This window comes from Vidua chalybeata, chromosome 5, assembly GCF_026979565.1.
Source record: "Vidua chalybeata isolate OUT-0048 chromosome 5, bVidCha1 merged haplotype, whole genome shotgun sequence".
NCBI lineage: Eukaryota > Metazoa > Chordata > Aves > Passeriformes > Viduidae > Vidua > Vidua chalybeata.
Window position 1 is genome coordinate 46,649,367 of NC_071534.1, and position 72,089 is coordinate 46,721,455.

Sequence of the window (72,089 nt, forward strand, 5' to 3'; positions counted from 1 at the left end):
AAAGGGGGAATAGCAGCTGTCATCTACACATTGTTTTCTATAATACAGTTTTTTTTTCCAAGCTATGCTGTCAGACATTTTCTTGACTTCTGTGCATATGGTTGTTACAAGTAGGAGAAGTTTCTTGAAGATTAAAATTAATTTTAACATCATAAACTTGTGTAATCATATGTTTCAAATCTAGATCTAATCCACATTTGGATACCTGTTTAGAAGAAAATACCCACAGTGGTTTTTTTTTCCCAATCTTTAGGTATTATTAGAAATAAAGTTTACCTTCTTATGGAGTTTGAGCCATCTAAGTCTGTTACTTATAAATAAAAAAACTGACATTATACAAATTGTCCCTCATACTTGCATGCCTAAAATATGTTTTATTCAAGACTGGTGCCCCAAGAAATGTTTGCTGAAATTAGAAGGTAGTTTGGAAAAACAAATTGCAGTTATGCTGAAGGTGGTGTATCTTTGTCAGATGAAGGGACACAATTCAGAAGGAGGAGCTGTGCTACATGCCGAAGTTCCTTACCTAGGGAAGGAGAATCACAGAACTGCTGACTGTGAAAGGCATCTCTGGAGATCACTTAGTCCAACCACCTGGTTTTGAATAGCTCCAGGGATGGATACTCTACACCCTCTCTGGGCAACCTGTTGGTGTGTCATCTGCTGTCATGGTAAAGAAGTTTTTTCATATGTTTAAATGGAGTTTTTTTAAATTTCAGTTTGAACCTATTGTTTCTTATCCTGTCTCTGAACATCACTAAAAGAGACTGGCAATGCTCTTCTTTAAGCCCCTGCTGTGTCTCAAAGTGCTGAGTGGCAGGATGATCTCCCTTTGACTGCTGGCAATGCTTTTCCTAACACAGCTGAGGATGCTGTTGGCAAAACCCATGTCCCGACAGTGTTGCTATGCCTTATAAATTCTACACTGGCCTGAGGAGTAGAGAGGTTTGGGAGGAATTTATATACCCCTTGATGACTCTTAAAAGTTACCACACATTAAATACTCTGTGGTTCTGGTGCTGCGGTGTCTTCCCCCACTGATTGCTCAGCGTTTGCCCATCCTGCTTAGACACAGCAAGCAGCGAGGGCCACCTTCCCATTCCCTGGGGGTTAGGAGGGTCGCTTTGGGTCCAGCCCATAGCCATAGGCAAGACTTGAATAGCAGTAACAGAAGAAGGAGTTGACTTTTGTAGGGGTTCTCAATCCAGATTTATTAGGGAACTCTGAGGAGCCTCTTGATCCGGGGACGAACAGATTGCATAAGCCCCAAACTACATCTGCAACAGTATTTAATGGGGGGTGTAAACAAAGGGATGGTCTTTCCATGGACCAATGGGGTGACAGTGGGGAGTGGAAACCAGGGAGATGGGCATGGATGGACACCAGTAAGGAAATTGGTGACGGTATCTGACCTATCACTCGACGCCCCTGATGGAACTTTCTGGATGGAAGGGAAGGGTTGTCGAGTGACAGACAGAACCCAGAGTGGGGTTAAGGGAATGACTCAGCAGGTTCTAGGGACAAGGGGTGGAGGAAGGAAAAGATTGAGATTGGGATGGGAGGAGGCAAGGGAGGGCAGGACCACTTACACAGGATTAAACCACTTAATGGAACAGTACAATTTAAATAACACAACACAACAGTTCTGGGTCACTAGTTGTAACATTCTTTTGTGTAGTTCTTGCAGTGGGTTCTTTAAAAATGCAACTCACTATTTCTGGTCATCAGCTCAGCATTTTTTCTAAACAATCTTTTAAGACTGACTCAGATCTTTCAGAACCCTTTTTTCATGGCCCATTGTCAAGAACCTGGTCAGGGACCAGGCTGCTCAACTGTTATGCATGAAGAGTGAACAGTCCTGATACACAGATTTTTATGGAATTATATCCAAGGCAAGAAGTAATTAATTCTATACACAGAATTAAAAATTAACAAAGCCTGAAGAAGGAAAATTGGAAAGAATAAAAATATTTGAGACACATAGTATGAAACTATAACTACTCTTTAAAGAAAGAAGTCATAGGTGCAGATCACTCTATTGAGAACGAATTAAAATATGGGTGTTCCCCCTGGATGTTTTTATTTAAGGTTTCTTGAATTCTCTATCTAAAGTATTGTCTTACTGTCTGATATTGGAGTTTTCCCATTGCCTTCAGTATGCCGATGAATCCACCTGTATCTGAAAAACAAGTAATTATTCTTCCCCATATAACCAAAATTTCATAAATTTTCTGATGCATGTGCAGCAGTCCAATGGCAGTGGTAAGCCCATGGGAAAACCTAGAAATAATTTCACCAAAAGTAATTTATCCTAGAAGCTACATGAAATTGTTTGGTAAATGCTGAAGTTTTGCTGTTGCAAGCCAAGAAGTTGTATTTTCTTTGTGGAATGTAATTCCTATATCTTTATCATAGGGTGTCCTATAAATACTTTGTAGAATGCAAAGTAAGTCTGGATTATTTCAATGCCAGTCGAAAGGGAAGTGGCATCATTCATGAGGGGCACATTGAATAAGTCAACTATCTGCTTTCAATAGCCTGCTCCTTTTTCATTAGTAAAACAGTTTGAGTTTCATTGTTGAACTAAATACACAGCAGTTCTTACAAAAACCACCGTGATTCAGAAAAATATAACTGCTTAATGCCTTTGTGTTTCACATGTTACACAAACTTTTAAGGGAAAATTTATTTAGCTTCTATTATCAGTCTGAAAATTCATGCCATGAGAAATATCACTGGGGATGTGTGAGAAATACAGTTCTAAATACATTTAATTAAAGCTGACATATATCACCTTAATTACTTCAGTGACCATGGTGGTAAAAACCTAAGACACATGAAATATAGAAGCTATATAGATGTGTATGTTTGTAATAATATATATATGAATAATAATAATAGCCAGATTAGTATTAGGACACTCAATCCAAACTCACTAGCCAAAGTAATCAAATCTTTTTTTATTTCATAGATTTAATACAGTTTGGGTGTTGTTTAAATATTAGCTTTCCTGCATAGATTTTGTGGTGTGTTATGAAGAACAGCAGGGACAATTATCCCCAGTTTACATCTGAGATAATCAAGACATGGAAAGATGAAATGAATTTCTGGAATTCTTAAAGAAATTCAACAGCAAAGTCAGGAAAGGATCCTGTGCCTACTTTTTTCCCCCCTTCTGTTCCCACTGTAGCTGATGGCAACTTCCACAGATTTATGTGGAAACAGAAAAGGAAAATCCTTTTGTGAAAATGCTCCATCTCTGTCAGGATGCATGAAATTTCCTGCCAAAACCACAGTGCGCATGAATATCTGAGGAAATGTATTTTGCAATGACAGAGTTCAATCTTTTCTGTGCTGATTGGCCTTGTGTTCCAGTGGAGCTTCAAAGATCAAAAAGATGTGATGGAAGCTGTAAAGATATGTGTAATATAGCTGTATACTTTTGTCACTATTTCAGAATTTATTTGTAGCATCCTTAATTGCAAAACATTTGATTTTACTAATGCTCAAATTCAAATGGGATCAAGGCTACTTCACTTATAGGGATATTTGCTGTTTTGTGTAACTCTAGAGCAGTACTAGGGAAAATTACACAGTTTATGCATTAAGGATGTGTTACTTCTCTTCAGAAGTGTCTAGAAATATGGTCTGCAAAGATTTCATCTGTGGCTGTAAACTCATCAGTATCAGCAGGATGAGGCTCAAACTTTGTCACTTCTTAGATAAAATATGCAATACCATGAAAATATAAATGTATGAAATGCATACAGAAAATTGTGTTTATATGTATATAAACATATGCATGTGTATGTGTATATGTATGTTTGTGCATAAACACATGTATTCTCTTGAAGTATTTAGGATATTTAACTTCTCCCTTAGTCTGAGCAGTATGAGAGTCTGCACATTTTGGCTGACATTCCATGAAGCACTTCAACAGTCACACACCACCCAATGCATGTACATGGAGCACAGAGTCAAAGAAATGAGTCAGCTGTTTAAATTTACTCATATGCTTGATTGCTCACAGTGTCAGGAGCAGTACACTTAGGACCTTGCCAGATCAAGCCCTAAATGTGTATCCCAGCAAATAGAGAAGGCGCTAAATCCCTTCAACTAGTATCCTGCTTTTTGATAATACTTTCCTAGGTGTTAAGGTTGCATTTTCAGTGTATAGGAGCTGATCTTTATGCCTCAGTGTTATGTACTGTTGCATACCTGCAAACAGAGGCCTTTCAGACAAACTTTGTGATTACATGCAAACATGTAGAAAAGGCATCTCTGAAAAAGACCATTTGAAAATGGGTTCTATTATGTAATTCTTCTTGAGGATGTAGAGAGTAAACTCCTAAAAAACGGGATGACAGGAGATTACTGAATTTGAAACCAATTTTGTCTGAGCATCTGCATTCTAATGCTTTTGACTAAATTATAAACCCATTGCCTATTTGTTCTTATTGCAGAATATCTTGAAAGTATTTAATAAGTGATGTTAATTGCATATATTCATAGTCTCTGGGGTCTTATTTTTTCAGTATCTGTCATCTTCTGAAAGCGTCAAGCACTGAGAGTTTCAAAATTTATTCCGACTCTTTTATGATTTGCAGTCCAATTTGAGATAATAAGTCACACTTTCTCTTCCTGGCTTGTAGTAATATAGCCTCTTATTTATCCATGATTGCAGGAAATTAGAAAGCCTATATCCATTAGGCTGTGTGTTTTGGAACAGAATAGCTATATGCAGATTGGTTTAGACATTGCTTTCCTTATGAATACTGTCCTTTTGTTTCATGCTTATTTTATTATTTTCAATGCATCAGAAAAGATCTATGCAAATCATGGGAAGGCCATAAAGAAGAAGGTTGTATGGGTCAGAGAGGGAGATGATAGGAGCATGGACTGGTATTTTAACAGGAGGTATAGAGTGGAAAGGTTTGATTTTGATTTAAAAAGAAAGCTATGTCAAGGCCAATTGACATTTAAGTGCTGGTGGAATGTATTGACAGATAGAAGATTATGCTGGAGCTGCAGATAGTGGCTGTATTCTTCATACTGTGGGAAAGAAAACAGAAGATTAGTTTTGGTGAGTGTTCAGATGCGAAGCCATATGGACATCATCTAAATTTATTGCTGTGAAGCAATAATTTCTGATCAGTTCTGTAACTTTCACTGCCATTAGAACAGGTACCTTGCGCTTTGATGCTGAGGCTCTCTGGAGAAGTCTCACAGAACTATAATTATATTGGAGAACACAAGAGAGAGGCTAAGACTTAACTTTTTGTTTATTTGTTTGTTTGCTTTCTTCAGGAGAAAGCTGATGGCAATAATTTAACTTTAGCAGAGTAATTGTCAGCTGAGTATGGCTGAAAGAAGAATACTGGTCCAGGCAGGATTTGAATTAGTACACACATGAAAGGCTGTAACACAGCCCAGCAGCCACTGGAAAAATCCTCATTCATAGTTTCACTGCTCTGACAGTTTTCTACAGTGAAAGGGCAATGACTGTTACTGAAAGTTTTCCATGTTGTAGTCCTTCAGATTGCACAGGAACACTTTTTTCTCTGTTCTTGGTCTAAAAACTTCAAGAGCAAGTCATTGTGACAGTAATACATTTGTAGAAAATTATAGGGTGCAAAAATATCTCTTTGGAAGATGAGGAAAATTACCTGGACTATTTAATAATCCTATGGTGTTTGGCTTTATTTATGATGTCTCTCTGGAGTGTCAATTTTCATGCTGTCTACATGAAGGATAAATGATAAACCCTTGATGTCAGTTTGTGGTAGGAAAAGTATTACTACCTGTTAGCATTGTAAACCCTAGTGAGTGACTAATAGAGAGATTAGTGCTTTGTCTGCATCTGGAGTTAATATGTTGAAGAAATTAAATACAAATTCTTTTCCCCCATTTAACTTATACTAGAAGCATAACTTATTCCTGTAAGTGGAATGTATTTGTTACTATTTTCTTTCTAACAGTTTTTTAGGTATGTGCTCTGAGTTTAGGTTAATTCTGAAGTAGAATAAACCTTCTTGATTTCTTTGGTTCGCTTCCTCCAATTGACATTTCCAAGCTGATAAGATGCAGCAAGTCATACTTCCCTGAAGAAGCAGTATTACAGAAAAGCATATTATCTAGCCTTTGGATGAAATAGGCCTTAGGATGAGATGAGTAATAAGAGGATAAATGTTGTATAATCCTCCCCGTGATCATTTAAAGAAATTTGGCATAGCACCTTTTTTTTTTTTTTTTTGCTCTGTGCTTTCTCTTTCTATGAGTTACTGAAGTCAGTGTTGTTTTCAGTGTTTCAGTTGTGACATCAGATGATGAGTAACTGAATCTGAATTAAAGTATTGGTGGCTTTATCAATTTAGCAGCTGAAATTTATTGATGAAAAAGCATTTTCATACCCTGAAAGCACTGTAGTCATAACTCTGGCAATTATAGGTCAAATTCATCAAGAGGACTTGTTTTCTGAGTGTATCTCCATGTGATACCACTGTCATCAATCTCTTAACTTGTAAGTGTCTATAATCTTGCCACCAGGCATGTGCAGAACCATCTGTGAGTTGACACTGCTACATGGTTAACAAGCTTCCCATTAATTGTTCAAGAGAGATAACTGGCAGCTCCAAGAAAGGGATCCTCAGTGTGGCTGTAAGGATCTCCACTGTGGGAGTGCAGCCCCAGATCTGGCTGAGCTCAAGGCGCAGATCAGCTGGATGTAGCGTTCACCACAGCCCGGAGCCAGCTGCGTAAACGCCAGCGTGCATACACAATTGTGTTCTGTGGGAAGCAGCCCAAAAGATTCAGCCTCAGATCTTTACTTGGGCCCGGTTCAAAGTAGGAACTCAAACTTGCATTTTTGACATAAGGCAGGAGTGTCCTGCCTGCCAAGCTGCTCTGCCTCTTAGGAAGGCAAAGTGTCCTTAAATACAGAAAGAGGTACAATTGAGTGTTTCAGTCAAAAATGAGTGGGTTAACCCAGAGAGATTAGCTGCTTTGCTTGCACCCAAACTTTTTCCTGTGGAATCAAGTTTTGCATAATTTCTGAGGATCTCATAAGCAGATCTCTGGTCTCTCCTCACCCCCTGAAGCACAGAGACAAGGCTATGTCAGGGTGGAATTATTCACCAGTGTGACCTGGCACTAGTAGCAGGGGTCTTAGATTATCAGTTTGCAGGCATGACTGAGAATGTCTCAGAGCTAGGCACTGTTGAAGAAACTTGTGGTATCCTCTGCTTGTGGCTGTGCAGTGCTGGGGATCCTGCCAGGCTTAGTCCATGTTTGACTCAGTAGACAGTGTGGAGCTTCAAGGGCTGTGGTGTGCTATTCACAGACATTCTGCCTGGGAAGCTCAGTCTCTGAAAGCAGTATTGTCCAGTGTCATATTTTCCTCTTCCTGCTGATGATTAGTATAAAAATAACAGTTATATGTCATGCCATTATAAATAAATCAAGATACCACTGAACAAATACTATGCTGACCATGTTTATTTAGTCTTTGAGTTGTTCTTGGATGAACAAGTCTGTGGTCTCTTAGCATAACTACTTTTGATGGTGGCAGGTCCAGATACCCATTTATGCCATGACCAGTTTGATGTGATTAGTCCCTGTCTGTGGCCTTCTCTGGCACATTTCACAGTACTTCCTTTTTCCCAGTCTCCTAAACACTTTTGTCCATCTCTAATATTAGTTGAGAAAAAATCTTGCATAAGCCTTGGGTCAATCTCCTGAAAAACAGATGCTGGTGACTGGTTTCTTATCCCAAAGACGAACAGTGTTCTTTTTAGGAGATGGTGGCAGCTCCTACAATACTGGTAGGTCTTTTTAAAACCCAAATTTGTCTTCTTCTCATCCTGCAGTTCTTTAGTAACTCTGACATTGTTTTCTGACTGCAGGGGTATTGTTTTTGTTTAGCAAAGTGTCAGGAGCTGTCAAGACATGATTCATTGATATAATTTTGTGATTATATGATCTGTGAAAGGAATTATAAAGAACCATGAAGACTGATATGAGTGCATAGTGAATGGAAATGCAGAAGCATCAGAGAGAACAACAGAAAACTGGCATGTATTGATGACACCAGTACCAGCAGGTCTTCAGCATCTATGCACAGCTTCTCAGGATATCCAGATCAGAAACCAAGAGACACTGACTAAGTCTTTAGACTTGATGGAAAAGGAATTTGAATTGCATTCCCTTCCTAATGAGTACTGGAAAGCACATCCAAAACCAGCATGTCATCACTAACCTAAGAAGACCCTAGAAGACATAATGAGGACTCAGTAGCTGGCATCCCTATTCTTCTGTATCACCCAAGGCAGAAAGACCAACCACCTCGGTATTGGTTCATTGTTTTAACATGTTTTATTCTGTATTGAGAATTAACCTGGACTCACTATCCTACAGGTAGTCACACATATAGTTTTAAAACACCTAAAATGTCCTTCAGGCTATATGCCTATTGTCAGACACTGCTGTCAGATATAGCATATCTGGCAAAAGCAGATTTGTTAGCAAAAAATATCTTACTGAACTGCAGTTGTAGGTATCTTGGAGAAATGCAGTAGGAATACCTAATTTTTGCCAATCAGTGTAAAAGCTGGAAAAGTCTGAACTAGTTAGATATCATGGCATTAATTTCAGCCCTTTATTTTGATAAACTTGTGGTAACAGGTCTTCGTAAGTGCTCCCTCTGGATAAGTTTGTGGAGTATTTAATGGTGTATTTATTGTCATTGTACATCCAGGCTGATAAGGTAGCTTGTGCAAATTCTCAAACTTTTAATTAATACCACTATGTCATATCCATAATGTGTTTTCTTCTAATTGCACTTTCAATTTACCACTACAGACATCTAGAAAAGGAACATTAGTGGTTCTTGGAAGAAACTGTTGTGAATCTTTTCTGTTGAAGCAGGCACAGTGGTAAAGTCTTAGATTACTATGAAATACCCTAGCATTCCATAATATTCACTTCATTCATTCCAAAACACAGAATGAAAATTACATGTTGCTTTTGTTTAGCAGTTTAAACTGTTTTTGCATTTTACCTCAGATGAAAATGCCCTTTATTCAGGGTCCATCATAAAAAAATACATTTGATTTTCTACTTAAAAGTCTTAAGTGCCCATCTCCAACCCAACATCTTCCCAAGATGCTTAACACTTGTGCAACAAGATTTGACATTTCTAAGGTCATTAGCTAGACTTTTGGAGTTGCAAATGCCTCAGAGAAAATATTTGATAGATACACTGGATAAATTTGATAAAATATGAGTCCTATTTCTTTGATATTATAAACTGTAGGTAGTGGTGATGCAAAATTCTGTGGCCTGATTTTATCACTGCTGGTAGTCAAAAGGTTATGCACTGTCTATGCACTTGAGCAAAAAATAACCAGAGTGATCAGTGGCTGTTCATTCCTTGTCTCTCAGTATGGTTATAATGAGAGGAGTGCTTGGGTTCTTCCTGTGTTTCAAAGCACTTTTCTAGCACTGTACCCAAGCCTGGCAAATGCAGCTTTGCTACATTATGTGTTATAACCTTCCATCATGTCTACCTGAAATAGCACCTGAGTCAGTGATTAACGTGCAGACTCTCCTTTCCTGCTCAGGCATGAAAAAATGAAGCTCCTGTGACCACTGAAGAGAATGAATAGTTGGTCATGCATGTTAAGATCCCTGGACTGTATAAATCTCTGTTAGAACAGAGAAAAAGCTTACCAACCCTGTCCCAGCTGTCCTGCGGAAGAAGGCAGCATCTGGCTGTGATGTGTTCTGCCACAGCTGGTCAAGCAAACGGCTGTATTAAACATCAGCTGTGAAGTATCATACTGCTAAAAGCTTGCCATGTTTCCTATAACAGGTCTGCTCTCTGGTTGCACTTTTGTCCCTTAGTACAGTGGGCTGTGAACAAAAAAAAAAAAAAAAAAAAAAAAAAAAAAGAGCTTTGAGTAGCACATCCAAGCTCCCTCACTAAGAATCCAGGCCTTAAAAGACAATCTCTACCCAAGAACTAGCCATAGATCTCACTTTATTTTAAAAACTCTTTTTGTTAGGACTTTGACATTTCAGATGATTGACCCTGAGCTGGACCTGGTAATGGGTGGGGATCTACACTCAGTTCAGTCTGCATGTGGTTTTAGGTCAACTCTGGGAGAGATTAAGAAAATATTTTCCTAGGAATGTGGGAGTGAGGATCCAAAGCTTGGCAAAGAATAGCAAGGGCTGTGCACCCAGATGAACCCAGGGGTCCTGCACCTGTGTTACAAGTTTGAAGTCCTAGTTCTCATACAGCCACACTGGATAACCTTTGCTCATGCTGCTGAGGAAGACTTGTCAGAAATTATGCAGAAAGGTCACAAAGGTAAACTTAGAGATAAAAATTAAATTGTTGAGACAGGATTGTTAGCAGCTGAAGCATTCAAGAGGAAAACACAACAAGAAAAAGTGTGAAATCTTAAAGGATAAAACCAAGAATTTTGGTCAAGAGTTAGCCTAGGAATCAGAGTCATTGAGTTGTGTCATCATTGTTATCAGTCCCAATGGAGCTAGTGGGGCACAGCAGCTCTGCAACACCTGGGAGTCCTTCCAGTCAGCTGCAGAGAATGAGCCCTCCCCACCTGCAAAGACTTTGGGTTGGTCAGCATACTAATGCCTAATAGCTACTCATTATATATAATAACGTGCAAACTGAAGGTGTCCAGATAAACTGCCCCTCAAAATAGATTGTGGTAGTCAGGAGTATGAAACTGGAGGTTAAGTAAATGATTGTGTAAAAATGATGACTGCTGTAAATTTTCTGGGCATCAGGCTATGGAGAGGCAGGAAGACTTAGTGTGTGGTTTAGTCTGGAGGAGAACTGAAGAGGAGGAGACAGCAGCCGTTTGCCATCATAGCCAGTAGTGGAGGTAGCAAGTAGTCATACCAAAAGTCCCCTTATGTTAGAAGAGTGTGTTTAGCAGGGTGGGCTTCTGGCATGCTGAAAATATGCACGTGAAAGATCCCTCTCTGCTCTCATTATTTCACTGCATCTCTTTCCTCTAAGAGCATACATAAAATTTCTTGAAATTTCAGAAATTCTTCTGGCAGAAATAGTTCTGCCAAGGTTTTGACACAGAAAAGATCTCTTGAAAGCAGTAATTTGCAGTTTGTTCATCACAAATTCAAATAAGAAAATAGAAAACTTTTAAATGTGATTTCTTTCCCTATGATTTTAAGCCATGTAACCCATGTTTCCATAATTCATGGTCTTTGAAAATAACTGTTTTCCTTGCCCACAAGATCTAACGTTTTCATGGACTTTGACCATACTTTCCAATTTTCTTTCTGCATACTGGTAGATTTCTACTTCCTTTGTGTTCACTATTGAGTGCATAATTAGAAAAAGACCTTGACTACAGTAACATAATAATATCACTGTTTTATTGATATGAAAATAATTTACTTGCTTTTCAGGGATGATGGAGATCTCATTTGAATTTTAAAGTAGTAAAGCTTAGCTACAATGCAGATACAGAGCTAACAGATTTAGTTATTACTTTTCCAGAAAATGTGAACTTCTAGGTACCCCAAAACTCTGCTAAGGCTTGTAGTTAATTGCTTCTTGTCAATAATAGGATTTTTTGTGTATATCCACAGAAGTGCATTTCAGACTAATATTTCCTAAACTCAGAGTTGGACTAGATGATATAATTTAGTGTCAGGAAGGAACTTCTCTTTTTAAACTAGATTAAATAAAAGAAATTTCTTTTTAAGGAAAAATGATGCATTTAAAGTAGGGACTGGCATGTGATAAATCCTTATGCTTACTAAAAATGAAACCAAAGGTTCCTTTTGATTGTTACACAAGACTAGTTGTTTATCTGTTCAAAGTGAATGATAAGTTAGCATGTTTGTGTTGTGTTACCTTAAGACCAGGGGATGCCTTTGTTTTAGTGGGAACTCATCAATAAGAGTTTGTTAACACACTAGTTTGCTAGTTATTCTCTCAGTTATAAGAACATGTTTTCATGTTCTTAGAATTTGTTGAAAAATACTATGGGCAAAAGAATGAATTATTAGTAAATAGCAGTCCTTTAAAACACAGTGAGACATTACTAAGAGAGTTCAGGGAGAGGACAGATATACAGATTTATCAGCAGAGGGAAAGAAGTGGTAACATCCCTCCCAGCATCACCCAGGGTTTTCTATCCCATGATGGAATTTACAGCCCCTCAATTCACACTGCTTCTAATCTGAACTCGATTTCAGATTCAGGGAGGTAGTTAAATATATGTACTTCTAGTCTGTAAAATGTTTAGAGTTCTTTAGATGAGCTTTATGACATAAAAAGTATTTTGTAAAGGCAGTTGAAATATCAGGGGCATTTGGATGTATTCCACCAATATCAAAACAAAAATCTTCGCATCAGCTCCAGTTGTGAAATTGTCTTGCTTTTCAGATTGATGAATAACTCCTAGAAAGTGAAAGGATATTGGCATGACAGTCATGAAACTTAAATCATATTCTTTGTCACTGATTCTTTTTCCATCCCTATGGCAAGTCTTTGTGCCTCAGCTTCTCCCATTTCTTACTGAGGCAGTTGATGATCTATTTGAGACTGGAATTGCTCTTGACTACATGATAGTAGAGCACCCTAAAGGACAGACCTGACACTGGGAGGATCAGGTAAACTAGTCATGTCCAAAAGAGAAGCATTACAAATTTGATCATGGTCACTGCTATTGAGTATACACATACTCTGCAGGCATCCACAATAACTTGCTTTACACTTCTTCCTTGGTAAAGAAAAGCAGACAGTTTTGACAACTTATTTAGCTGCAACCTTGTCCTAAGCTCACTTGCAAAAAGTTGTTTGGCTGTTTTTACTTGGAATATCATATCTGTATTTGTATGTATGTCTATGTGTTTATAGATACTGTAATGATATATGTGTATTTAAGGAAATATATATGTACTTAAACATGGATTGTACTTATGAAATGGTACTCTAAGACACTGATGGATTTATTTTCTTCCTTGGTTTGGAAATGTTATATACCAAGAAAATGACAATTTATGTAATTGTATCTCATTCTGTTATAAAATAAAGAATGACCAAATAACATTAAAGATAACATATTCTGCATATTTAGCAGAAATGTGATCCTCTTCAGTTTAGAGACAAGGACTTGCAGAGTTCAGATTTCCTAATATCTATGCTTCTATAAAACATTTCAGAGATCTAGTGCTCTGCCTTTCTTTTCTCTGTGCCTCATTGTACCAAAATGGTATCATGTCCAATTGCAGGCTTACTTCACAGCAGTCCACATCACAGTGGCAGATGTCAATGTTTAATACTGACTATAGCTTTAATTGATGACAATGCTCAGTGTGGAAGTACATTTTAGGGCACTGAAGATAGACCAGGGATTCATAATCTTCAGGGGACTGATTAATTTTAAACATATTTCTTTCCTTGTACCTATATTTAGTATAAGAACAAATCATATTCATATAATTTTCTGTTCTGGTTACAATATTAAAGATGTCAAGGGAATGGATAAATGGATAAATGTTCTGCTATTTTCTCTTTATTATTATAATTTTTCTCACAAGATTGAGAAAAAAGAGAGAATATAATGAGAATAAAAATGTGCAGTATTGAAGCATTAAAATTTGGTGATAATTCATTCCCGAGACAGACTACAGCAAGTAGAGAATGCAATGTAAGATATATTAAATTTTATGACAAAATCTGTAGAAGGAGTAGGAAATGGTATAAAGGTAATTTACTCTTACTGCAATTGTCCTAAGGTGCAGTCTCATGCCCTCTTAGAAATGTCCCTTGGGGCAACATAGCTGTGGATTTTTTTTTAAAGTATTCATCAGTTCAGATTTATTTCTAAGGTATGGTGGCAATACTGGGGTTTGTGCATAGGTCCTTAATTCTACTTTAATAATATGAATATCAGTTTTTTTTTTGTCAGAGTATTAAAAACAGATGTTCAAAGGAAAAGGTCAATTTCTAGATGTTGACATTGATATAGGATTTTTTTACTATGTTATCTGGCAAGACTAAAAGCAATCACATTTTGACTTTTTCCTTTGTGAGTTTAGTTCTGAAATACTGTATTATTTACATCAGTGATAATAGTTATGGTTCAATTTAGAACTCTGCTCTTCAACTTAATCTCACTGTATCTACCAAGATGTGGAATAATAGGGAACATTTCTTCCTATTAATTCTGGCATGAGATTTGTGGATTTGAAATATGTAGCTTGAGACTATATGTCCAAACAAAATTTAGCAATAGCAAACACTTAAATAAAATACTATTAGAGCACAGAGCATTATCTCTTTCCCTTAATTGCTTCAGTTGAATTTAATATACTTCTACTGAGAAATTGTACCAAGAACTTTACTGTTTGGTGATTAACCAATAAATAGTTTGCAATATACTTTAGCTTTAGACAATATTTTCCCTGCATGAGAAAACTCAATCACTCTGCCAGCAAGGTTTAGTCACTAGAAATGCTGTAATTGTCCATGTGGATGAACAGTGACTATATGGTCAGCCATAATTTGTGTGATGTTGGTGATTCGAAGAGCATTTTTTTTGGTTATTGTTAACAGGCAAAGACTTACACTGACCCTGGACTAGGAATGAAGGGGTAGCTGAACTTTCTGTGGGGCAGGGTATCAAGGAGCTGGAACAAAGCTCTCTTTAGTGTGCATCAAACAGCCAGCCAAAGCCTACCTCAGAGTTGCAGAGAAATGGAGATTATATTATCTCCCAAATGGTTGTCATGAGACTAACTTGAAAGAAATCTAAATCTAATAATCTGTCACCCTGAAGGAGCCATGTAGTAAGACATTTAAAGAAGCTAAGATTAGAGTAGCTTCATTTGCAATTTAAATTTTCTACAGACTATTTTTTGAAAGCACACTCAAGGGTCCGCGGTTGTGAATTGTTGTTTAGTGAGGGGTTATATTTAATTTGTATTAAGATAGTATTTTTCAAACTATCTTTTGCCCATGCCTGGCTTTCCTCTGCATTTGCAAGGGAAAGTTCAAAGGTGTGTACACAACCACCACCACATGCCATGCTCCATTTTCTACTGATGCAGTCCTAGCACTGCTCTGGGATGGCGAGGCTGCCTTCAGCACTCTTGACTGATTTCTGCCAGCAGTTCTCACTCTGAAGTCGGTCTGGAGACAGCAACCAGACTAGAACACATTTATGTATTACGCCTGTATTAAACAAATGAAACACAAATCGTGGGAAAGGGATGGCACTAAGCTAGATCTTCCTCGGTTAACAGGTTATCTTCCTCGGTTCCTAGGAAGAGTCCTGTCCTTAGCCTGCAGGTCTCCTGCATACTGCTGATGCCTTTTTCTGGTCTTAAAAAAATCCAGAGTCTGACACTGTTAAGGGATAAGGGGTTTTTAGCTTGCTATTTTAATAAGAATCCTTATTGGTGCACCACTTCATCGAGGTGGGATGTGCTGCAGTGCACACATATGATAAATCTCATATATAATTTATAGACTTTACAAATTATCATATCTAATAAAGATGCTCTAATGGGAGGCCTGGATGAATGATGGGATATTCCTTCGTTTGAGGGATGGGCCAAATTTTTATTTTATAGTACATGTTCTAGAGAGGAACTTGGTTTCCCAAGATAGTGTAGGGTTTCCTGGCCTCTTACTATGAGGCCTTTGGGATGTTTGGTCTCTTGGCCTAAGAAAATACTAGGGTTATGCTAAGTTATTAGACATAAGGAATTACAAGTATGCATGTTAGGAATATTGAGGATATATAAAAGGTATATGAAAGAAAAGGCAAAAAATCATCTTGACATCACCGCAGAGGAAGCCAAGTGGTTTGATTCAGGAGTTTGGATTCCAAGTCATTAAAAACTCAATGCAGAACTCTGGGCTCAAGAACTTAAAAATTCTGGGGAGGTTTTTGGATCCCATATTGGGATCCCACCCACATGGATTTGTGGGTGCTTTGATGGTTGGAGGTTGTTTTGGCACAGTGATCATTAAATGATAATTTTTGATTCTTGTAGAAGTTAAGAGGACAGACTTGGGCTTATTCAAAAGACTAGTGCGAATACCTTGGGAGGCAGTCCTGAAGGGCAAAGAAGGCCGGGAAGGCTGGGCATTCTTCCAGTATAAAATCTTCAAGACACAGGAGCAGACTGTCCCCATGTGCTGAAAGATGAGCTGGCAGGGAAGAAGTCACCATCCCTGAAGGTATTTAAAAGACATGCATATGTGGCACTTAAGGATGGGGTTTAGAGGAGGATTTGGCAGCGCTGGGTTAAGAGTTGGCCTCAATGATCTTAGAGGTGTTTTCCAACATCTGTGATTCTATAACATGCCAGGCAGCATTTACAAGATAAATAACTGGAATTTAGAATCACCAATTCCCTTTTATCCACTGCTTTGTTAGGATGACTTGAATGTTTATGTTAGTGCAAGGCCTGAACTGATTGATCAGATTTTTCTTTTCTGGTTAGATCTTGGTTCCTTTCTGCTGAATATGCAGCAAACCAAAGTACTTTTATGTCTGTCCTACCTCAGGCTCTTCTGCTCCCATTCTAAGCTATGATAAACCCATCCTGGTTCTTTAACAGATGGCCCAGTCAAAGACCAAGGCCCCAAGGCCTCACTTCTCTAGCTGGCAGAATTACATAGATATAGTGTTTTTCCATGGTATGGATAGTTCAAGAAATGAGGATTGTTTTTGTAAATAATCTCACAAAAGTACCACAGATTCAGTTCTATCCTATGGGAATTACGAGCCTGCATGGCAGGAGCAGCATCAAGTAGGAAACATGATTGAAGGGAATTATTCCAACCACCATTATTTGAACAAATGGGGATTTTTAATGTAAGAAAAAAGATATGTGGGTGCTACCAGCCTAAGAGGGTTATTTCCTATTTCACCCCACTGTGTTGAGGTCTTTGAGTGGTCCAATACTGCTCAAGTTTTTGCTCACTGCAAAACCACACCTCATTCTCACCATGCAGACTGCCTCAGGGCTATTCTGATACTGGCAACACCACCAAGTTTTTAGGTATGCTGTGACAGTCCCTGTATCCCCAGTGCTGTTCTTGCTTTTGTACCATAAAGTGATGAAGATGCCTAGGCAGTATGCAGAATATATACCTACAAGCCCTTTAAATAGCTTTAGATAATTAATTAGTCATGTTTGCTCACTGTTTTTAATGTGGTCCACATATTATTTTTTACAACCAATATGTTCTTTCATCTACAACCCCAAAGTGTCAGACTTGTTCAGTAACCAAAAGTGGAGCACAGGTGGTACAGCAAAGTGTGAAGTATGTTAGAGATCACACCAAGGATAACTCAGGACACACAGTTGGCTCGGGAGCCAGAGGAAAACATCATGAAGAACAGCAAAGTGAGGAGAGGTCATGCAGCAGGGCAGGATATTTATCTCTCAAATATGGCAATATCTTATTTACTTTGGTGACTGTAAATCCATGCTGAACTAGAATGAATTTCTTTTCCAAGAGAGGATATGTTTGTTTTAAGAATAAATGATCATTCCTTTTTAACAGCACACCAATTCTGATGCCAGCATGAAGACAAAGGAGATTGAATTTATTTAACTTCTCTCAGGTAAACAGGTCATACACTGCAACAGCTTAGACTTAAGGTTTCAAATGACAGTGTCTTTTTCTACAGAGTGAGCAACAATGTCAAAACTTCTTCCAGTCAGCTCCTGACTGAGAGGAAGGAACTAATGGTTGAGAGAAAATGTTGCCATTAGAGGTTCAGATCTGTGGCCTTAATTTCTTGCTAGAGATTAGATACTCTTCAAACAATATTTTTAATCTTAAAGCTTCACTAAAAGCCTAATGACAAGATAGTACTCTAATAAAAATCCATATAATGCTGATTATATTGTCAATAATAATGAAAATGTTTCTGTTGGTCTTCATGAAAGTGGGTTAAATATCATAGTATCTCTGCAGAGAAATTGCTAGTTAAGTGCATTTATTTTTCTGGAGACCTGTCAAAACCTAACATGGCAGTATGTTCCTTCTACATGAGATGAAACAGCTACACTGCCAGTAAGAATATGTCAACATGGTAAATTTTTGCCTCCCTGGAAGTGGGCAGCTTGATGACTGCAGCCAGATTGTGACACCAAGAAACATTGCTGTCGACTCCACTACCTTAGATCAGAAAGGAAACACAAAGGTATGTCAGTCTGAATAATCTTTCCCTCTCTGAAAGACAAATTGCATGTCAAAAGTATCGCTACACACTAAATAGCTATGTGGTGGTAAGATGCTTTTATCTCTGTTCTAATTTACTTCTAGTAAAACAAATGCACAAAATGAATAATTTGGATTTGCACTTCCTGCATGCTTCCTTGTTAGAAGATTTGCAGGTGGGTCTCTCTTGCATCAGCCACTGCAGAGACATCTCCCAAAGAGTCATCAAATGTTAAGGGTTTGGAATGGTTATCTAGTCCCAGTTCCCACTGCCATGAGCAGGGACACCTTCCACTAGACCAAGCTGCTCAAGGCCTTATGCAGCCTATTTTTCTGCTATGGCTACCTGCTAGGGCAGCATTGCTTCTTTTGCATGTCCATTAGCAGGTCTGGAGGGGTGCTCTGAGCATATTTTCATTGCTGCTATTCTTATTTTTAAGCTACCTTAAATAAAGTTTTTTCCTAAGAAGAAAGGCTTCTTGGAGGATATTAGAAATTAAATTTTTCATGCTATTTTTTTTCAAAGAATATGGTACAAATTATATAATAATGTAATATTTTGTACTTCTGTAGAAGTCTGCATTTGCTATTCTCAACAATAAAACCATTTTCTAATGTATGGCTTTAGACAAGTGGATAAGCACAAATCTAGGCCTGATTCTTCTCTGTCTTGTGTTGGCTTTGCCCTTGTATAATTATGTTAACTTCACTGAAGAAAACGGGCCTTTCTTTTCCTGTCTGGTGAAGAAACTGACTTCCTTGGATCCCTGCCTGTGGTTATCACATCATACCTGGAAGGGCTGGAGGGTGTAGTATGGGCAGTACAGGCCAATGACAGAAAGTGTCAGAGCCTAAGTCCCTCTGTGAAGGAAGGGGATGTGTAAAACTTGCCCTGGGCTTTCCAGGCAGTAGTGGTCTTTATATCAGTGCCTTGCTGAGCAGGAATGTAGACATATGCAGAGAGCAAAGCTGTGCAGGCACATTTTTCTTTGGTCATAATAAATACTGCATGTTGGAGGTATGGCTAAGTAAGAGCAATCTGAAGATGATCACGAGGACAGTGTGTAAGCGGCCCCCATGAAATTCTCTGCTCTTGCTCTCCAGATACCATCTCTGGGAACATTTACTATGGTTGTGGTTGTGTACTATCTTATTGTGGGGACAGAAATGGGGTGCAGAAGTATTAGGAAAGTTTCTTGCTTTAAAAAAAAAAATTCAAAGACAAGATTGTTTCCCTCCTGACCTGATGTGGTTTAAGATATCCTGCTGCCATTTAACTTTTTGAAGATGCAGTAAGATGGATAAATATTTTATTTCCTTCTGAAATGTTTTTTATGAGAGAGAAAAAAATTTCTCTTAGTTCACACAGGACAGCAAATCTTTGAGAAATTCTGGCACAGTTGTTTGCACCTGTATGCAACACTGGCTTTGCTTAGGAGATCTGTACAAAATAGTTTGGGTTCACGTACTATGTGATACAAGAACTGCTGCATGTCAAAGAGGCTGCAGCTTGGCTCAGATATGGTACTAGAAGAAGCAGTTACAGCAGCAAGACACATCAAGAGCATCTTGCTGGACATACTTGGCATATTTGGCATGGACATACTTGTAGGCATCCACATGTTGAATGACCAGCCAAAAAAGTCACAATTTGCAGATGTTCTAGGAAAAGCCAACACCTCTGCACTTGTTACTCAGGTGACACACACACTTTATCTACAGATCGTAAGAGTGACAATCTGCTCCCAGAAATATGTTTTGGGGGCAGAAGTTGAGGCTGATCATGTCCAGGAGCCACCTCCTTCTTTAACAGGAGTCATTATACCCACTGAAGGGATCCCAGATCCTCAGTACCAATTTTCTCAATGGAACAGCTTGATTTCCTCCCACTGTGCTTGTAATAGCTTAAGACTGAGTATAAGAAATAGATTTCATTTCAACAATCACAATATTACAGTGATCTTCTTTTAGTCTCGTTCATTACTGCTGTTAAATTCAGAACACATAAAGAGGCAATAATAGGGCTATTTTTTCAGAGTAATTTACAGCTGCTGAAGGTGTGTGCCTCAGCTGTGCAATTCTGACACAGATACCACTACTGGTGTGCTCTGTTAGAAGCTGAAAAAGTTTTAAAATTGGTTTCCTTATACTACCATGAGTCTTCAGGAACTGTGTCTATTTCAAACCAGATAAATATATCTCTTGAACTTACTAGAATTTTCTGCATTTCCTTTGTTGTTCTTAATTCTCTGAAGTTTGTATACATATGCTTTTGAATGTTCATGTTTACCCTGTGTTTTAGTATTTATTTGAGAACTTCCCCATTGCACTTCCTATGTTTCATGTTGTCAGGTAAATCAAATAGCAACTACCTTGTTCTTGCTTCTTGCTTAAGTTAAGCTTTGCTTATTAAGCTCAATCCATCCTGAATACTATCAAGCTGTTGCTTCTCTGCATAATATAATCAGCACACTTAAATATATTACTATAGAAGTCATGTCAGGTTTTCTGAATTTTCTAGTGGCTAGTCATTATCTGGCAATAAAACAAGAAAAAAAAAAATCACAACCCTCCCAGTCTATATTTATTTCTTGTATTTTTTTCCCCTACAAGATCATAACTGTTGATATATGGTTTGTATATACTTATGTATCATCTGGAAGAAATGTTCAGTATTCAAAAGACACTGGCATTTTATTTCAAGGCTGGAGGTGTCTTTGTCTGGGCTTCTTAGTATAGGATCTCTGTTTGAAACTATACTCTCCACTGTTCAGCTCAGTGCTCTTTTGTCCAATAGCTAATTTGAAAGTTGGTGACCTCCTTTTTTGTATCTTCTACCTTAGCATTTTCTCTCTAAGGCAGGTAATCTTTTACTTTTGGTAAGCCCAAATCCCTATAGTCGTAAAGAGGTCATCCTTCAACTGGCGACATTTTTTTTGTTGCCTAGTAAGCATTTGCTGATTTTTGCCCACCTCCTCACTCTGCAGTAATTGATTTCAAAGGCTTAATTACCTGCTTATCACCTATTATAATGAAATTTTTAAAATGCAGAATTCAAGGCATTATTTTTACCATTCTTATATTAATAAGGTAAAACAGGAAAAGAATCATGCAGTTAAGTATGAAAATGGTGTCTGCAATTTCCTCACAAGTATATTCCTATACTTTGTGTCATTTTGAATGTTTCTGTGGAACTTAATCTGCTCTTGTGCACGTGTTGATTGATTACTACTAGAACAGGGCTTTTGGCAAGAAGTAAGGTTAACATTGGCAAGTTGCTTGATAATTACTAGAGTGTGAAAACCAACACAAATGCATGCATTATGCAAAGAGCTCAGTCTCAAACCACATGTATGTGTTTCTCTTGGAACTCATTATAGAAGTCAGTTACACAATTTAATGGGAAAAAATTTAGAATTGGTAATATTTAATGCTGAAATACCTAAAAGTGTTGAAATTAATTTCAAAATAATGTAACCACTACGTGTAGGAGGTCTTAATCTGCTACATTTGTTGCTAAGATGCCTCCTATTCCTTTCCTTTTTTCTTTAATGGTTCTACTATGGTACATTTTGGGAGAGTTTCCTTTTGGATTTTTTTGTCTCTGGTGATTTAATTATAATTCTGGTCCAAGCATTTCAGTGAAATGAGCCATTTACAATTTGGTGAGGGTTTTTTATCAAGAAAGATTAAATGAATTTACAAGTAAAAGTGGGAGAATTTTTATCTTGAAATAGAAGGAGTAATTTCTTGATAAAATACCAAGGAAAATGCAATGAAAATAAGATTAAACTATTTAAGTGTAGGACAGTGTCTACTGTTATATTGGTATCTGCAAAAAACAGCATAGAGCACTGGTATTCAGGAGAGGTTCTAATCTTGGATTGCCATTTTACTGAGAACGACATCTGGAGAAGAAAATTCACTTTTTGATATTGATTCTTTCCCCAAATCCACTGCTGCATCTCATTTGACAACACTCCAGTTTTGTCCAGTGAGGCATAACTTCCTCTGTAAGGACTGTGCCATCTTCTGGTTTTCTCCATCTTCCTCTGATCTGTGTCTTCCTTTTCCTCTTCACCTCACCAGTGCCAAAATGATGCATCAGTTTGACTCTGTCATCAGTTACACAAGAGTGAGGAAATGAGCTTCTCTAGAAGTTACTCAACATCTTCTAGAACTATTCTTGAGATAAAACATCTTTTTATAAATGTCTTTTTATTTCCACTGGTCATTGTGTAAGTAGCTCGTACTGTGATATCCAAATTTTTGAATACTTAAAATTATAGCAAATTAATCTTACCCATCATGTTTTAAATCAGAAGTGTTAATCTTTGAAGAGATGTACTGCTACAGATGGAGAATTACATGTTCCTAGTAAACAGACTTTTGGGGATCCAGACTCAGAATCTGACAGATAGTCTGTGATTAATGCACATTAACAGGACTCACGCAGTGGTAGAATCACCAGGCTCCCTTTAAAATAGCCAGTTGCCCATGGAAAATGCTTTTTTATAAGCTTTACCTGGAGTTTGTAGATATTCAGACTTTAACCATGAAAAAAGCTGTAAGAAATGTTTTCCCCAAAAAAGCTCAACATACTAGTTTGAGACAAAGACATAGTTTTTCATGGTATGGAGGAAAAAAATTATTAATGCACTTTTTTGGTTCTTTTTTTTTTTTATTTTTTTACTGTTGTATTTGACTGCATTGTGGGTTGCTCAGACATTCTTGGCTGAATATCTTAAGGTCTGGAGATTTTCAAGGAAAGCTGGGCCAGCATATGGATTTTAGAGCACTTAGAAAATTTGATTATAAACAATAAGGTCTTCTTGACATTTAATGTGATGGTGCTGTGAACCAGTGTAAACATCTATATTCATTCATGAAAACTATACATAGGTGTTGTATTTTGAAAAATCAGTGGGTGCTTATGGGTAATGTTCTCTTCAGAAATCCCTGTGTTCTCTTAAGAAAATGATGGCTATGATTTGACCTTCTTTAAAAAGACACAGAGTAATTGTCAAAAAGAGCATCAGCTAGCAAAGTTGCTATAAAAAAGACTGGATAAGAGTGGCTGTTTTAGGATTATTCAGTTCCTCAAATAAAGGAATAACTGAAGTACTTCCATTAGGATCTGAGCATCAAAGATCATCACAACTATGAAACCCTGGTTTATGTGTAGAGTGGTGATTTTGTTAATCATGGATTCCCATCAGAATAAGTTGGGAAACAGTTAAATATTGAATCACATGGAGAATAATATAGCTATTTATGGAACCACATCACACCTTCAAATACTACTGTACCACAATTATAGCTTGACATCTTACATGTTGTGAGGTAGGAAAGATATTTCTGTGGACAGATTGAGGCACAAGACTAAAGAAAAAAAGATTGTGTGGATAAATGAATTCTTGTGTTTTTCTGTTATTTTTCCGTGGGGGTATTGTCTTCATAACTTAGTTCTCTACAAGAAATAACATCATCCATTGTATGCATTTTTTGCCTCTTCACCACAGTCATACGTAACATATCATAACATAACAAGTCATAGACTCATAGAAAGGCTTGGATTGGAAGAGACCTTAAAAATCATCCAGTTCCAATCACCTTGCTGTGGGCAGGGTCACCTTCCACTAGACTAGGTTGCTCAAAGCCCCATCCAACCTGGCCTTAAACACTTATAGGGATGAGGCATCTATAGCTTCTGTGGGCAACTTGACCCAGTGCTTCACTATCATCACAGTAAGGAATTTCTTCCTAACATCTAATTACTCTCAGTTTGAAGACAATGTCCCTCATTCTGTAACTACAGGCTCTTATAAAAAGTCCTTCTCCATCTTTCTTGTATGTTCCCTTCAGTTACTGGAATGGATCCCCAAATGCCTTCTCTTTTCCAGGCTCAACAATCTCAGTTCTCCCAGCCTTTCCCCACTGGAGAGGTGCTCCAGCTGCCATGGTGGCCTCCCCTGGACTTACTCCAATGGATTGATATCCTTCCTGTGATGGGGCCCCAGAGCTGGATGCAGCATTCCAGGTGGGGTCTCACCAGAGTGGAGAAGGGGCAAAATCCTCTCCCTTGACTGGCTGCCCATGTTGCTCTTGATGCAGCCCAGGATACAATTGACTTTCTGGGCTGGGAGGGCACTTTGCCTGCTCATGTGCAGCCTCTCATGCACCCCAAGTCCTTCTTGGCAGGGCTGCTCTGGATCTGTTCCTTCCCCAGCCGGGGGTGATACAGGGGTTGCCCTGTCCCAGCTGCAGCACCTTGCATTTGGTCCTGTTAAAACTCATGGTATTTCCACCAGCTTCCTTCTTGAGCTTGTTCAGGTCCCTCTGGATGGCATCCCATCGTTCAGGTGTGTCAACTGTACCACTCAGCTTGGTGTCATCTACAAATTTGCTAAGGGTGTACTTGAGCCCTTTGTCTATATCATTAATGAAGATATTAAATAACACTGGTCCCAATGCTGACCCTTGAGGGATACCACTTGTCACTGATGGCCATCGGGACTCTGAGCCATTGACCACTATCCTCTGGATGTGACTGTCCAAAAAACTTCTTATCCATCTAGCAATCCACCCATTAAATCTATCTGTCTCTGGTTTAGAGATGATGTTGAGGGAGGCCATGGCAAAAGCTTTATAGAAGCCTAGATAAATGACATCTGTACACCTCTCCTTGTCCACTGGTGTAGTCACTCTATCATAGAAGGCCACTAGGTAAGGCACGACTTGCCCTTGGAAAAACTGTGCTGGTGTCTTGAATCACCTCTTTGTCCTTCGTGTGCCTTAACACAGCTTCTAGGAGGATCTATTCCATGACTTTCCCAGGCACAGAGGGGAGGGTGACAGATGGGTTGTTCTCAGGGTCCTTCTTTCTACCCTTTTCAAGGTGGGTACAATGCTTCCCCTTTTTCCACTTACCTGGGACTTCAACTGACTGCCATGACTTTTCAAATATGATGGAGAGTAGCATGGCAACTACATCAGCCAATTCCTTCAGGACTCTGGGATGCATCTAAAAGATCCTATAGACTTATGTATATTCAGGTTCTTCAGGTGGACATGGACCTGATCTTTACCTACAGAGAGGGACTTTGCTTGCCCAGTCCCCATCCCACTGTCCATCCACTCTAGAAGCATGGGAAGAGAGGATGTTATTGAAGACTAAGGCAAAAAAATTTGTTGAGTATCTCAGCTTTCTCTTGATTTATTAAAAAATATGGATATTGATCTAGCACCAATATCCAACTGTGACGGACAAAACTCTCTAACAGTTTTAAAGTTAGAAAGTGTATGTTTATTGCGACGCCGGACAGCGTGCGGGATAGCTCCCAAATACACACCGCACCTTTCAAATGATTACAGAGTCCTTTTATCCACACAAGAATTGAATACCCAAAATACAAATACATATTCATCATTTTGGTACATCCTATTCCTCGCTTCCTATGCTAATCATTTCAAAAGCTATTAAGCATGCATAGTTTGTTCCTTGAAATGGGTCGGTGGTCCCTTTCATGAGGAGGGGTCCCAAAATGAGGAAGTAAATGAAGTCTTCCTCATTTTGACCTTTCTACCTTTTCAATGCAAATATGACAAATGAACCTTGGTAGAACTCCCATTCCTTGTCTTCAATTGGTTTCAGAACAGAGGAGGCCCACAGTTGTCTTATGTTCCTAAAAGCTATTTGTCAGTTTCTATATTCTTCATTATAAACCCAGCTAACTAAACATTGTGTTGACAAGCAATCAATTATTAGTTAACTACTAACTCTTAACTTCATCAAGGCCTACTTACAGAATCTTTTTATTTTAATTAACTTTAGTAAGGCTTATCTCTAACTAAAATCTTAGCTCCTCTAAAATCTCTAAATCTCTTAAAGTTTATGTTTCACTCTTGCTCTGTTGTTACCAGCTTGTCATCCTTGCATGAGTGACCTTCACCTCTGTGCTCTTCTCGGGTTGCCTGTCCTTGTTTCCGCTGCCTGTGGATTTGCTTCTTTGCCTTTAGTTTGACCAGCAGGTCCCTACTCAGCCATGCCAGGCTTTTGCCTTCCTTGCCCAGTTTCATGCTCCTGGGCATTTCTACCTCTTGTGCTCTATAGAAGACTCTTAAAGACCTGCCAGCTCTGATCTACTCCGTTGCCCCAGAGGTCAGTCTGCCAGGGGATCCTATTGACTATCTTCTTGAAGAGCTGGAAGTTTGCTTTCCTAAAGTTCAGGGGCCTAACTGTACTGTGTACCTGATCCATATCCCTCAGGACTGCAAATTCCATCACTGCATGATCACTGCCACTCAGGCTGCCTCCAACCTTCATGTCCCACTTAGCTTGTGAATGTTGGTGACCATCAAATCCAGGAACACATTCCCTCTGCTAGGGCTGTCTCTTACCTGGCTCAAGAAATTACCCTCCATACATTCCAGGAGTCTCCTGGATTGCCTACTCCTTGCCGTGAAACTTTCCCAGCAGATGTTGGGGTGTTTGATGTCCCCCAGTAGGACAACAGCCTGTGAACACAATGGCTTCTGTAGCTGGACCAAGAAAGCTTTGTAAATAGGCTCCTTCTGAGCCTACTTGAGTCTAACCTGTAGTAGACATGGAACCTTTGTTGCCTCAGTCTCTGGTCTTTACTCACAGGCTTTCGACCTGCTTGTGGCTGTTCTTCAGAGACAAGTCTTCACACTCATTTCTCCTCATTCATATCAAGAGATGTACATCAAGAGAGGTGGCAGCCTTCTACCTCTCCTCCTCTGTCTTTTCTGAACAGCCCATAGCCATTGCTAGTCAGGCTCCAGTCACGGGATTTGTCCCACCATGTGTCAGTAATGGCAACAAGGTCATAACTTATAGCAGCCTGTGTCTTCCAACTCCTCCTGCTGCCCATGCTCTGTGCATTGGTGTAAAGGCACTTCAGCTGGGCTGTTGGATGTGTTGCTTTCCTAGATGGACACTCCTTAAGTAATTTGAGCTATTTCCCTGGTGTTTTCTGGTTGGCTTCTGTTACCTCAGGAGTCCCTGGTGTATATATCAAAGAATGATGGAAGTACTATAGTAAGACCATATATTTAGACTTGCATAAGTTCCCAAATTTATGATGCTTTAATTCTCAGACCATGCATAAGGTAAATTACATAGATTGACCATGTACTTCTAAGAGAGGATGATTTGACTTGCATGTAGTATAAGGGCATTGCTGATTTAACTTGTGTATTTGTTGTGTAAATGTGGTTTATGAAAACAATGTTCAAGTCCAGACTGGTAACATAAACCAGGTTTCTAGACTTGTGTTTATAATTAAATCTATGAGCCACTTCACAGTCAGATGACAGAGTGCTGAAATTTGGAGAGCTGAAAAAAAAATAAAATAATTCTTATATAAGTGTAAATTGCAAAATTGTTAAGATCATCTAGATACTCTTTATATTTGTTTAAAGACAGAAAAGCTTGTTTTCTTAGAGATGCATTCAGCTTTTGTGCTTACCATCCTGAAATCTAAAATGCTCTTGATTGAGAATATTTTGTCACCAGTTTTATGAAATCTTATGGAAACATACTTTGCCCATTAAATAACAATAAGCTAAGTGTGATCAGAAATTCTACAAACAAAATTGACAAAGGCCCAATTTTCTTTCTGTTTTCTGAGTTTCAAGTCAGAAATTCAATTTCAGTTTACAGAGAGACTCTTTGACTTAATGGATTTGTTCTCATACAGTTGAGGGCAAGACTAGAGCAGAAGGGCATACTAGGAAATTCATTCTCCTGCCTTCATATAAAATTAGTTGATTGTGACATAATGTGATTCTCGCAGAATAAGATTGTCACTTATGTTGTAAAACCCACTATTGTGCCCTCCTCTTTATAAGGCTAGAACTGAGCCCAGTGTTTCTATTTTAGGCATTGAAATACAGTCTAATTAGTGATGTATGTATGTATTATTCCTACACCAGAGTAATAACTCTTTCAGAAAACTTGCTCTTGTGTAACACCTGTTTATTTAGCCTTTTGTAGATGTATTATCTAACTATTGCTTTTATGGTTCAGGTCATGGATTATTAATTTAAACAGTAAAATAAGCAATCATCTTTGGTTGCCATAGCAAAGATACCCAAAATATAGTTGCTGAGGAAACCATACTGAGAATATGCACAATATATAACCTAATAATATTGATATACAGCTTTAAGGGTACAAGAGCATAAAATATACTTGTTCTCTTGCTGGGAGATTAAATATTGAATCTGATACATGTTTATTGATTTATTTTTGAAAGTCTTCCTGTTGTATGTAAAGGCAGCTTACTTAACTATCAAATATGTTATATGTCTGTTAATCTTTAGACTTTGTCATGATTTTAAAAAAAAATCCTGCTTCATTAAGAGAAGAAATGGACTTTGGAAAAGCATCATAAATGGATGAAAATTGAGCAAGCATCATCATGATGAATGCTGCTTTTGTAATACAAATAAACAGCAATGACAAGAACAAGAATAATCAAAATTATAATTTTTTCCTTGCAGTCTTGTGGTACTTTATTTCTAACATTTGGAATAGTCTAGAATGACCTTCCACATCCAGTATGGGCACTGTAATATATATAATATCTTTTCTGACAAAGGCATTTATTATAACAATTTTTAGTATACTTCCAGTACAGAAGACTTCAGAATATCCCCTGTTCAGAATATCCCCTTCAGAATATGCAATCTGTTCAAGGGTTTTGCTCCTCCATTGTTAGTAAGATTTTCCCAGTGTCCACCATGAATATTTATTGCTGCAGGATAAGCCATTTCTAAGTTAGTTGTAACTTTGACTAAATAACCACAGTCTTCCATTTTAATTGACTCTTTATGTTTTATGCTTAGATTGCTACCACTTTCTTGAAATTCTGAGTCCCGGATCCCATATTCAAGCTGAAACTTAATCCATGTTAGACAGAGCAAGGAGGCTATTTCTCTTGTCTTCACATATTCCTAATTATAAATCTTTGCTGGATGTCTTTATCTTGTGGGTAGGACATTATCCATTATTCACTGGTGTTCAGTTTGTGATCCATTGTAATCCCTAAAATCTGTTCTTGAAGATCTGCTATCAGATTAAAATGTTGTACATCCTACATTTGTGTAGTCCTAAGAATAGGAACCTGCATTTATTTCTGGTGAATTGTTTCCTGTTTTTCATTAGATCATTTGTTGTTAAGGATATTTGAACTCTAATGATATTAGCCTAGATATGTGCAGCCCCTTTTAGTTTTATCTTTCAGGAATACAATCACTGTGATAATGGAATAGAAACAGCATAGGAAGCCATTCTGTTTAATCTTCAGACTCTTGATGAAAATGTTGGTTAATTCTAAAGCTAGGACAAACTACAGTGGAACTTCTATACAACCTTCTATGTTTGACACTTAACTACTTTCAACTGCTGTCTAGCCCCCAGTTGTCCAACCAGTTTTGTATCAAACAGTAGGAGATCGAGCAAGATCTACTTGGGTCTCTTCTGCAAAACAGATCCCAGATTATGTGGCTGCACCAGATCAGGGCAAAACTTGAGCATGGGCATTTAAACCCTGGAAGATGACTACTGTCATAGCCTGTTTGGATCTCTCAAATTTACAGGTGAGGTGTCCTGTGAAACATACTATTATATGAGCTTGTTAGAAGGGAAAACAAACATAACCTACAGGGGCTCAGTCCCCTTTGTTGACACTAGTATAAAGTGAGTTCACTAATTCATTGCTTATTTCTTGAAGTTTCTAACTTAGTAATAACAACTTACTAACTTATTACTTGTAGTTTACAACTTGTAACTTGTGCACCTGTAAGCTAAACAGTAATCCAGCCAATGGTGAGGGTGCTCATTCTTCCTCTTCCATCACAATGTAGCATCCCTTGTATCACACCAGGAAGCATGAAAGCCCCAGATCTCCAGCTGCTGTTAGATCTGCTTCAAAAATTCCTTGTATAAACTGAAGTATTTGCACCTTCAAGCTGGAAAGTTTGGTCTGTCCAATTTCTTTGAGTGTCTTAGGTTGCAAATGCAAGATGTGGCTGGGGGTGTGTATTCTATTGCCATCTCTTAGAACCAGGTGGGGCAATTTTCTTTCTCTTCCACAACCAATCCTCCCTCTGGGAAATATCTTCTGTTAATGGACCATTGAGTGTCACTGCATGACTGATACAATTACATCATCCATTAAGAGATTCTGTGCCCAGGGAGAGGAGCCAAGCATTCCTACCTGGATATAATTTGATATTTAAAACACCATAGTCAGCCTTCTCCCACTGGATTCCCAGGGGAAGACCAGGTCCATCTACACCACTGCTGGACCATCAGAGGAAAGCTACACTCTTTCTACAGGATCACTGGTTCAACAGAACCACACCTGTCACTCTAGGAGGACTGCAGCCACCATTTAATCGGACTGCCACCAACACCCTGGCCCACAGGGTGTCAGGTGGTGTTCTGACTCTGACAGTGTTGTTTTGTATTACTGCATTTTTATTTTTCTAATAAAGAACTGTTATTCCTACTCCCATATCCTTGCCTGAGAGCCCCTTAATTTCAAAATTGTAATAATTGAGAGGGAGGGGGTTTACATTTTCCATTTCAAGAGAGCCTCCTGCCTTGCATAGGAGGACCTGTCTTTTTTCAAACTGAGACATTGAGTTAGCAGGTTCTGAAGAAAAGTGCCAGTAAATCAATGTGCAAGGATTATGGCTGCAGGAGACAGCAAGCAGCAGGTGACAGTGGCTGTGTAATGACTGTAGTCCTTCTGGCTGCCATGTCATGCCTATGTATTGCCATCACTTTGACCTAATGGCATTGGTCCCAGTGCTGTTGCAGGGCACGTGCAATAAGCCTTGCATGAGCTGTGTGCTGGCCAAAATCTGAGCAGGAATTGAATCTAAGACTATGGAGAAACTGTGGAGAAATACAGAGGTTTGTTAAGTCACTGATAGCCGATTGGTGCTCCGAAGCCTTGGCAGGTTATTTATGGTCTCCTTAGTGCTCTTCTAGATGACAAATAAGGGACACAAAATCCTTGGGTATCTTTTAGTTACTCCTGAAGTGACACAGTTCTCCGTCTCCAGATGGTGCCAGAGTGGCATTCGGGATTATGTTGTGGCAGGCACATGCTTTGAAACAAGTTACTTCACACAAAGAACTGGTCACACAAAAAATTGCAAATAATTTTGGCTGAAAAAATTCAGTAAGGATTTTTAAAAGGCTGAGCTTAGGATTTTATACAGATTTATTGCCTTAATGCTCCCTAAGCACAGTGTGAGTAGTCTGACATGAATCTGAATTACATCAATAAGTGATACATTAAAGATTCCCCAGGTACTGTGCACAAAGCAATATGACTGACCCAAATGGTTCCTTGAAATCTTCTGGTTTATTGTGTCAGTGATCCACAGATAATAAGTCTTGGGGGACTTTTGAACCAGGCTTTTCAATTCAAGAAGGAGTAAGGATGCTCAGATATTCCAAATCTAGGCAAACTTTGGCATATCTTGAAGCATATTTGAAGGGCTTGAAGCAATCTCTCTGTGCTGGGTTCACATGGCCAAGTTTTAGTAGTGGGAGGGCTACAGGGGTGGCTGCTGAGAGAAGCTGCCAGAAACATCACCCAGTGCCAGCCAGCTTCAAGACACACCCCCTGCTGGCCAAGGACAAGGCAACCTGAAATGGTACCACACCTCTGTGATAACATATTTAAGAAGACAACAACTCCAAAATTATTGCACAGATTTAACTGAGGCCAGAGAACAGTGAAGTGAATATATGAGAGAAATAGCCCTGCAGACACCAAGGTCAGTGGAGAAGGGGGATGAACTGCTCCAAGCACCAGAGCTGATTCCCCTGCAGCCCATATAAGGACCATGGGGATGCAGAGATCCACCTACAGACTGTGGAGGACCCAGAGCAGAGCAGATGGATGCAGGAAAGATGGCTGTGAATCTGTGGGAGGCCTGTGCTGGACCAGGCTGCTGGTGGGGACCTGCAGACCCATGGAGAGAGGCGCCCATGCTGGAGGAGATTTCCTGGTAGGACTTGTGACGTGATGGGGGACCCACACTGGAGCAGGCTCTGCCTGAAGGATTGCACCCTGGGGAAGAATGAACCACACAGTGGAGCAGTTTGGAGAGGACTGTTGCCTATGGGATGGACTCATTTGGAAAAGTTCATGGAGAACTGTCATCTGTGGGAGGGCCCCCATACTGGAGCAGGGGTAGGACTCCTCTCCCTGAGTGGCGTCAGAAACAAAATGAACTGATCATAACCCCCATTCCCTGTCTGCCTGTGCAGCTATGGGGAGGAGGTAGAACTGGGAAGGATGGGGAAGGGGAAAGTTTTTTAAAACTGTATTTTAATTCTCATTATTCTGTTCTGATTTTGTTAGTAATGAATTTAATTAATATCCTTGAGTCTGTTTTACCCATGACGGTATTTGGTGGGTGATCTCTCTCCCAGATATTATCTCAACCCATGAATCTTTTGTTACATTTTGTCTCCACCATCCAATTGTGGAGGGGAGTGGTAGAACAGCTCTGGTAGGTGCCTGGCATCCAGCCAGGGTCAAACCACTACAGTCTCACAGACCTTTATCAAACTCGTAACAGTTTTAAATGAGGGACAGTCAGGAAATGCTGTGATTCTGGACGGGGGAAAGGTAAGAGCAGGAGGGAATCATGCAATGCTCAGCCAAAATCTTAATGGTAGAAACAATTTTGAAGCACAGAGGTAAAGAAAATTATTTCATATGTATTCAAACTTTGCAATAGCCACACAATATTTTGTCAAAGTTTCTGACTTGCTGCAGACTCGTAGTGGAACATATTTAAATTCTTCTGCTAGAGTAAGAAGTGATTATACAGTAATTTCACAAGCAAACTTTAAAATGTTAACAGTTCCAATTACTGAGTGATAGGTAGCATATTGATAGTTTTATTTCATGTAATTAATTAAAAATGGAAGAAGGAAAATTTGAAAATTGATTGACAGTTTCATGCAGTGATATGGAAGTAGAAAACATTTTAGAAACTAAGATCTGTCAGCAATGGAAATTGATACTGAAACAGATTTATTTCACATCACACTTTTCTGTTTCTTTGATCCAGTTAGCATGATCTCACAAACTCTGGTGTTTTCACATAATCACATCTTGTTTCATGTTTGCACACTGGCAAATGTAATTCTTACTTTAAAAGAAAGTTATTAAATAAACCAATAATAAATGCATTCAGTACATAGCATGTTCTTATTACTTTTTAAAGATAAGTATTTTTTTGAGTAAACCATGGAATTATAAAGACTTTGTCATGTAGAAAAAGACAATTCAAAATGTCAGCTCTAGTGGATTTGACAAATGTTGACATTTGTCATTTTGACAAATGTTTTTGCCAAATTATGGAGGGAGGTCTGATGGTATCCTGGGGTGCATTAGGAAGAGCATTGACAGCAGGTCAAGGGAAGTGATCTTGCCCCCCCACTCACCCCCAGTGAGGCACATCTGGAATGCTGTGTTGAGTTCTCGGCTCCTCAGTATAAGAAAGACAAGGAGCTACTGGAGAGGGTCCCTGAGAGGCCACAAAGATCATTTGGGGTCTGGAGCATCTCTCTTATAAGGACACACTGTGGGAGGTAGGCCTGGGTAGTCTAGAGAACACTGGGGCATACAAATATCTCAAAGGCAGGTGTCAAGAGGATGGTTCTAGACTCTTTTTGTTGTGCTCAGTGATAGGATGAGGAGTAGTGGCCATAAACTAAAACACACGGAGTTCCACCTCAGCATGACAAAGAACTTTCTGTTGAGGTTGGCAGAGCACTGGAATGAGTTCCCCAAGGAGGTTGTGGAGTCTCCCTCCCTGCAGTCATTCAAAATCCACCTGTGTAACCTGCTCTAGGTGACCCTGCCTTGTCAGAGGGATTGGACCGAGGATCCCCAGAAGTCCCTTCCAACGCTAACTATTCTGTCATTCTGTGATTTTCACAAATTGCAGTTTAGAGATCTAGCTGCATTTTATCAACATGTAGATGAATAGATAATGAATACTGTTTGTTAATTGTTATTATTCATGAATTCTTGTTATTCATGTTTGGATCCTTGTTTATTCAACTGAAACAAGATTACTTTGAGATGTGGACTGTGCTCACTAGTCTTAGTTTGCATGGAATGTCTTTGCGAATAAATTACTTATTTGAAGCATATTTGTTTGTGGTGAATCATTATGAATCTCAATGTGTTGATTAGGTGTTACTTACACATCATTAGGGTACCCCTCAAATGTTTTAACAAGAAATGTAATAACTATTGTACCTTTAAATGACAAATGACAATTCAGCAGTGAATCCTGTCCTAGTGATACATACCAGTTATCAGGAAATTGGACTACTATCTTCTGTCAAGTCAGTGATGTAAATGACAAGTGTTATTCCTTAGTATTCAAAGTGGGACAGCCACAGCAGATACATGATACTTTGTCTAGTCACATGAGGCATTAAGTTAACAGGTGGTCTGCAATAACTAAAATAGATGTGTGGGACAAGTTGCATTGAGATGCATGCTGCATAACTTTTTCTAATCTTTTTGCATTTCATGAGCACACTCTGCTCTATTAAATTTTGTATTAAATGAACATTGTGTCCTATAAGAATTACAGCAAGAGGAAATTATTCTCACTTATCACATTACAGAAATGCAAAGCTTCGAAAATTAATGTCAAATTATTTTTCATGATAAGTTTTTTCATGTGAGGCTGCATTTACTGTTTGGAATTCATAGTTTTAAAGTTGTTCCTCCATTACTTTACAAGATGCAGCTGGCCTAATTAAAACCAAGACTTATTAAGAGTCGAGTGGGAAGATAAAATCAAAATGAAGGAAATATTATGAATAATATATAGTCATTTATGTGCAGCAGAAGCTAAAATAGGTAGGCAAATGTTAAATTAGTTTTCTCAAATTTATAGAGAGCAGAAGAGCGCATTCTCCATTCTTGCATTTGAACCTTCAAAGAACCCAGCCTGTCATACACCATTCATATTGTAGCCTCTTTACCTTTTTATTTCACCTGTAGTCCTGTTGTACTCCAATTCCTTAGGTGTATCTAATTAACTAATTCAAATTAAAGGAATCTGTACACTTTAAAGGATTCATGGTCTCACACATCTGAAACACTCAAATGCTACTGGAGGCTCTACATCTGTCTCAAGAAGGACACTAAGAGATAAGATAGTTTGACAAAAGTAGAGTGCTTTATTGGCCAAAATATTCAGGTCTTGGCTTTTTAAATTAAATGAGAATCCATACCACAAGACACTTTGCATTCCATTTCTACTACACATAATCTGAAGAGATTTGGAGTGGGGAGGACAGAGAGAAAAAATGTTTTAAACTGATTGGGAATTGCTTGTTCCTATGCCTTATTTGCAGTCATGTCTTAGTAGAGCTTTTTCTGAGGATCAAAATTATTATTGATAATTATTATTTGATAATCAAAATTATCAAACAGTGCAAGTGGAGTCCATATATGAGAGTTTAAAAGGATGAAGATGAAAATAATATTTAAAATACTTTCCCTGTGTGATGGCCAACACCATGCAGTGCCTAAAAATGTCTTGTTACATTAAAATACATTTTGCAAACTAAATTAATTTTTATGAGTAGTTCATATTTTTTTCATCTCAGTCAGTGAAGCCATCATGGTTTTTCCAGTTAGTTTAATGTTCTTATGCCTGATTACAATGCTGATGTTTGTTGTAGCCATTCTGCCATGTCTGTGTCTTTAGACACAGCCCTGTGTAAGACAAGTGGCACAGGCTGAAGCACCACAAAAGCAGCCCTTTGAGGCATTGTGCATCAAGGACACTCTTCCTCTGCTCATATGTTGAGGGGAAGAGAAAACAGGAAGAAAATTTCTAGCATGTCTTAAAAAAATAATGGTTCGCTGCTTTGCTCATAGCAGCCAGGTTTTCTGACTGCAAAGTATGTGGGTGAAGATGGAGCACTCTTGGATGGAATTCACTTTTACATTAATTTCATTTCATTTCATTTCACCTCTCTGAGGTTGTTTACTAGCCCAGGCCTGCTTTAGGAATCTCAGGGGACTTGCTCTCTTTTTTGCCAGTGAAATGAAAGGAACAGACTACCTCCCAACACAGTGAATGTTTAATGTGTGATAAAATTGGCCTTTCAGCCTCAACTCCCATTTCTAAACTCAAGGTAGGAAACAAATAAATCACTCAATGGGCATTAAGTAAACTCTAAAAATTTCTGTAATATTTTCTAATTTCTTTAAGGTTCTACCAGCTCCCAAAGTGGGAAACTTTAATTCTGATGGGGAAGAAAAAATTGAAACAATTAGAGAAAGTGCAAATTAGAGTATACATATAGCTGCGTTAGTGTCTTTGAAACATTGAAATCCCATGGAACTGGTAAGTTGTGTTCCTTTGAGTCTAGATCTCATTTTATAAATTCTGTGGCAGTTTGCAGGACTATTAAGGCCAATCCCCATTTTGCACTTTTGTGACATCTGTCAAGTCACCATATAAAAGACTGTCCTGCATTTTGCATGCATACAGCAGTATGAATGGTACACATTTCCGCATTAAGAAAGGCTGGATTTCTGACTTGTAGCCAGTTTCCAAAGAGGACAGTTTTTCCCTCTTCTGTTGACTGGGGTTCTCAGGATACAACTGTGCAGCACAAAGCACAGTTTGTTGAGCCATCTGTGCCAGCCTGGAGAGCAGAACCATGCAGCTCTGCTACCCTGGTTCTACTCCAGAGCTCATACATCCTGTTGCTAATGAGCATTAAGTACAGGGCATTGAGCTCCTGAACAGCTGGAATGGGTCTATGATTCTGTGACTAACCTGAGGGAGCTTGGGCAAAGTGAAGACCTTAGTTGTCCAATTCCCTACCAGTGGAAGAACTTCTCTCCCACTAATATTTGCAGACAGTATTTAATATAAATGGAATGTCAATAAAAAGACAGCATGTTCATATTTGTAATCTTGCTTTCAAATTTCAGAAGGAAGAAAGACACTTTCTCAGATATGCATGATGAGTTGGCTAAGGGGCACAGATAGTTTCTTGGCTCAAATGTGGAGGAGGAAGCACTGAGATGGCAGTTACATATTTTAATATATTCCCAAGGCAGTCTTCTTGGAAAGGTTATTATTTACCCACCCAGCATAAAAGGCAGTTGCATTGATTCTAAAATAACTTTTGAATTTTTCCTTTCAACATGATTTTGATGCATAGATCCATTCTTTCTTGAGAAAATGATTTCACCAAGTTGACATAATACATGCATAACAGCTATAGAAAATAATTTTTAGAAATCTTGTTAATCCTTTAGAAATCTTGTTAATCCTTTGCATAGGGAGAAGTTTCTGTGCCAGAAATCAAATGGTGAAGTTTCTGTGCCAGAAATCAAATGGTGAAGATTGTTGCCTCTTCATCTTTAATAATCAAAGCGTGTCCCCTGGAGACTGAAGGTTGCTGCATATAATGTTTCGCAATGTAATATGCAGTCCCAGCATATGATGCTTCAGCCTGATCTCAAGGGCAGATGGCAGGAGTCACAGGTACAAATATACAATTTCACGCTGTTTAGATCAAGATGGAATGCTGTAGATGGCACCTGTTGTCTCTGAAGTCTTTGCAGATTTTTCCTCTGCATTAAAATTGGAAAGACTTATAGCTCAATAGACTATAGCTTTCCTTTAGCCTGCTTTCCTTTATTTTTGTGATTGTTCTGTCTTTCTCTGCAAGTCATTTCCCCTACCACAAATATATTTTGAAGTGACTGGCCAATTTCCCCAAAATTTTACTGAAATGAAGTCTTGAAGACATTAAGCTCTTAAAAATATCATAAAAAGCAGGGCTAGAGTAGAGGAATGACATCAGAATAAAAGCCCACGCTGGCAAACATCCATTTAAAGGCCTGTACAGGCCGATACGTGATCTGAACAGTTATTTGTTCAATTTGGATTCTGACTTGTCAGAGAGCCTGTGCACAAGTTTGCCTGGCTGCAGTGCAGAATAGCTGGGGAAGAAATGCGTATCTAGGGTAGAAAAGGGAGCTGGGGGCTGGAGGACACAAGCAAAAGTGGGGCATAGGAACCCAAAAGGCTGTGAATGCAGTGCCCGGGAAGCAGAGACCACTATAGGGCACTACAGAGCCAGCAGCCTGCATGTTGTAGGTAACGCTGTTTTGTGGAAGGTGGGGCCGTGAATATACATTAAACTAGGGGAACCTGTGGAATGTGTATGAAAATAGATCTACAACAATAATTTTTTAACAACTACAAGTAGCCAGTATGATCTGGGGACTTGCGGCTGCCATGTTGAGTTTTCATCAAATCTCTGCTGTGATCGAGTTCCTAAATGCAATCAGTGTAACTACCACTCACTATAGATTTGTGCTGGGCAAACCTGATCTGACAGTTGTCAGATGCCCGCCTGGCCACTCTCACTGCACCTCCTCAACAGGACAGGGGAAACAAAATAAAATAAAAGCCTATGGGTTGAGATGGTAAGGAGATCACACCAATTGTTGTCACAGACAAAAGAGACTTGGGGCAGATTAATTTAATTTGTTGTCAATTAATGTTGTTCTTCACCACCTTCTCAAACATGGGTCTGTGACCTGGTTGTTTGTAAGGCTGTTTCTCACTCTGCTTCATCAGGCATTTTGCCCTTTCTTGGATCTGTTTCCCTGAGGCACTACCACCATCATGCTCAAGGGGCTTGGCTGAGCCCTGCCTAGGGCAGGTGGGCAGGAGTCATCTGGAACCAGCTGTGTCCCACCTGGAGCAGCCCTGGCCTCTCCTCACAGAGGCTGCTCTGCTGCACCCATGGCCAGTGCCTGGACACAGACACCATGGGCAACGAGGGGTTTAAGTACTTAAACACACTCAAAGGTTAGGGCTTAACAACGTCAAAACACCATTGATTCAACAACAGTCCAAAGAGGAGAAACACTGTGCAGAAATGAAGCAAACACTTTTAATGATAACTATCAGAAAAAAAATCAGGATATCCACAGCCGCTAGACAGGCACAAGCTTTCTGCTTATGTAGTGTCCTGTACTGTCCTAAAACTTTGAACAATGACCCAAGTCTTGAGGCCGGAATGCCCTCTCTAGACCATGGTGCTTGTCTTTCAGAAACACACTGCTCCAGCATGAAATCAAAGCCCAGCCCTTAATCCTATTCACTTCAGCTTCTCTCTTTACAAAATTGAGATTATAATATCTCCTAATTTCCTTAATGTTGCAAGGTTTCAGCTCCTAAATGGGAATGGGGATAAGTTTGTCATTCTAACATGCATAACATTAATTCTGGCAGGTGCCCTACTACGTGATCTCACTCTCCTTCTAAACTGTGATTTAGACGTCAGTCTCAAACTGACTCCTAAGTGAAAGTCTGCATCCAGCTGCTTAAACATGCTTTTTTTATGGCCATTTAAGATATTTTTCAATTCCAAGAAATCTGCTGGAGGCTTTACCACAAACAGTCCTCATGCCCTCCTGGATTGGCATTGGGAAGTGAGATGCCACACCGAGTACATCTCTAATGAGGTCATGTTCTACAGTCAGGGAAGTGAATCTGACCTGGGGCATCTGATATCTTCCCTGCTACAAAAAGAAGGAAAAAGCGATTACCTGACTGTATGGCCAACCTGCTGTGAGTGTTTCATGTGCACTGCAAATTAGAAAACAGTTTGACAACAAAAGTCATAGAGTGTTTGAATCTTGTAGTAACAGAGTAACAGTGGTGTTTAAGTCTTAAAGGAAACAAGATCTTTGGCGTAGTCTGCTCATTGTATGTGCTTAGCATATCCCAGTAGTAAAGCAAGAAGATGTGGTAGGTTTAAGAGATGAGAAAAGTTAAACTGAAGAAAGGAGTGCAAGCCTTGCTGCATGTTGTGAAAATGTCCTTGTCTTTGCTGATGGAAGAGGAACTGGCAATAGTAAGGGAGGGAGGAAGGTGACAGGACCATTGTGGAGGTGCAGGGCCTGTCCTCAGGTATTCATTCTACTTTGTTTAATAACCTCACTGATAAACTTGGTTTGCTCTTTCTTCTTACCTACCTGTTATATAGTGAATTACCATCTTGCTCATCCTTGAACTTTCTTATGCTTTCTCTGCAAAGCCTAAGTAAGCCTTCAGTTACTTTTCATTTTTGGATTAAAGTCTTTGAAACCAAAAATTCAATATGAATGTCAAAAAGCTCTGCAGTGTCTGAGGTATGTTGTTTATGCACCATTTTGGTAGAAAAGGCCACTCCTTTTCAAAAATGGATATGTTAAAGGCTTCACATTGCTGAAGAAGTTTTTTTGGTTCATAAACTGACTATTAGAAGTAAACATTATTAACTTAATTCCAAAGACAAAATAAAAGGAAGACTCCACAGAACTTTGTTTAAGCCTCTAGATTGTTGTTTAAGCCTCTAGATTGTTGTTTGTTTGAGTTATTCTGTTATTGGAAATTTATGTTATTAAAAATTCTGTTATTGAAAATAATTGCATTTCTTATCAGAGAGTAGTTACTACTTGCATCAGGCTTATCACTACTTGTATCAGACTAAGTCCTTTACTATCTAAATGAAGTTGTTGGTGTCAGACATAAAAGCACTAAGTCAAGAGATTTCAAACATTGTTCACATCACCTAAACAAAACAAATGCAGCTGAAAGCAAAACCTAAAAAAAATTATGAAGTTTTAAAATGCACAAAACAAGCATAAAGAACATGGGATGTAAGCATGTAGAAAGGCTGGGCATTTTGTGAAGGTCGCTTGTAGTTCCCAGTCTAACCAACAAACACATGAAATCTCTCTGCCATATGCTAATGTTCTGAATGTGGACAGAAGCTGCCTGAAATACCTTGCAGATGCAATTCTGTGTTTTGCTAATGTTTCTTCTGCTTCAGGAAAGCAGTCTCAGGCTATTGAATTAATGTCAGATACTGGACCAGCATTTTCTGTACTACTGATTCACCTACCTGAAGCCTGCTGCTTTCTGAGCCTAGGGGACATCTATGGAAGGAATGTAATATCCATGTTGGCCATTCTTCACATGAAACTAGATTGGCACATACTTAGATTGTGATATTCATAACTGTGCATAACCTATTTCCACTCTGGGAAGAGACTTCTGGATCTTCTGGAACTAGTTCAGGAGTTAGTGGCCACTCCACGTCTTTAGAATCCTGAGTGAGGGTTTCAGAGTCTGCTGTTGTTAAGGCAGTACAAAAATACCCCCCCACCACTCTTCTTTGCAAAAAGATTTCTCTGCTAAAATAAAAGCCAATCAAATATGATGTTTGGATGACAAATGCCACCACTTACTGTTCTCCTTTAGAAATTGAGAGTTTTTACTGTAAGAGATTAAAACAGCAAGTAAAGCATTAGTGAACAAACAACGAGAACTCAGTACACCATGACAACTGTTTTCCAAAGCAGATGAAACAAAAAGACGGTGCCTCTGTCTAGATTTGTGGATATAGCTATAAGGTGAATAAGAATCACTTATGTTTATAAAATATATCTTTCTAAAGCATTGAGGAACAAATTTGCTTGCTAATTTCACTTCTAAGTTATAGCATGTGAACCATTACATTATTAGGATAGTAGGCATCTGACAGCATTTATTGCACCAAACTGCTTAGTTCTCCTTTGTTTTATATGTGCTGGAGAGATTTGTATTCCATGCACTTAGAAATGTCCACAATTGTTTAATTTTATCTTGATGATGCACAAGACTTTTAAAAGCTTACTTACACAAAACAGTCTGATAAACTGTTCTGCATTATTCCTTTGTAACTTTGTTAAATGTCTTGCCAGACAACTGGCTGTCTATTTTTTTTTTGTGACTCATAACTTTGCAGACAATGTCTTACTGTAAGCATTTTTTTTTTTGTCTGAGGCCTTTAATCACAGGATGCAGAGTTCATTCAAAATTGTGTTCCAATTGCTTAACTTTCTGGATCACTGCTTTGTAAACTTTCAGGCTAGTCCGAGGTTGCTGTTGTGCTACTCCTTTGGAAGAGTGAACAGCCAACAGTAAGTCTGGTACTCTTTATTTTTATCTCATAATTGAGATAAATTACTCTTCTGATTATGGACTTCTTGTTCAGTGGTGGCAGAACCATTGCAATTTATTAAAAAAAAAATATGACTTGAAGAGGAAAGAGAAAATGTGATGTTCCCAGGCTTTCACATCCGTGGCACAGAGGGAACTTTTTTTGACATTTGATTTAAGAGAAACTCAAATTATTAAATCCAATGGTTAAATCTTCTGAAATGCCCTCATTAATTTTTAGTACAGTTCTTCAGACCAAAATCCAAGTTTTCCTTACAATATGGATGTATGATATCAGGTGTTTTTTGACTCACTGTCATAGAAACTCTACAGACAAAATGTGTGGTTTTTCTACACTGGATGTACTGCTATGGATGGGATATTGAAGTTAAGGATGCTCTAAAATTTTGCTGCATGGAGGTCACATTATGGGACAGGAGGCATGTTTTGCACTGTCATTGTAATTTGTCCTTTTCCCTAATTCATTGTAAGAACTTGTGAGTAATACCATAGTGCCATTTGACCTAACAGATCATCTTATAAATTGCTTCAGGAAGGGATCAGACATAGTGCTTATGTTACCACTCACTTTCAGCAACCATAAGTGAATTCTCCTTTAGGTGTCCTGTGGAGCTGGAAGAGTTAGCACCTGACACAATATATGGTAATATATATCCTCAAGATCTGAAGCTTTGCTCTGAGAGAAGTATTGTATTGTAGGAGATTGATGGTGTGTGCTTTTTAAGAGGGTGGAGGAACTTGAACACTTCATGTGTATGTTTGGGTAAGGTTTTGATGAAATTGATCTAGAAGAGTCTTGAAAACCTTTGCTGCTGATTTCCTCTCTTCTGAATGAGGTAATTCAGAAGGGAAGATGAAAAGTTCATCACTCTTCACTCTGGATCATGCCAGTTTTTCCATCTGATTGTCAGCTGAACAACTTTTTCTGGGAATAGGGAACAGGACCACTCACCCCTACCCTATCTTAAATGAGTGCCCTGATCACAAAATCATAGTGCTGGCACCTTTCTTATTTGATCAGCTTTTGATCCCAAGACAATTGATGCCTTCTTTTAATACTGATTTTGCTTTGGCAGAAGGGGGGAAGCAGCAATTTTAACCTATTGTTGTTTTTTGTCTTCTGGGGAAGTTTGAAATCTGTCACCTGGAAGAGAGCCATGTGCATTTTCCACATTCTAGAGTGACATAGTGCTATTCTGAAGAATGTAGAGACCAGCACCAATGTCATTACCTCTCCTTCAGGCCTGGTTTCAAAAGTAAGTGCAATCAATTAAGCAGCTACTACTAGAAGAAGGCTCAGGCTCAGTAGCAAGGTGACAGAATAAAATCAGCTGCTTCCTGATGATTGGTTTTGGCAGACATTTTTTGGCAGTACCTGGGCAGGATCTTACTTTCTATGTGGTGTTTGAAGTGTCAAGACTCCTATAGTTTCCCTTCCACTTTGTTCAGTACAGAATTCCTAAGGTTTGAAAGTACACAGAAGTCATGGAATGTGTTAGAAATGAGATCTTTTAATTATGTTGAACATTCCCTAGCCTATTGCCATCAGTGGTAGAGAAGTGACAGCAATATGCATGGGAATGCCAAATGTAATTAAAAATGTTGGTTTCAAGTAGAATCTGTGATTTTTCTGACACCTGCAATGTCACAGTCTTTAAATGGATCTGATCCCATTCGAAGGCTGACAACCTACCTGAACCTCAGGAGGAGAGAACCAACTAGGATGAAATGAGAGCTGTGCCAAATCTTTGCTGTTTGAAATTCACATTACAGTGTAGTCTGAAGTTTGATGATGTTCCATTCACACGTTCTCCAACTGGCAATAAATAGGACAAGGTTTTTTTTTGTGGCACACCGATAGTACTGGTTGGCCATGGCATAAGCAAGTAAAAAACCTGAAGCAGTCTGCTCTCCAAGTGGAAATGCAAAAAAAAACCCCACCATCATGCAAATTGCCGGAGTCTTCCCCGGATTTGGGTGACTCCGGATGGTGGTAAAGTCTCTCCTCCAACCCGTGCCTTCAAAGAAAGACTCAGTAGTCTTCAGTCGTCCGGTCTCAAGGCAGTTTATTGCATGTTATCTCAAGGCACACAGACTCCCTGACATTGTCTCTGACTCTGTCTGTCCCCGTCTCTGGCTGTCCCCGTCTCCCCTCCCCGAGGGGCTGGTGCCATCTTTTATATCACACATTACGTATTAGGTGTTTATAGTTTTTTCCCAATGCCTACTACCTATGTTGAACAGTGACTTTCTACTCTAAACCAATCTGTGAGTGCCAACACCACCAAGAACATGGAGAATAGGAGGAAGAAAGAAGGAGGACAGGGCACGCCCAAATCCCTCCATCTTAGAACCTCTGACCCCCGTGTACGAAACTCAGACCCCTCTGTACAAAGCCTAAAACCCCCCTGTACAGCACTCAAAAATCCTACCTTTCACTTTGTGACTACTTCTATTATAATATCTAAACTTTTGTGATTTCTTGTTCTTCCTGCAAGGTTGGTAAATTGTTCCATGGGTCAAGCTCAAGACCACAGGGGTCCCTGGCCGCCTGCCAGGGTCTCAGAGGCTTCTGCCCTGGGCCCAGAACATCCAAGAGTGTCTGAGGGACACCTTGGGTTCCGACAGCAAATTAACCTCAATAATTCTCCACTGACTGAGGTGTCAAGACCCTGGGGTGGGATTCACTGTTTTTGATGTAGTCAGCCTTGACTCCCATAATAGTCAGTAGAGAAATAGATGCACTTGCAAGTTTTCTGATCTAATTTGTAAGCATACTTTAGGATGGGTGGAATCACAGTGCAGAAGAACCTATTTCCCCTCTATAAATGGTAAAATTTATAAGTCCAGCATAGTTGCAGATATCGACATTGTAAAGTTTTATAATGGTGAATCAGATGGATCCAATGCCATGTATACGTAAGTGTTGTGGTTTCAACCAAACTGGTGGTGGATCAGCTGAAACCTGTATTTATTATATGTTATTGTATTTATCTACAACAGTCACTGCATATGCTGGAATGACACCTAATCCAAAGTTACTCTGAGTGTGATATTGAACCCTTTGCTATAAATTCTTTTATATCTTGTATAATTATGTGCACTTCATCAAAACAGTCCTTCAAAAGGGCTTGGGATGATTGTCTTCTTCCCTTCCTTTGAGAAATGTTAAGTCTTGCTTAAGATATTGCCATGCTGACACTGAATGGACTTAGCAGGAGTGGAAGTGGGAAATGAGGACCCACAATGACATAATAGTAATGTCTGCACTTATGAGGGATACAGGGTAGGATGAAATTAGTGCAGCCACCCTGCAGCCACCCTTGCAGCTTGAGCACTGACAAAGAGGCTTCATTCTTCTTGATGACTTGTATGCTGGTATAAACAGGTTAACTGCATCTTTTCAAAGTTTCAGTCCAGCAGAATGTTCCTCTAAGACTCTAGAAACATGACATCTTATGAAGACATAATATCCCCTCCCACAGCAGAAGTTGTATTTATGCTGGTGCTCTAAGCACTTCAATAGCAATAATTTGGCACCTGTTAAATATTACTCAAAATAAGGTTAAACTGTAAGTATTTTTCAGTAATTTTGGGTTTATAAGAAAATGTTAACAATTTAAATATCACTGCAGGAACTTTGATTTTAATTATCAAATATTTATACAGTAACCAGAAATAGTTTTAATTTATTTTCAGGGGCTAAAATTAGCTCTTTGTTATTTTCATTGCATAACTTTTGCACCACCGGATTTGCTAACAAGCTTGTCACTGACACACATTAATGCCAAAGATCTAATGTCAAGAATACATTCCATGTTAGTACAGGCTGTGCAGTCCAGAAGCTGATATACTCACTCTCTGGGGTAGGCATCTGTCTAGCCAGTGTAAGCAGCATGTCCTGCTGTCATTCCAGAGGGACAAAATGCTAAATGACAGCTTAACAAGAATTGAAACAGTAAGTGAGGAATAATAGAAAACAGTGGAAAAGAGAAAAAACATAAAACACAGTTCATCTAAAAACCTTCTTTTTATGTAATGAGAACCCAAATTTAAATTGCTATATTTCTTCCTGTCTGCTTGCCAAACAAAATTAAACTGTTGCCTCAGCAAATAAGTTTGTTTTATAGAGAAAACTGTGTTATTATTATTAAATTCCTTCTTAGTATAAAATGCCAGACAAATATTATCACAAAAACAATAAATCATTCTATCCAACTAGCTAAAGTCAGCAGGTTATAACCTCAAGATGAGAGAAAGGACTATATAAAAACATGGAAATTTAGAAAACCAGTGCTAGAGTGGGCTGACTTTTCAAAGATAACAAGGGAGTACTGGGGGAGGAGGGAGTATTGGATCCCATCTTTGGCTGGAAAGCATTTGGAGAACACTGTTGAAACCAGACCAGGTCCAAAGACGGAAATGAAAGAACTGTGGCTAATCATTGTGCAGATTCAATCCAAATAGCTTAATCGTGAAGGGAAAATGGGACAGTTATTAAAAATAAAGTAGCTATACTGGAGTTTGGTTGTTTGGTTTTTTGAAAATGAAATCCTACCATCTGGCCAAGTTTCAAGTAGTGTGGCTTCAGTACTTTCTAGCTCTTCTCTGAATTTTGCTTGTTCTTCATCTTACTTGTATAGTTTCTTTTAATAATAAGATTCTTATTAATTTCTTCTTGACATCCTGATTCTATGAAGTGTTTTGCTTAATACTGGAACCTGAGGCTTAAACCCCTTTTCAGAAAAGTTTCTGAGAGTATGTAAGAGCCTGACTCCTTCCTCTGCCACAAGTCTGAGACAGGAATTGGTGTCTGAGTCTCTCTCCGTGTCTCTGTGGCATTCATTCCTTGGGGTCCTCCTTTAGTGTGCCAGCAGTCTGTTTCAAAATCCTTTTCTACTAACCTTCTGTTGATCGGCAGCATTCTCAGCTACATTCAGTGCTTCATTTAAGTGACTCTTTTTGGTGGTCTTTGTCCCCTCTTTGAGCAAAACAATTTATTTGCAGAGTAGCTACAGCAATGCAGGCTTTATTCAAACATTAGCAGAAGTCTAGTTGCAGTATCATGGTACTCAGTAGATGGACATAGGTAGAATTTGTCAGCTTTTCCTGGAAAAAAGGCCCTTCTTTTCTGCAGAAGTTAGACTTCCACAAACATTCAGGCTAGTTAGGACAGTATAAGATACCATGATGTCAATCTGCAAATGCAGTGCAGGCATACGTAATATCAGATTAACAATTCATGTATATGAAAAGCTGAAATGCAATGCTGATTTTATGTGGTATTATTGGTACTCATTGGAAATCCACCTCCTGATGGGGCATACTTATTTTTAAATAAATATCATGTATTGCAGAGAACATGCACAGCAGGGAGTCACAGCAATATCTCTCTTGGTAGCATTTGCTAAATAGGCTGTAGGCACACATCCATGGCTTATTCATGGCCATATTTTATTTACTTTGTTTTCAGTTTTGTCTATTTCTCATACTAAGGATTTTTTTAATTGCTCATATTCTTTTTGTCAGTTGTAATTTTCCAGGTCAGGCACCTCTTAAAATATGCAAAGAGGCTGCAAATAGGATATACTTAAACAGTATAGAATCATTATTTAGTGGCTAACACAAGTACAAGTTGCCAATGATTACAGCCTGCACTTCACTACTCACTGGAGTGCATTCTCAGAGGTGATGAGCTGCTTCTCTTCAAATCCCTGGGTTTTTCTTTAAGATTTTGTGCCCGCTAAAGTTCATATTTTTCCTCTTGAACTTTCCTCTTTGAAATGCTGTCTCACCATCCCTGTGTCTACAGTTTTAGCTTCCTTATCTTTGCTGCTGCTCTGCATATCTTCTGAGTTCTCTTTCTCACAATGCCACAATTTCCTTGACAGCCTGAGCCAAGGATATGGCTGGGCTGTGCCTCTGATTACAGAGGCCTGAATCCCTCTGAGGGTGGGATTCACCATGTCACTCTTTATTTTGGAGTGTCTGGCCTTTTCTAGGACCAGCCCATGAAAAGCTTTGGAGATTTTCCTGGGCAGGTTTAGGCTTGTTAGAAGATCTATGCTAACCTCCAACCAGTTCTTTTCTGAACTTGCAGTCTTCTGCTTTATTATTCACTGCTGACTCTCTTGGACCCTTTTGCTTATTCTGTAATATAATTCAGATCCAAAGTTTCCCAAATATTCCTCCCCCAAACAACGTAGTTGCATGTCTTATGTTCATTTATCACTGATGAAAGAGAGCATATGGCTAACCAAATATTCACCCAGTCTTTGCAGTTTATAAGCCTACCATTTCCTTTTCCTCTTGTTAGAAAGGAGAATTCTGTGGAGTACCCAGACTGCTTGGGCTGCTTCTATATCTTGTTTCTCTCTGTGGTGTGAAAAATGGCTATGCTGGGATTCAATGATATTGCAGTATGTCTTTTAATCAAGCTGAGGTGCCACCTTTAGCTGCCAAATACAAAATCACATGTAACTCTGCAAAGGTCTTTGAAAATCTGTGTGGGAGCACTGAACTACCAGGGTTAGAGCTGATTCGGTACATTGCACGGGCCTCCAGGTGCAGTCCTAACCTAATGCAGAGGGACTTGCTCTCTGCTCGCTCATGGTGGAGACAAGACACAATGTAGGCCTTAGAGCTTTGTCAACAACAAAATTAGCATGAGCTTTACTCTATAACTCTCATTAGGTTTTGTAGCAGGACTCAGGTTGCAAACAATTTCAGGTAAGACAACAGCATTTTAAGGTCTGCATGTGAGATTTGGGAAGGAAGTATTTTGTATCAGGTTATTTAGGACATGCATCTTTGTGGTGTGTCTGTAAAATGTCATTCAGCACATTAGAACAATTAGCCTTGGAGGTTTCCTTTCAGAAAAAAAGCATCATATACATTTATTTGTAGACATTCAGCTTCCAAGAATCTCTAGCTCTGATTCACCAAAGCCAGTTCTCTTAAAGGAACATAGAGATAAAAGAACATGTATTTTCTTGATTTTTACTTGAAAGACACAATGCAAAACTAAATTGTACTTACCCTGTATTTATCTCAAATGGCACTTTCCTGACACATGTAATAGTGTATAGCTGTCTGGTGTTAGGAACTCTTCTGTGTATTTCTTTGCATGTTTCCATATTTTCCCAATAATGAATTTACTCCAAGGGACACATCAATTTTGCAAGCCAAAAAAAGGAAACACTAACTCCTTTTTGGGAACATGCTTTAAAAATGAGAGAAATTGTTTTTCAATAATAAATATTTTCTAGTTTAAATGGGCCACGGTGCCAGTACTGGTAAATGCTTGACAATCATGTTAATCACCATGAAAGGAGAGTCTAAGGAGAGTCTTACGCAACCAGACGCAGTGCCCTGGAAGTGCTTGGGCATGCATTCCATTCTGAGGTGAATTTGTAGTTGAAGAATGGCTGGTTGCTACTAGTCATCAGTGTACACTGTCCATTTTAAGCAGTGAATTCAGACCTATTCAGCCCCAATGAATCCTGACAAGCAGAAATGGAGGCATATTCTATTTTCTGAAATGTCTTCTCTCATTACACATTGGTGCTCCTTTGACAGCTTCTCTTCCTGCTGTCATAACTTCTTCTGTCATCCAGCTTCCAATGGACTCAAAACAAAACTCTGAATTTTTATTAACTACTCCCTGCTGATATTCATGGGTTCTGTACTCATTATCAATGCAGAGTTCTCATACTTCCTTTTTTTACACAATGTCAGCACAGATGCAACTTTTGCAGTAGTGCATTTCTCTGGCTTTTCAGTGGCCTTATTGTATGTTGCAGTGCTGCCCAGAATTCATATATATCAGGTGAACACTACTGTCAAAAGATGCAAAAGCATTTCAGCAGAGTCTATTTGAAGTGCTACTTGCCATCTGAGAATGACTGACATCAACCCTATCTCTGTCTTCAAGCAAATAGCGTATAAAAGTTGGTTCATTAAAAAAGTAAAAGAAAAAAAGTTGAAGTGTGTTTTTCACACCAGTCTCCTCAGCCATTGCAGTATTTTGCACTAAATTTGATAATAAGATTTGAAGGTATATTTGACAGGGACTATTTATTTTCGCATGTTATTCTGGCAGCCATATCATATATGAAGATACTAAGATAGAATAACACAATAAGATATAAAAATTACTATTTAGTTGAGTTATTCTACCATTTTCCAAGTGAGATTATGAGACAATTCCAGAAATACTGAAGTTGTCCAAGCAATTTCCAGCTTTGCTGCTATAAATTGTCAGAGAATTCTGATAAAGTCAGGGACTGGATAATTACTGACTTTCTCTTTGAATTGCCTCACTACTTTCTTCAATTTCTTTGTTGAAGGACTGGCTTGATCAGATACTTCTTTTCCTGATTCTCCTTCTGCTCCCTCTTCAGCAGCTACTGAAGTTGTTGTTGTTTCCATCCTATCTCAGCCATAGTGTCCTCAAATGCAGTTTGGGTTCCTGCCTCAACTACAGTCCCTTGAGAGTGCTGAACTGTGCCTGGACAGGCACAGACTCCAGAGCAGTGCTGGAGGCTGCTGGTTTTCACTGGGGTAGGCAAGTCACCCTTCTAGCATGACAGATCAATTTGTCAGGGTTGGTCATCTGTTCAGGTGTTAAGTCCTAGGTAATGGGAGGTGATAATCACACGTGGAACCTGCTCAAATCCTCCCAAACACTCTGCCACCCACAGAGTGCCCACTTCAGGACACATTTCAATATCTTCTCACCCAAAATTTGTTTTGTCTTATACCAGGATGACATCATATTCCACAAACCCTGTAATATGCTAACAGTATGAAATAGTAGTATTAAAAATGCCATGTAAGCATGAACAAGGATCATGGGAACCTGCATGAAAAAAACATAAATTCTGAGTAGAGGGAGAGAGTCCTCACAGAGATGCTTTACCACTCTTCCTATTCAGTTGGACAGAAGAGAGAAAATAAGATGGAAAACAACTCCTAGGTTGAGATAAGGCAGTTTACTAAAGTGAAATGTTGCATGCAGAAGCAAAGGAAAAAACCCTAAAGATTTTATTCTGTACTTCCCAGCAGCATGTGTTGTCCAGACACTTTATGGGAAGCAGGGCTTCAGCAGGTGTAGTGGTTGCTCAAGAAGGCAAATATTGTAACTAACGAATGCACTTCTGCAGGGCTAGTGGGTAGAGAACTGGGCATAAAGTTGAGCCCAACAAGGAGAAAGGGGAGGGGGAAGGTATTTTTAAGATTTTTTTAACTTCCCATTATTCTTCTCTGATTTGATTGGTAATAAGTTCAATTAATTCCCCAAGTCAAGTCCGTTTTGCCTGTGACGGTAGTCAGTGGTCCTTATCCTGACCCAGGAGCCTTTAATTCTTTTTCTCTCCCCTGTTCAGCTGGAGGGGAATGACACAATGCCTTTGGGGGGCACTTGGCATTGAGCCAAAGTCAAACCACATGCATGTTTAACTGATTTTTATGGATGTGAAACATTGCCACATATTTCTATTACTTGACACCCCTGTACTGACACTTCAGATCTTGTCCATGGTTGACATATAACCAAAGGAAATACTGTGACTGGGGAACTAATCACCAGAAAATCTACAGAGTATGTTCAAAGATATTACTATACCCTTTGTGAATTAAGAAGTAAGCAAGGACAGGAAGGATTGGAGAATATCAACATTCTTAGATGTGGCCTAATTTTTCAAGGATTTGAATCTCCATTTGGCTTCAGTAGGAATCAAGGTTATTCAAATCAGAGTGGAAGCCAATCCAGCAGAAACTAGGCTGCAACAGTCAGTATCCATTTGCGGCTGATTATTTCCCAAATAATTTTACAGAGTAAAACAATATTTTAAAATTAGTTATCTTTCATATTGAAGAAAATGCTTAATGCATTTTTTTGTGAAAAAGATGGGAGTTTTCAGTCTCACTTAAATAAAAACCTATACAGAAGGTCCTTCTGAAGTATGATTAATAGAAAAAAAATTTGGTCATACAAAAATGCTAATTATTTCTGGCTATTGAATTATGTAAAACAATGGAATATTTCACAATGTTTAGACTATGACAACTGGAAAGCAAAGTTAAAGTGTGGAACTGATTAGAGAGATCTCCTGCAAAAAAGGCATTGAAGAAGTATTCTATGATTTTTGGAGGTTTGGGGTCACACCATGTTCTGCATCAGCTGTAAGAGGGAGGATGCAAAGAAAGAGAGGTAGAACAGGATCCTTCCTGCATCTTGATGATAAAAGGTTGAAAAGGGGCTTCATGATTGCCTCAATCAAACAGAATGAGAAGTGGTAGAGAGTGAGTAAATCTTGGGTCCCTTTGAATGTTGGGCACCCTGCATAGGTGATTGAGTCCTTGCCAAAGTACCTGTGGTCTCTTTGCTATTCCCCTGTGCTGCTTCCAAATCCACAGGACTGGAATGGATAATGAGCGTCGCCTGCTTCCTGATGGTGATATCAACAGGATCTTCAAGAACTTTCTGCTTTGTTTTTCCTCCATGAGTTTTGTTAGCATTCTAGCCTGGGGTACCCTAGATGAAATAACACAGTGCCATTGTAAATGCAGAACTTGTTATGCACTGGCTCTGCAGTAACTGAGCTACCAATTATTGATAGGTTAGAGATCAGTATAAACTACTGATGTAGTTTAAAAGGGTGGCATAAGCCCCTAACTAACTATTTTTGACTGTAGAAGTCCTGTTCAAAGGATTTACAGGAACTGAGAACCCATTGTTGATGGGACAGTCCATGCCTGTTCTGTATAATGATTGTTGAGTTAGTCTGCTTGTGTATGGTGAGAAAAAACAGATTACTTTTACTGTAGCTCTAAGCTATGCTGCAGGCAGACAGGAGTATTTTCTTGAAGAAGCAAATGGCTGTAATAAACAAGGAAACATAGATAAGGCTAATCATGATAGCTTCCATCAGATCTGTTAGTCCTGCAGTTACTACCTGATTTATCAGAACAGCATGTATGTTTCCATTTCCCTAAGGCATCTGGATTGCAAAGTAGCTGGTGGGTAATAACTGATTTTGAAAGTTTTAGTTTATTTTAGAACTGGAGAATTCCAGCCAGCAACATTTTGGAAAAAATAAACTGTTTTCCTAGATAACACTGGGAAAGTTTATTCATATCATAAATATGTTTAAACATTGATTGTTTTTCCATATAGGTTCCAGTGCTGCAACTATTCCAATCTGAGAGTTTTTACCTTCATTTGCTATTGATCATAACATTTTTTCACACGTCCATTGCTTCTCACTTAATCCAGTAATTCTTAAATATTTAGAGTAAGTAGAGATGAGCCCAAGCAAGAGATCTGAGACTCCTAGTTTTGTTACCTTTCTCCCCTTCACTGTGAGAACTTTTTCCATAACACTTTAGTTCAAATACATCCTACTAGCCACATATAATTATAATTTTGACCAATGCAGAAACAATTAAAGGGTGTGATATAGCAAGTTTGTGTTATAGGCAGTTGCAGAGACAGCTGCAGATGATATGAATGGAATGTCAGCAAGAAATAAATACATCCTGTGTTCATTACGTACTTTCTAGTGCTGTCCCATGCACTGATAGACAATGACAGGTGAAAGGAACTGTCAAGAAAGGAACAGACTATGAAGACCTGTGTTGGTCTTGATAGAAGTTTCTAGTACCAGTCTTTTCTAAATGTTTCAGAGGAATGTGCTAGAAATCTTGAAGATGAAAGCTATAGGACAATACAGAATACAAAAGAAAGTTTCTTCACAGAAACAACTAGCTTAAGGATGGCTTGCAGAGAAAAAAAGGTACTAACAATGCTTTTATTCGTAAAGTAGAATTTGGATTTATGGAATCATAAAATGGTTTGAGTTAGAAGGGACCTTTCACATCATGTAGTTCCAGCCCCTCTGCCAGAAGTAGGGATGTCAGGCTCTAGACCAGGTTGCCCAGGACCCTATCCAACCTGACCCTGAACACTTCCAGAGATCCACAATTTCTCTGGGCAACCTGGTCCAGTGTCTTACCACCCTCACATGAAAGAATTCCTTCATAATATAAAATTTAAACCTACCCTCTTTCAGTTCGATTTCAGATTCATAATTTGTAACGTTAATTTTAGAATTTTTTTCCTCTAAGAGCTCTTTAAAAAAATATATAAAAAAATTACATTACCAACAGTGAAAAAAAAATTTTCTCTGTCCCTAATAAATTTTCTTATTAAATTGGTATTAAAATATTCAGCTCATGATATATAGTAATTTCCTTTGTTTAGAGGATCTAAGTTTAACTTAAACTTCATCATGCAGCTTATCACTCAATTTAAATCTATATTTATCCCTCATGTCTTTTCTGTAACTTCATAATGCATTGCATAATGACATTTTCCATTATTTTCTACTATATACATTTCATTAATAAAAAATCCTGATGTATGTAAATGCATTATTATTATTCAGTATTACAGATCAAAGCATGCCTTACTTAATAAATCATAAAGATATGCTGACAAAGACTTTCCTTCTTAATCCATCTCATTGTATTTACTATTTTTAGTGCAGGAACCAACATTTTATTCTTTTCTCTGTGAAGAGTGACAGTGGGAGGAAGGAATCAGTGTTATTTGGTCCAGATTGTATATTGTGTTTATCAATATTGTGTCTGTGGCATGGGATGTAGATAAAAGCAGTTGTGTTTTGATTTATATCAATGTTTAAAATAACTGAAAAAGCCACTTATTGATTTAAGAGAATGCTCAGATAGATAGGCAATTTGTCACAGCTGTAAACCTATATTGCTGGAGGAACTTGGAAACAATTTTGCTTTTTTTCCAAAATCAGATTTTTCTCATCATCAACGAACTGTGGCATAATTACTTGCTGTCCACTAATATGTAACAAGTATACTTTAATCTCTGTGATATAGGTATAGATATAATCACCTACCTGTCACCTACAGCCTCAAGAAGTTCCTTGCTATATTTTTCCACCACTCCATCTTGAAGTTTTCCAGTGAAAGTAAATGACCTGAGATGAGGTTATCCTCCAAGTATCTATTCAGCCCTGTTAGTGGTGATTTAGAAAATGAAAATTAGGGATATTATGACAGGAAGATAGCTATCAGCACCAGTATTTTAGGATAGTTCTTTTTTTTTTTTTTTTCCTTTTAATACAGGTTGTGATTTTGAGATACTGGGTTGAAGCACCAGAGAGATGAGAACCTATGATTATCTTAGTAATGACCACCAAATCTAGAAATCTCTGTAGAAAATTAATTCCTACATTACTTTTAGACAGAGATTGACTGTACATCTTGAAGAGTTTACATAAACAGATCTCAGGTGTGCCCATTTCTATGCAAAACTGGACAAGTGCTTTGATAATATGTACTTCAGATGTCATGTAATTCAGATGAATTCCAGTTCTTGCTTTTCTTCACAGGTGCAGTACTTATGCTGGATACCCAAGGGGTTACATCATATTTTAAATGTGCCTCTCTGTTCTTGCAAATACCTAATTTTCCCATATGCTGCATTTTATTTTTATTGACTGTAGGAAGAACACTCTCATTTTTTGTGTCAATGGCTTTTTGAGGAGGACCCTTAACAGTGGCATTAATGGTTTGCAGCTTGGAGAAATATTCTTATCCCAAGGGCACTGGATATTACAGCAATTGACACAGAGGTGCTAGCATCAGCAACCCTGTGGTTCTCACTTTCACTGCTAGAGGCATTGATGGCCAGCTTAGAGGGGGCTGGAGAATATCAAGTGAGGAGCCTGGGGAATGAAGTGGCAGCTTTTCTTCTTCTTTTTGTTTGTTTTTTGTTTGTTTTGTTTCTTGTTTTAGATTTATGCATTTTAAGTCAATGCATCAAAATCACTGAAATCTGGGAAAAATTCTTTGCAGGAAAACACACAAGAGAAAAAGTAAAATTGTGGAATTCACCAAACAAGAATTTGTGGTGGTGACAAGGTCAATCTAAAAACATAATTAAGTATTGTAAACAACATTTTTGTTATTCATTCCAAGCTGTTGATTCAACAAGGGATTTACTTTGCTCGAGAATGTGTCTTTGAAGAATAAGAGAATTAATGTTTCTCATTTGTTTCTTTTTATTCTATTTAGAAAGCAGGAAGAGTCAGTAATGAAGTTATTCTTGATTCTTCAGTAAGGAAACGCAACCAGAATTCGCTTATGTTGGTTTTTCTTGCTCTTCCTATATATATCACAACTTTTATGAAATTGTCACAAATGATGGATAGCAGTGATAGATTCACCTACAGGCCAGATAGACTAGAGTCCTGGGGTGACATGAACTAGGACAGCATAGGAAATCAAAAAGGGAAAAGTGATTTCCTCAAGATTAAAACTTGATTTGCAAAACTTTACTCTGCTGGTCATCTGGGTTGAGTGATTATTATTATAATTTTTCCTTAATGGGTGGTAGATTAAATTTAAATCTTCTGATTTTTGCCATAGTAGTCAAAAGCAGGGATAATGAGACACATTTTCCATCACTGAAGCATATGAGGTAGATTTTCAGTTAGGAAAAGTGTGTTCTAGTAATCTCTAAATACTTCTTTTGTCTATAATTTCTTTATCAGTTAATAATATCAATTATTTCATGTTCTGTGGTGAAAAACTATAATAAATATTAAATTATTACTTATTCTAATGATCAAAGAAGAAAAAGATTAATACCTACCTACATGTAATGACTCCAGTTTCCCTTACACTTTCTTGAAGTTAGTGTGTGTTTGCTGAAAATCAGAATATGATTTTGGTCAGACTCCTGAGCTTGGCAGTATCAAGTTGGTGTGCTGTGTTCATGGAACGAATGGAATGATGGTCGGAATGATGGAAATCTGTGTCTGCCATTTTACCACAGTGTCGGCAGCGCAAGAGTACTGCAGCCTTGGACTCAGAGTAGGGCAGGTACTTGTGGCAAGATATAGGACTTCTAGAGCTAAATGAAGGACCTGCAATGGCTTGAGAAAAAGCATGAATAGGTATGTTGTGATGCAGATATTCACTTCTGGGTTACAAAAGTATTTGGCAAATTAAGGGCAAGTATCTTAAATTTTCAATAGATGGAGTAGAGATTAAGACAGTTTTTATTTCTTCTCTGGGTGATAGAAAATGTTATCAAATTAGTAAGCTATTTTCTTCATAGTGATCTCATATAAAATATTAAGGAAGGATATAACTCTCTATAACTCTCTATGTCAACTTTGGTTATTAATTAATATGCAGTACTGGATATTGCTTTCATGTGTTTTGCACATTGGCTTTTCTGAAGTGAAGAATAAGGCAGGTATACAGTAGCTCAGAATTATTTTTTTTTTCCTCTGTAACATAAAAATTCATACATGAGCCAAACTTTTATGTAGCTGCCACTGCCAAAGAGAAATGTGATGTGCATGTTGACTGGTGTATCAGCAGCCATTAGTGCCACTAGCAATAAACTACCATGAGAAGAAGCACACTTAAACTGTCAGCATGCTGGCAGTGGAGAGCCTCTATTTTGCAAGAAAAAGTCTTCCAAAGTTGCTTTTCCAACAAGCAATTCTTTAAAATGTTGTGAAACCTTTTTAGCATTCAAGAGCTTTTACATTTGTGCTATTCAGATCAAGTAAGGCTGTAGATGTTTCCTTTCTTCAGGTAATTTGCCTTGGAAATTATGTTGAGTTGCAGTAGCCTTAAACTTCTTGGAGACAGATGTTTCTAAGGTGAGCTACAAAATGACACAGCACTTCTCACCCCAGAGCATAGCAAATCTACAAAGCAGGACTCTGGAACATCCTCGCAACTGCCCAGGACCCCTGCACGTCCTCTCCTGAAGCCAGAAAGGAGAGGAGGGAGCTGTGCAGGCAGCACTGAGAAGTGACGCCACACTGGCCAAAGGGAGCAGAAATTCTCCCAGGGGCCATAGGTGGCACTGTAGGCTCTCAGCACACCATGACTCTCCAGGGAGAGTTTATTCGTTATGATGTAGGTCCAATGGCTTTGCCTCACGATGCAGCACAAGGGTCTAATTCAACCACTTTCTGAACCAATGAAAAGCAGAGCAATTAAAGAATTGGCAGCAGCATTATTATGGTGACCATGAATTGGTTTTATGTTCTCATAAAACTCTGTAATTGCGGTCCAAATTTACACCGCTGCAAGCATTGTGAATCCTTTCAGTACGTTTTGTCATTTTCATTTTCTTATTTTGTACTGTTTTATATGGAAATATACTGTGACAAAACATATAGTATGGCAAAACAACCAGTATGACAAACAGCTTTATCACAGAAAATTTTCTGTTAAGGTGGATGTGGTATGCAGGCTGTGAATCACGTTTGCTGAGTAAGGAGCTGTAGTGTCCCGGACATGGTGGTGCTGTGGCAGAATAACCCTCTGCTGGAAGTCACCGCAGCAGCCTTCCTGGCTCTGGGAAGCAGCCAGCTTGCCTTACCCAGAGCAGTTCACAAAAGTGTTTCACCATCCCTTCAGAGGCAGTTTAGGCTGTTTGAAGCCTTGTGTGGCTGATACTAGGAGGAGGCTGCTTTTTAATGCCTTTGCAACAGCAGTCATAACCTTCACCAGAGGAAAGGAAACAAAGAGCTGAAGTTGCCTATGTTTTAAACCACCACACTGGGTTATCAGCAGTCATCTGTTAGAGCTTAAGGCCCCAACAGATCATGGTAAATGTTATTACACAGAAAAAAAGATCTTCTGGGGGCAGAAACATTAAAAAGGTGATTTTTTTTACAGAATTTTTTTATGCTGTTTCCATTAAACACTCCTCCATTAGCACTTTCTTAGTTACTTCACATGCTCCAAAGCCTGTTTCATGGTCCTCAATATACCCTCACAGTGAGGGTTCTGATCACATATTGTAACTGGGATTGCAAATTATTTCAGATAAAAAGTGAAAAAAAAATTCATGAGCAGAAAAAATATTGTACAGTCTGATTCTTCAGCTGATCTGAAAGCTTGATTATTAAATTATAAAAACAAACTGCTGAGATGGCTTTTTTTCAATAAAAATGGTGGTTTTAGCTAAATGAAATTTAAAGAGTCAATGATCTATCAATGATCTCAGGAATTTGGAGGAAGAAAACATTCTATGATCGTCTTAAAGTCTGTCTTGGCAGAACAGCAGAATCTTCTACTTCATTGAAAAAATAATGTAGAAAAAATATATTTATTTTAATCTTTGACAGGAAAATGTACATTTTTTTCCAGAGGGAAAAAATCTATTTCTAGCTAGCTTTAGCCAGCTTGCCTCTACTGAAAAAAAAAAAACCCAAAAACCATTGAAATTAAACTAGGAAAATAGATGGGGAGGGACGGGGCTTCATGAAGTATTCTGCAACCATTTTGGAACACAATCTCTTAGAAAAATGCTGCACCTTTTGCCATATCATGGCAACTCACTTTGCACCAAAAAGAAATAGACTTGAAGCAGTTGGTTCCCCCTCTCAAATGTCTCTTTTATAGCAATTCTTTCTGCTTTTCTGTACTTGATTATTTGGAGGCCAAAAGCAGGAAGATGAGAAAGTCTGCATTTTGATCAGGTGAGACTGGCTTGGAAGCTTGATCCATGTACATATACCACAGAACACTGAGTGAAAAAAGGCATTGCAGCAATATCTTACTTTTTTCTGAATGTCTGTGTTTGTATTAAGGTCAAGAACAATTTGTTTCCATTTTTGCAGCTGTAGCTGTTGAATCTTTTAAAATAATTGGAAAAGAAAGATAAGAGGTTGAGGGGGGAGGAGAGAGACATAGGAGGGAAAGAATGAAGAATATGTAAATGTAATAGAGACATAAATGAACACTCATTTGAGACAAAGAACCAAGCACAAGGCAATAATGGTGGAAGAGACAGAAAAAGAGGAGGACTTCCTAAATGAAAGTAGACAAAAAATGTGAAAAGGAAACTCAATGGAAAGAAGTTAGAGAAAAGAGACACATGAAAAAGCAATATGGAAATACAGCTTTCTGTTAGAAATTTCAGATTTAGTAGTTGTATGCAGCAAACAACATGATTCAATAGCAATAATTTTTGCCTCTATTAAGGTAGCTCACAGTTTATATTTTGCCTCTATTAAGATAGTTTGCAGTTTATATTTTATCCATATAAAATGGTAATGTAAGGAGGGATGGGAAGAAAGAACAAAAATGTGTCTGTGCTAGAGTAATTGCAGTCTGAAATGAAAAGGAAAGATAACATATGATACAGACAAAAGAAGAACACAAGGAAATGTTTAGACAGCAGCTGAAGATGTTGAACAGGCCTAACTCAAATTAGGTGTTTCTAAATGTGACAGAACAAAAGGATTTAAGTGGGAATGTGAAAGACAGCAATGAAGTAGATTTAGAGACAGCTATTGGAAGGTCTTCTCAAGCATGAAGAGCAATAAGGAAGGAAGACTAAATGCAAAACATAAAAGGCAGTTGTGACTGAATGGATAGCAGGTCGTGAATGATCTTGAAAATTTAGATGACTAAGTTGTGCATGAGTTTGTAGAGAAGAAAATGCTGGTGGAAAAGTAAAGGATTGAAAAGGTATAAAAATTAGATCAAAATTTGATTTTTCCAGTGCTAATCTCAATGGACACAAGCAGTACAAAACTGACCACTGAACAGACACTACAGTTAAAAAAAAAACAAAACAGAACAAAGCAAAACTACAAAAGGAGTGATTAGGTTTCACAAAGACTTTAACTTAGGTAGTTGGAACGAGACCTTTATTGAATGTTTCTGTGTAGGAAGAAGCATTTAGATGTATCCTTGAAGTGAAAGTAACATGAAGTCAAGAAGCGTGCTCTGTTTTTGGTCCTGAATAAGAAATTAATAGCTGGGACTATCAGATACAGTATATAAGGAACAAAAAGGTCTTCAGCAAAGTGATCAGAAGAAAACTTGCTCTCAATTACCATGGTGATTGTTGTTTGGGTACCTGAGATAGTAGCTGATGGTAGGAGCAGAAGTTGTAACGTGAGAACTTTGTAAGGGACTTGATGAAGAGGACTTTGAAATTTAGGTCTTTAGTTCATAGAAACAACTGCAGAAAAAGACACTTAGACCCAGGAATCGCTTTCCGCTCTTTCGTCATCAGAAGAGTGATGTTACTAAATCTTTATCAAAGAAGCCACAGATTTTTTCCAGCAAGTGAGGCTCAGAAACACAAATATGAAATGATTTTAAGAAGTGGCTTGAAACCTGTTCTGGTGAATATTTCTGACAGCCCTAAAAGGCAATAAACATCTCTCTGTGGTGTGCAGTGAATTTTTCTGGAATATCAACAGCAAATTGATTTCTTGTAATTATTACGGTATGTCAGGAGTTCCACGGCAAAGAAAATTTTGTCAAAATATTCTCAAACCAGTATATGAGGACTTTATGTGGGCATTTCTGCAGCATGACAAAAATGAAAATTTATGTGTAGAAAAATGTGCTATACATATAAGTCTGGGAAAGTAAAGAGGAAAATGTAATATCTTACAGAGGAAAATGTAATATCTTACAGAAGTAGAAGAATCAACGGTGGCTATTTAAAAACCTGTATGTAAAATTATTTAGAGATGTAAAATTATTTTACTGTTTCTTGGATGCTATTCTAAATACCAAAGTAAATTTTAAATTGTAAAGTTCTGTGTATTTACAGAAATAACTAATTCACTGAACAAAGCAGGAAATTAGTCATAATTGAAGTTTTTTAAACAAAATTTTTACTGAAGAGTTTTTATTGAAAATCTTCACGTATATCTTACCAGCTTATGTAAAGAAAATTGAAGGAATTTTGTTCTGAAACCTGTATCTGACTTTTTCATTCTTCAGATAAATATTCCAATTGGTCATGTGTATGCGAAGTGAATATAATGATAAGAGTAAGGAACTGCTATTTTGATTAAACATAATGTTCTCTTGAAGTGGATAATTATCAACACTGTGGTCTAGATGCTACTGTAGGCTTTATTTTGCACTATCACAATAATTTCTTTGCCTAAGTAGACAAAGAAAACTCATTGCTTGTTTTTTAAAATCATTTATTCCAAAGTGATACTTTTATGCTTCACACAATTATTGTACATCATTGTGCAGTTGGAAAATAGAGGAAGACAGGTATGAACTGATCATCCTGAGCAATGCTGCCATTCAATACAAAATACAGGTATTACAGAGATACAAAATCTGTATATTTGTTAAAAATATGGGCTAAACCTTTGTGTCTTAGAATTTAAAATAAACATCTGATTTGTGTTTGCCAGTCTTCCTTTTCTATTTGTTTTGAATAGATTTTCATATGCATGGAATGGTCCAGGATTGGTACATCACAGGCCTAAGGGCTCATAAGAGGAGAGGTACATATTTATAGAATAGTGGCCAAGATAGTGAGAGAACACACTGCCCAGGACCAATTCTTAAATCCAATCACTGCTGAAATAGCAGGATGAATTTCCTGTAGGCATTTGACTGACAAAAATACCTCTTTAAAGAAGTTAAGATAGTATTTGATCACTCACAGACCTTTTATGTGCCTTCGTTTTTGTAATGTACATGTGTAACCATGTGTGTATATATGCACAGAGAACAATCCTATACACATTCTTCTGACTTTTTGCAGGTGCACACTGTGGACTGGGAAAATTCTAGACCAAAATAATTCAGAGTTACAGCTGGTTTTTTGCACCTCCCTGGAACAAATGACTCTCAGATAGCAAACTATCTCCAGTTCTTGTGTATAGAAGTTGATCACTGCTAATTTTTGTTTCCAGTCTCAAGATTCTGGGGTCAGTTCTTCCAGACTCAGAACCGAGTCTCTCAACTTACTACATGTATAAAGAGATCACTGACAAATCAGGTAATGTTGCTCTTCCCTGATAAAGTCATATCATTGCATTGCATGGAGAATAAAATAAAGTAACTGCATTATCTGTCATTATTACTTGTTACCTGATTTACTGCTTATAATTTACATAATTGTTTCTAGATAAATTAAATGAGTGATTAAAACAGCAAAGTAAGTGAACCCTTTGAAGGGGTGCAATCATGGTTAATTAAAGATAATGAAATTCATTGAAATAATATCTTTTTCTTTACTAATGAAATGGTTTTTTTTTTTCTTTCCTCTTATTTTTTCCTGCTGTTGGCAATACCTTAAGTAAATATTCTTGAAGATTATTGTTTTGAAATTGATTAAACACTTGAATTGTGACAGGTAAACATACTAGTGTTCAATCTGTCAGGAACTCTTGTCACTGAAAATGTATCATTATTTTGGTGGTGATTTTTCAGTTCCTAAAGCACATGGAAGCTCTTGAGACGTTGTATATTAACATCTGTCACAGTAATGACTACTGAACCATTAACATTGCAATTCAAGGCATTTCCTAAGTTCACATGGTGTCATGGGTCACACAATGCAAAGGACAGCTACTGCTCCTGTGTATTGCTGTGAGGAGAAAGGTTATACCCAACATATCCAAATGTAGCTGCATACCTCTTATTTCCCTATGAATTTCCCTTCATCATGAAAGCACAACATGAATGAACATACCCATGCCTATATAGTCCTAATTCAGATTAGGTGGAATCTTAAAAATATTTACTGACACACCTACTTTTACTTTCAAACCAGCTTTCAAACCATAGTACCTTAACTTTAAGAAGTTTTAAGGATATTTTTTTATGATGATAAGAGATTCTAACAGTAAGATTTCATTAAAAAGATATTTTATGAAAAGAACTGGAAATAATTTCTCTTTATGTTTAAAAATTTATAAATATCCTGTGAAATGTTGTAACACTGAAGGCATATTTGAAAACTTTAGGGATTACAGTTGTCCATTTCTTCATATTTAATTACTGCAATTGACTTATCTTAATTTTTTTTGATGCAACAGTCACCAAGTATCAAATTAAAGAATAGCATAGTAATTCAGTTGCCCTCTGAAAAATTAATTTGTTGAATTGTTGAATTTGCATATGAAATCCAGTCCTTAAAGTGTGAAATAATATAATTTTAATCCTTCAAATCTCAAGCTATTTAACTATGAACTTCCTACTGATGACTTCATAGTCACATGCATTATGCTGTCTGTTTTAAGACAAGCATTTTAAAAGTAACCTAGTAGCAAGTGAAATGCAGTTCATTATAGGGTTTGAGGCACAACAACAAAAAAGTCATTGTACTTGTTAGGCAGAAATATAAAAAAATTTGGATGTTGAAATTCTGCCATATTGAAGAACGAGAGAATGTTTGTCTTGGAGGCTGATGCAAAACACTTCAATCTATCTTTCAGAGGGCCCATTGGTTTCCTGTGTTGTGGCATTCCCAAGGGTGATGCACTGGCATGTGCAGAGGAAAGGTGGTCAAAGAGGAAAAAGCTGTAATTTATTTCTTGTCTGACATGAGTTCACACTTTCACAGAGATGAAATGCATCTCTCCCTGAAGTCAACAACAAAATCTCTATACAAGATGCATGTGTTTTTGTGCCTTTGTGAATGCAATTACATATGTGTGTATATAATTATACACACACGCCAGTAGGAAAAATTCTGATCACATAATTTTAAAAATTAAAAAAAATAGGAGGTATGAAGTTATGGTTTGTGCCCATGAAATCAGTGCTAAGTGATTGATTATGTGGCTCCATTCCAAGCCTTGTAGAGCAGCACAAAGTATGTGTGCTGTTTAGCTAAGGTAGATTATGTGTATATGAATAGCATTTACAAGCCAAACACTGCATTTATCTATGTGTGTGGAGGTCTAATGCATTGCAAATACATTTCAGAGTGCTGCCATAAGAAACTGCCAAGTTATGAGGGCTTCTTCTTTAAAAGCAAGGCCATGAACCTTTTTACAGCTGATACTGATCAGTAATGCTTTGGAATAGTGATCACAAGGGAAGCAATGGGAAACAATCTGATCTTCAAAGAGCCTGCCTTTATTTAGACACTTAATTTCAGTTAACTTTTATAAGTAAGAACTGTGCCCATGGGTACGAAGTCTGCTGTGTGTAGACTTTATACTGCAGTGGGTATGTAGGAAGCTTTTATCGAAGTGTGGAGATAATAACACAGAGGTTTGATTCTCATTTCAGATATATACCGATGCACAGAGCTGACTCACTGATTTCAGTGGGGTTATTTACAATTGATGTCAGTGTAAACACAGGAGAGTCACCCTGGTTGCAATCAGAGGTTGCTGTCTGCTGGCTCTGGGGTGACATGCTTTTCTGGAAAGCACAGCATAATCATTCCATAGTTAAAGAAGGTCAGCAGTACTTTGAAGCATCCATTATTTTTCTGGGAGGCCTGGCAGGGTAAGAGAAGAAGGCTGTGAAGATTAAGTCACAAATGGCAAAGGAAGGAGGTCTATCACAAGAAGGAGATTTAGAGTGACTGTCAAGCAAAACCCATTAAACTCTGAAAGGTATGCTTAAAAATGTTTCTCCATCTTTTAAACTTTGCAGTTTAATGCCACGAAGTTTCTCTGACAATAGTGGAGGAATTATATTTGAGACAAAGACATCAAACAGAACCAAAGAAACCACCTAACATAAAAGTAAACAATAAAGGCAACAGAAATAGAAAAGAAGAAAGACAAGGAAAGGAATAAAATAAGAAGAGGTTGAGGAAGGAGAGAGATTTTGTCTTTTCTGCCAAAACCAACATATCTTCTCACTCTGGTCTGGGAGTTCTGTCTAGAGAGCAGTTCAGTAATGATAGCAGGACATCTCGTGTTTCAGACACATAGTTGCATTTATATACATTCAAAATAGTTTTGCTTTAAAACCCAGCAACTTCAGCCAACATTTAGAGGTATATTTATAGTCCAACACATCACCAATTATTTAATTTATGTTTCCATAGTAACTATTAGCAGAAACTAGGCAGAGAAAATGTGTGCAGCTTTTGTTCAACAATTACACTGCGACACGCCCAGCGTTGTTCAGCTGTATGCAGCAGCTCGAAAAGATGCACCTGTGGGACTTTTTCCTACTGTTATATAATTCTTTCATGATATTGCCAGGAGTTTCTGGCTATAAAATATACAAAGAAAAGGCTATTCTCTAATCCAGAGAGGTGGCGAGCCATATTTATAATAAGTTGTGACAGGGATGCAGATACATGAGGGCTGTGGACCTAAGGAAGGAAGTAAGGTGACGATAACCATGGGTTTTCTTACATATGTTTAAAATGGTCACAATGTCCCCCAAGCCAAACACCAATGACCTGGCAGCATTGTGACAGGACAAGCTGTGAGAGAGGGATTTGGAAGACATGATGAATAGGGACAGAGAATTTTTTTCTCTTTAACTTACATTATTGTGGGAATTAAGGAATACAACTGAGAAAAAGGACCTCTGTCAGAAAACAAAGCAACTGTGCCTTTTTACAGTGCTAGGAAAATTCTCTTTGGTCTTGTTTTCACAGAAAATGCAGACAATATGGACAGGGGTATTATAGGAGTGGGAAGGGTAATCAAATTGTACTTTCAGTAGGATATTGTTAAGGTTTTAAAAGGAATTTTGGAGCTTGTTTTCTGCTACCCACTGAGGTGAACACTGCATTCCAGTCCTGAAGTCAAAGGTGGAAAATTGTTGCTTTTTAATGCTATAAATTTCCTCTGCAAACACAAGTTCCTATTTTCACCATCAACTATAATTTTCCCCTCACTGACCATGAAAAGAAGTGGTTGCCTCAGGTAATTATGTGTACAGGAAGAAATTCTCACTGCTTTCTGAATATCACCAATAACACGTTTAAATGATTTACTGTACCTTGTAATTGGTTCTCTGAAAATATGAATATTTTACTGCCACTGTGGAAACTCTCCACAGCATCTATAATAGTGACATTCTACAGGACATGATTAATGAGTTTTATTTTTTGCTCCGCCTAGAAGTAAGATGTTCTAAAAGTATTTCCTTTTAGCGAACATGCAAAAAGATCATAATGTGCATCTGGTCAATGTATGAGAGTTTTCTGAAGGACCTAGCAACAAAAATAATGCAGCAAATTTTAGAAACAAGCTAGAGGAAACCCATTGTGCATAAAGCAACACTACCTTATTATCATAAACTTCTCTATAGCTGGTTTGGGGAGGAGGATTTAGCCTGTCTCTGAGTATATGATATGAGAACAGGTATGCAGAGAAGAATGTCTGTGAAAGCTAAAGCCTACTTTACTGTAGTGGGTGCCTTTGAAATTTCTTACAAACTTATGTGGGACAAGATACTACAAAGATGAGGCGACCCTCTTGGTATTCTGGGCAAATGTAAAAGAAAATCATCTTGGTAAAGTATATTGGAACTGAGATGATGATAAACATTGAGTTACACACTTGCCCTGGAAACTTTGCAACCTTGAGAAGATATTTTGCTATCCTTTTCTCCTTGCTTAGAATAGGAAAAATAGACGATGATGAAACAAACCTCTGTGAGCACTCTTTCTGCTGTTTTTAAAAAATCTAATTTCTATATCACACTAGAAAGGGTTTGTAAATGGAATTAATAATAATGGGAGCAATTTCTGGTTCCTTGTTCACAATCCTGGATGAGGTACCCATGCTCACTTATATAATGCAGGGAGAGCACCTTAGACACAGGGTTTGCTGTAACAGAAATACAAAGGAGAGTAGAATTGTTTACATCCTGCCTATGACAGGCAGTTAACTTCTCTGAGGCAGAGGTGGGAACCACTTTCATAGCAAGGAACAGAACTTAATTATTTTCAGCATTCAAAAGGAAATTGTTTATTGCAAGAGATGAGTGGAAGTGCAACTCTTAATATCCTTTTAACCACAAGACTGGTAGCAAGGGTACTTATGAAGGTATAAGAGACTTAAACACTGACCTTAGGGCTTTGTTTTAATAACAGCAGGAGGTGGCTCTGTGTTGGCTTTACCACTATGCCCCATGGAAAAAATCTGAATTTGTATTTGCTAATTATTTAACAAGCTAGTTTATAGTCACATATGCCTGTTCTACTATGAACAGACTGTCCGATTACAGTAACGTGCAAAGCATTAGAGCATTTAAAGGAAAACCCAAAGGCAGAGGGGCTGATAGCGAATAGGGGGAAAACTCAATGGAGGATAATGCATGAGAGATCATGCCAGACCAACCTAGTCTCTGTCTTTGCTGACATAGCAAACATCGTGGACAAAGGAAAGAGAGAAAAATCTTAACGGATAAATTCACCTGCTCCTAAACACAGTTTTCTGGGGATGATAATGATGACTAAAGATTTTTATATTTTCCAAATATTTGCAGCTTTGTAAATTTTCAATATATAGCACTTCCTTACATTTTAGAATAGTAGTTGTCCTTTCTCACACATCATGTCACTTTCTTGAAATTCTATTTATTCTTATTTTCAAGACAAGAATTTCTAACAAGGTCATCCTGTTTTGCACCAGTGTTTAGGAGACATAACAAGACACAGCACTAAGAACCCCTTGGAGGGATTCCAATCGGGCAAGTCCAAGGGTGGGTTACCAGGGCAACTTGTCTCCTGTTGGATATAATTGCTAGATATACTAATTAATCATAGTTTTAAAAATTGTGAAAATCTGATGCCACATGTGCACATATCTATATTTTGTACATCTGAAAGCTTTAATTGAAAGACTGCCCTTTATGTTATCAATTCTAATATTGTTTGGAGAGTTTTTCTTCCAATTCTAGACAACAATAAAGCACAACAAAAGAGTTGCAAAGCAAGTAAAAAACTGACAAACAGGGAGACTGCTAAAAAGAGAACAGCGTTGTTGAGAGAAGGTAGCTATCCTCAAGGATAGGTCTTGAGGCCAATTATATGTAATGTTTTTATTGGTGACCTTGGCACAAAGAATAACTGTGCCCTGATAAAATCTGCTGATGACAAAAAGCTGGGAACAGCAATCAATACAGAGAAGCATCAGAATATCATACAGGAAGAGCTGTATGACCTTGAGAACTGGAGTGATAAGAAGGATAACATGTAGTATCAAGTACAAGGTCATGCAGCCAAGGACTGAGAAGAAGAATGACTGCCATAAACTGGAAATACAACAGGTGCAAATAAGAAAGGAGGGCAAACTTGCAAGTGTTAACTATAGAATAAGAATGGCTGTGAGCCACTTAAAGAAAATGTCTATCATAAAAGTACATGCAAAATGTTTCCAGGGATGCTAGAAATGGACAAAACCTTTATTCAAAAGTTTGAAACTTTTTTTTAGTATATTCAAGTATGTACATGCAAATTACCCTAAAAAAATAAAACTAAATAGGTGCTGCAATGAAAGATGAGTCTCAAGATATTGATATATGCATGAGTTAGTGCCAGTTTGGGAAGGATACAGATTTAGTAGTTACCAAAAGGTAGTATCTACTTGGTGTTTGCCTGCCTGCATTCACTTCATGGTAAGTTCAAGTTAGTTTTTCTTCATTCTCACTGAAAGATAGGCTGTCTTGAACTTAACAAAAAAAATTATTATGGAAGCAGTCAGGTGATAGATAATGACATCTACATATATAAAGGCATGAGCTCTTCTTCAAGTAGTCAAACCATAAAATAAGTTACTTTGCTCAATCTTACCAAACAAGATTAAATGGATTCAAGATGATAGGATTGTGTCTGTAAATATGAAAAGAAAGTAGACATCATAGTTGAAGAGATGCTCTTTGAGTTAAAGAACAAAGTATCCTCAATATCTAATACTATTTGATTAGCTATATTTTGAATGGAAATTATTAGATAGTTTCTGATCACAGGAAGGGTGGTTGGTCACAAGTTTCCCAGTAAGAATACTAAGAGCAAAAAACTTAACTGGTTTTTGAGATGCAACATGAAAAGGTTTTCTTAGTGGCTGTCAACACTGTGTTTGTCAGTAAGGAGTTAGCAAGTTGTTTCATGTGTGTAAAAGGTGTGAAATAGATATTTGGGTTGTAAGAGTGTCTCAAGGAAAGAGGCAGTTCTCTGGAAACCATTCCTTCACTTTTCTGCTTTCCTAGTTCTTGATTATGGCAAATAAAGACTTGGTGCAATGCACTTCTGTGTTGTTTTTCTACTATTCTAATCCTGTTCCCAAATGTCTTATAGTGCTCTTGAGCATTGTAATGAAAAGAATAGATGACTTGAGCCTGTTTGACAAAAATAGAACCTCTGTCTATTAATAACACAGTGAGTAAATGAGCAGTGAGTGTATGACTGAGCACAGATGAATTTCAGAGTTCCCTCACATACAAGTGTGTTTTTCTCATTTATATTTTCCATCTGATTTTTAAAACATAATAATAATGAATCTGCTTTTTCCTGTCCCATTGCAATAGCAAAAATTGTTAAGATGGTGACTTCTTAGACTGATAATTATTGAAATATCATAATAAAATTGTTCACAACTATAAATAATATAAAAATAAATAAAATATGTTTACTAATTCTATACATAATTCCAAAGAATAACCAAATGCACTTGGATAGCATGAAGATAATATAAAAATGGAAATTTCCATAAAGACAGGTGAAAATCAGATGCTCACGTTCTGTATTCAGGGTCTCTGTCCTGGAAGGTAGAACAATAAGAAAAGCAAAGACAACCAAAAAAGGTGTTTCTAGCAATTGTAAACAGCTAGGTAAACAGTTGTCTGTTGGAACTCTCTCCACCCATCATGTTTCCATGGATACAGCAAGACTGTAAATTATCTTAAGGCATATATTTTTGACTGTTTATTAGAGACCTCAGCCTGTGAAAGCAAACTATCACCTGCTCAATTCAATCACAGAGCTGGATTATTAAATAAAGAAAATGAAGGCAAAGAACAGATGATTCACGTCACTTCAAAGATGCCTGAAGAGAGTTGACAAAAAATGAACCCAGGCTACAAACAAACTTTCTGCATGTCTCACTGAAAACAAATGGGTCTGTTTAATCACGGAGGAAGCTTCAAGCACCTCAGCAAAATGTGTGGACCAAGAAACAGGAAGAAATGTCTGATACTTATTGCTGACAGTCTCAAAAGAACAAAAGCAAGTTGCTGAAATCTCAGCACACTGTATTATTTTTCCTGACTGCTTTGTCTATGAAGATCAGACACATGTTACTTCATGCTTCATTTTCCAATCCTTATTGGCTGAATGATAAAATTATTAGATCGTATCCTGTCCTTTTTTTCTGCATTTATCTGAATCAGTTAAACTCCTGAAATGATGGCCTACTGATATTTTGAATTTTGTTTTCATGCAACATCAAAAATATATTCAGTATTTCCCATGGTGGATGTTTTGTAAAACTTAACTTGCAAATTTTAATTACATTAATGGAAATGTCTGAAAATTAGTCTGTATTTCTACATTTTTAAATTACATTCTCATAGTTACAACATATGGTATTAAGGAAGATGCTGATTAGCAGAGATTTAAAACCTCTTTCATTTCCTTTCCAGTTATAGTTGTTTCTCTCCTATTTGTTCTCTCATGACATAGCTTTATAGACCAGTTTCCATCAAATCCATTTTGATGAAAATTTTTGACCAACTAGGTAGTAATAACAGTTTGGATCAAAGTGATGACAGATAATTTGTTGATAAGCAATTTAACTTACCTGCTTTAGAAAGAAATTTCTGGAACACATCTGATGGGTTTCTTTTCAAATAAGTCAAGAGCACTCAGCATTAGAAAAGAGACAAAAAAAATAGATTGCACATTTTACTGTTTTAAAAATATTTTTGTGGCATATTA